The 72,089-nt window shown below is 34.7% G+C and overlaps 5 protein-coding genes across 5 annotated transcripts in view; 1 reads left to right on the top strand and 4 right to left on the bottom strand.

Moving 5' to 3' along the window:
• The first annotated feature begins 5,397 nt into the window (after positions 1 to 5,397).
• On the top strand, positions 5,398 to 7,026 carry LOC131646575 (eugenol synthase 1-like). The gene is made up of 5 exons (XM_058916584.1): positions 5,398 to 5,648; positions 5,740 to 5,871; positions 5,959 to 6,187; positions 6,270 to 6,473; positions 6,587 to 7,026. The coding sequence occupies exons 1-5, from the start codon at positions 5,457 to 5,459 to the stop codon at positions 6,781 to 6,783; spliced, it is 954 nt and encodes a 317-aa protein (XP_058772567.1). The 5' UTR covers positions 5,398 to 5,456; the 3' UTR covers positions 6,784 to 7,026.
• An 8,481-nt stretch (positions 7,027 to 15,507) lies between these two features.
• On the bottom strand, positions 15,508 to 18,204 carry LOC131651756 (probable UDP-arabinopyranose mutase 1). The gene is made up of 4 exons (XM_058921447.1): positions 17,749 to 18,204; positions 16,565 to 16,815; positions 16,307 to 16,475; positions 15,508 to 16,059 (listed from the first exon to the last, which is right to left on the bottom strand). The coding sequence occupies exons 1-4, from the start codon at positions 18,067 to 18,069 to the stop codon at positions 15,706 to 15,708; spliced, it is 1,095 nt and encodes a 364-aa protein (XP_058777430.1). The 5' UTR covers positions 18,070 to 18,204; the 3' UTR covers positions 15,508 to 15,705.
• Positions 18,205 to 43,851: 25,647 nt separating this feature from the next.
• LOC131646574 (UDP-glycosyltransferase 73D1-like) lies at positions 43,852 to 45,593 on the bottom strand. Its single transcript, XM_058916583.1, has one exon. The coding sequence runs from the start codon at positions 45,534 to 45,536 to the stop codon at positions 44,067 to 44,069; it is 1,470 nt and encodes a 489-aa protein (XP_058772566.1). The 5' UTR covers positions 45,537 to 45,593; the 3' UTR covers positions 43,852 to 44,066.
• An 18,921-nt stretch (positions 45,594 to 64,514) lies between these two features.
• LOC131646572 (uncharacterized) lies at positions 64,515 to 67,748 on the bottom strand. The gene is made up of 5 exons (XM_058916582.1): positions 67,617 to 67,748; positions 67,492 to 67,542; positions 65,809 to 66,070; positions 65,273 to 65,728; positions 64,515 to 65,169 (listed from the first exon to the last, which is right to left on the bottom strand). The coding sequence occupies exons 2-5, from the start codon at positions 67,505 to 67,507 to the stop codon at positions 64,971 to 64,973; spliced, it is 933 nt and encodes a 310-aa protein (XP_058772565.1). The 5' UTR covers positions 67,508 to 67,542; positions 67,617 to 67,748; the 3' UTR covers positions 64,515 to 64,970.
• A 3,098-nt stretch (positions 67,749 to 70,846) lies between these two features.
• LOC131649742 (LRR receptor-like serine/threonine-protein kinase RGI1) overlaps positions 70,847 to 72,089 on the bottom strand; it is an 8,745-nt gene continuing 7,502 nt past the window's right edge. The window contains exons 4-5 of the mRNA XM_058919500.1: positions 71,632 to 71,696; positions 70,847 to 71,174 (exon numbers count right to left, since the gene is read on the bottom strand). Coding sequence (XP_058775483.1) covers positions 71,106 to 71,174; positions 71,632 to 71,696 — 134 coding nt within the window. The 3' untranslated portion in view covers positions 70,847 to 71,105. The remainder of the gene's footprint in view (positions 71,175 to 71,631; positions 71,697 to 72,089) is intronic.

Genomic DNA, 72,089 nt, shown 5'->3' with positions numbered 1-72,089 from the left:
TCTGAGATACCCGCAAATAACCATGGAAATAAGAGTCAATTGTACTAACCATGATAAATATGATAATATGAATTTCTGATTAACTAACCAAACACTATTACTCTAATTAAAATTTTTTAGAATGTCAAAATCTAGGGGGAGCGTGCAGACCTCACTCTAAATAAATCATGAAAAGTTTTATAATTTTATTCTTACGGGGAGCTTACAAACCTCACATTGATGAAACTGGAAATTTTATTAGGTTTAAAACTCGAGGGAGCTTACAAACCTAACTCTAATGTTCTAAACTATTTTTGAAGCCTTTGTCTCAAGAAATTTAACTATGGAGAAACATAGTGTGGATGAAGGACTGTACTATTGTATCAATTTTTTCAACATGTCTCATCCATCCTCCCACTATGTTGCAAGCGCCACTTTATTGTTATGCTTTCAAGAAAGTCTTTATGCAAGCTATGATATTATGAAATTCCAACTTCACCGTCCAACCTATATATTTATCATCTATATAAAAGAGTCTTTGAAACATGGAAAAATAACGATGAATGAGAAATCAAGTGAGAAGCGCTGAGAATAAAATTATGAGAAACTAAGAAGAAAACATTTGCTTGTAAAACATTATTCATTTTCATTCTTTGTTATAAAATCTTGTTGCATTGAAAGTGTGTGTATAAGCTTTTTAGAAGCACTTTGTAAACACAAAATGTTACAATTTTAACATTAACATGTGGTTAACTTCCTTGAGTGACTAGGTGATAATCAGATTACTCGAGAAGTCATTGACATATTGTCTTTGAGTTGATTTCCTTGAGGGACGATGGTATAATTAAAATCCTTGAGAAGACATGCACTACGGTTTTTATGGTTGTAATCAAAATTTATTATTAGTGGATTAAGTCTTTGTTGAGAAGGAAAAATCACTTTGGCGGGTGGACAAGAGGTAACTTTGTAAATGGGGTGAACCAGGATAAAATTACGTATTTCTTTATTATTGTTACATTTGTGTTACTTGAGTTTTGGGTGAACGAAAAAGTTTTAATCTTGAAACCAAATTAAACTCTCTTTTCTTGTGTTTTATCGAACCTTCAGTTAGGTAAATGAGTCATCTCTTATAAATCCAACATTTCATCCATTCATAAACGATTTGAGACTTTAATCATTTTCACTTGCACCCAACAAGTATGACCTCTTAGTATTTTGAATAAACGTTGTCTCTTTTTCTTTTTTTGTTTTGTTCCTATTTTTTATTCAAGTTTAGCTCCTAACTGAAAATAATATTTTCTTTTATAAAATATTTTTTGTCTCGTTAAATTAGCTCAATTGATAGTCGTGCAGAGACATCAGATATATAATCGTAAATTTTCTTTATTCGAACTTGCGACATCTCACTTATTCATTTTTGAAAGTGATATTCAGCCACTATACTATTGGACTAAAAATAAAAATGAATAAAAAAAATTTTTGGTTAAAAAAAATCATTTAGACATTTACATCTCCAAATATAATTAAAATACCATACGTGAGTCATTATTTTTCTCTAAAATTCACCATTGGGATGAATTAATAAAATAAAATAAAACAATGTAAAATGAGATAAGGACTTGAACATTTTATTTAATTCAATTGTCATTTATTTAAATTCAATCTAAGGTTAAATTAAAATTAATAAACAAAATAATTTATTAAAAAACTCTAAAAATACATTTATCCAGAAGTTATCAATGGTAATGCAGAAAGTCAACTCACGTGACAAACATTCTGTGGGGAACTAAGACTTCCATATTAGGTTGTTAAATTTAATTAATACTATCGTTACTAGCTATTATTATAATTATCATTTTATTTAATTCAGTATTATATTTTGTTTCTATTATTTTCTAGAAGAATGGTTTGAAAACTCAAAATCACAAAAATTTTAACTCAAGTTGAAAGAAGTTTTAGTTTTCTATAAACTTTTCTTGAGTATGTCTTCTATATAGTCGCACCCTTTGAATGGTACAAAGCCACCGCACCTTTGAATGGTGCATAGCCACCTTTGAATAATTACTATTATTATTGACATTTACGGGTTGATGCAACTTATTTCCTTGATTATTATTATTTTTTCTATTATTTTTCTTGAGATGATAGAATATTTCTTAATCAAAATAGAAACAACGGAACAAGTCATGCATGATAAAGTAACAAATATAAATATTTACAAGATAAAATAAAAAGATAGGTGCAAAATAAATAAATATATATATATATATATATATATATATATATATATATATATATATATATATATATATATATATATATATATATATATATATATATATATTTATTTTGCACCTATCTTTTTATTTTATCTTGTAAACATTTACATTTATTACTTTATCATGCATGACTTATTCCATTGTTTCTATTTTGATAAGAAATATTATATATATATATATATATATATATATATATATATATATATATATATATATATATATATATATATATACTTACTTTTAAAAATAATCAATTTTTTAAAAAAGAAATAAATATTGACTAATAGATATGCACATATTACAATCATTTAGATCTAACTCCATCATACATGATATATGTACTATATATATTACATCACTAATTCCATTCATTATTGAATAATTTTAAAGAAAAACTGACGCAATTTCCATGACACGTTTTGTTGCCTCGCCCTCGAAATTGAGATAAAATTCACTATTCTACTAAAGTAAAATCACTTATTCATAATAAAGTCACTCATTTATTTTACTCATTTTATCGTATGTTTTGAAAGATTTTGAAGTGTGCGGACATGATTTTTGTCATTTTTAGAATTTATGGCTGTAAGATCCACAAATCCATCCTTGCCCACCACGTCGGAGTAAGTCAAATATTTCAGTCCATCTATTACTTTTCATACCTTTTTTTTTAATTTTAAAGTGACTGAAATGTCTGTTTACCATTTTCTAACTGCATTAAATCATTAAAACAATAAAATCACATAAAATATGTAGTTAATTTAGAAAATAACAACATAAACACCTTATTTAAGACAATAATTAAGGGTGTGCAAAAAAAAATTGGTTCCCATGAACCATTTAAAAAAATAAGGTGCACCTATTTTAAAAGTTCATATTATTTGGTTAAAAATTAATCCAGATCCATTTCACTAAAACCACAAAAAAATTGTACCCACTTTTTAAAACCAATAAATAAATGGTTAATCTGCTTTTCAAATTCAACGTGCTGTGCACATTGTCTCTGTTTTATATTGTCTCTGTTTCATTGCACAACAGCTTAGATAGTAATTTTGTTGCAATACCAATGGGAATAGTAACACACCAGATAATTGTCATGAATTCATATTTAATTTACTCAATTAAAAATTAAGACTATTTCTTAAACAATTTTTTAACATATTTGTTTCATAATTGTTAATTATTTTAATTCAATTTAATGTTCTGTTTAAGTATATAATTTTATTACTATATCATATTATACATTTAATCAAAAAAATTTCTTCAACAAAAACATTTTGGTAGTCTATTATATTTATTGTCCTTTCGTACTATTTTGATTGGCTCTATATTCTTTCCAAAATCAAACAATTGTTGATCGAAATTTGAAAATGCCATTACTGAGATTTTAAGATTTGTCGCCGAGAAGTGATTGTTGATTACAGAAAGGGATTTAAAATAGTTGAATATAGTTAAGAAGAAGTTAAAAACGGAGGTTTAATCAAAACAAGTTTGAGGAAAATTTGATTTTAAAACTGATTTATATAAAAAATGTTTTTAATATAAATTGGTTTTGAACTTGACCGATCCAATTGTAAACCGGTTTTAAGAAAATAAACTGGTTTCGTTAAAGTGATTTTAAGAATCAAATTGAATCCAGACTAAACAATTTTAATGATGTGAAATCTATTCTCCTAGATATTTGTATGAAGGAAGATAGTCGGGTGACTGGAAGAGTAGCGGTAGTAATATGTGCTTTGTGGAATAATAGAAATAACTTCATCTGGAATAACAAAAGAGATGACTATATGCAGGTTGGTATTCTAGCTTTCAATTCCTGGCAAGATTGGCTTAAAGCTAAACATGACCATCTTTCTGACAGTGTCGGTAGTCAACACCAACCAGGTTGGAGTCCTCCGCGAGTTGGGTGGTTAAAGTGTAATGTGGATGTCGGGTTCAACCGACATAGGAAGACGACGAATAGGGGTTGGTGTGTGAGAGACTGTCATGGTGATTTTATCTTTGCAGGTATAGCTTGGGATTACGGGCTTGTTCCAACCGTAGAATCAGAAGCCATGGCCTTAAAGGAAGTTATTCAGGCGACCGTCCAAATGCGGCTAAACCATGTGCAGTTTGAAAGTGATTCCCAATTAGTGGTCCAAGCTATCCATGCTAGGAAAGATGGTAATTTTGAGTTTAGTTTAATTATAAAGTCGATTAAAAGTCTTCTAGATGTTTTTCCCAACTTTAAAGTAAAGTTTGTTAATCGCCCAGCGAATTCGGTTGATCACTTGTTAGCTAGAGCGGACAATTCTTGGATTAGACGTTGTTTTCTTGATTTGATTTCTCCTTGTATTGAGCAACAATTATTGAATGAAATGAATTAAGTTCTTGTTGTCAAAAAAAAAAGAATCAAATTGAAACCATATATTTGATTCAATTTGGTTTGGTTTTAGAACCATGCACACCCCTAGCAATAATTATTTATTAAAAAAATTGCTAAAAATAAAATAAAATAAACAAAATAAATAATTTATTAAAATAAATAATTTTATCCAAGAAGTTATCAATGGTAATGCAGAAAGTTGGCTGTAACAAAAAGTGCTAATATGAAAGAAATCATCACTGTGTTCACAGAATGTTTGTCACGTGATTTTATTTATTCCTTAAACAAGGTTTGTTAGCTATATAGTCAGATGTTTGAATGGCACATATATCTTTGAATGAGAATATTATCATTTGACATTTCCACAATTGTTTTCTGGTTAGTCATTTTCTTATTTTCTTTAAAAATATAGATCAGTCACAATTCAGCTATGATAAAATAATTAAATATTCTATTATATTTTGGTCGAGAATTAAATATTTTAATTAATTACATTTTAACAATAACAAAGATTCTATGAAATTATTTAAACATGGTTTAATGGTGATACAAAATATATATTTCTTCATCAAACTAGAAACACAAGAAGAAATCATACATGATTAAAAAAAAGAAAAGAAAATACTTAACCCCTTAAATAAAAATAAAAAGGTAGGTACAAGATCAAAGCAAGTCAAAAAAGAATTAATGTTGACTAATAGATGTGCATGTGATATTACAACTATATATATGACATTCCTCAACATTCATTAATTCAAATATCAATCTTATTTTATCTATCTCTCTCATAATATTACATCTATCACATTATTATTTTTACAAGGCACCAAACAAGAATGGAGGGTGATAAGAATAATAGGATTATTGTATTTGGTGGAACTGGTTATATAGGAAAGTATGTGGTGAAAGCAAGCATCTCTTTAGGTTATCCAACTTTTGTGTACACTCGACCTATAACCTCACAAACTTCTCCCTCTAAGAAACAACTTTGCCAAGAATTCAACTCTATAGGAGTAACATTAGTGGAGGTAAGTTTTTTCCATGCATGATGCCAAAGATATAAGAATGTCAATTTACCAAGTTATTTTTCTTATGAGTTTTGAATAATAATAACTGCAGGGAAATCTTGAACATGAGCATCTTGTAGAAGTGATTAAACAAGTTGACATTGTGATATGTACGTATGGATACCCTCAAGTTCTGGAGCAACTCAAAATTACCGATGCTATCAAAGTTGCTGGTAATATCAAGGTATTGCATGTTTTTATAGTCGTCTCAAATTTTTGAATGTTCGATATAAATAACATTATAAATTGTTATTTTGCATATTTTTTGTAGAGATTTCTTCCATCGGAGTTTGGTGTGGAAGAGGATAGAATAAATCCTCTACCTCCTTTTCAAGCTTTTCTTGATAAGAAAAGAAAAATTAGAAGAGAAATTGAAGCAGCTAACATCCCTTATACTTATATCTCGGCAAGTTTTTGTGGTGCATATTTTGTAAATTTCTTGCTTCGTCCCTATGAGGAAAAGAATGAAATTGTTGTTTATGGTGATGGTGATATCAAGGGTATGATTTCCAAAAACTAACTTATCATATAACATAAAATGAATTAGCAATATTAACAATCTCTCTTACATCCATTCATTAGGTGTACTAAATTATGAAGAAGATATTGGTACCTACACTATTAAAGTAGCAAATGATCCAAGAACACAAAATCGCATTGTTACTTATCGACCTTCGAAAAATATCATATCACAAAACGAATTGATATTGCTATGGGAGCAGAAGACTGATCAGAAATTTTCCAAGACTATTATATCTGAGGAAGAGATTGTTAAATTATCACAAAGTAAGCTTTCCTTTTTATTTATTAAATCTACCAGTTCGACTTTGAACATCAACATTATAATTAAACTGAACATTTATATGATTGATAAATTCTTAAATATTTGTGATGTGCAGCTTTACCTCCTCCACAAGATATACCAATTTCAATAATTCATAGTGCATATGTTAGAGGAGACCATATGTTTGAACTAAGAGAAGATGATCTTGAAGCTTCACAACTATATCCTGAACATAACTACACATCTATTGATCAACTTCTTGACATATTTCTTGTTAACCCTCCACCTCCTGCATCTGCTGCTTTTGGATGAAATTACTTTATTTTGCATTTGATTTGATGGTGGTTACAATAAAAGAGTAGGTAGTTGCTCTTGTTGGTGTCATTGAATAATTTTAGAGTAATTGGACTATGTTATCTTCCGTCTTTGTAGCCCCAATCTAGCCTTTTGTTTTATGTTTTTTTTCTTATGGTGTTTTATTGTTTTCTTTCTATTTTTATCTTGTGGGCCACGTCTTGTAATTTTGTTTTTTTTTTGTAATAGGTGTGAGCAGTAGTGTACTAATTTTTTATTTTATAATAAATTTAATTCATGATTAAAAAAATATATAGTTATATATTGTTTCATTAAAGGATTATTTTGGTTTTTATGATCGAAATTCATTGCATAATTTGCATAATTTATATTTTATTATATAAATTTTAAAAAATTAAACAAATATATATTATAATAAAGAAGACTTTTTTTATTTTATTTTGTGAATCCTCTTAAGTATAAGGTGCGTCCAAAGTTAATTCAAAATAGAGTTTTATTAAAATCAAACATAACTAAAGAAAATTTCTTTACCCACCTCCCTATGGGGTCATCCCCAACGAAATTCCCAACTTACCCCTGTTTCGGAGATTCATCTCCGAAGTTTTTTTTTTAATTTTTTTATGTTTCGGAAATGCATTTCCGAAATGCATCAAAATTCATTTATTTTTTACAATCAGGTAAGAAATGTGGACACATGTGCCTACGTAAGCCTTCTAAGACGGTTACCTTCTAAGAAATGTGGTAACACTTTCCTACTTAAAAGCCTACGTAACAAAAATTGGGAAGCTCCACAGCCACGCCCTATTTAAAAGAATAAAAAACCTTTTGAAATTTCGAAGTTCCCTTTTCCTTCTCCCCACCACTCTCAGACGGTTAACTTCTAAAACACTTTCCTATTTAAAAGCTTCTCACCCATTTTTCTTTCAAAATATCCCAAATCATTTTCGATCCTAAGTCTTCTTCTTTGCTTTAACGTTTTCTATCTCTTGTTACTACTTTCATCACAATGTCTCGCCGCGGTGGAGGAAATCATCCCGAAAATCGCCGGAGTCAACCATCTCCTGCACATTCTCAACAATCATCCATCAATGCTGCAAGATCAGGTCGTGGTGGTGGTGGCTGTGGCTCTCGCGGTGGGCGTACCTCCAATCCTTCTTCCTCCGGACATCCACCTCCTCCGTCATATGCTCCGGCCCCGGTTACCTCTCCTCCGTCTGTTGTTGCAGCTCCGGTTGTTCGTCCATCTGTTTCAGCGCCGTTTGTTCCATCTGTCGCAGCGCCGGTTGCTTCCTTGAGTTCGGCTCTGATCTCCATCGAGAGCCTGACTGCCGAAGTTAAACAGAAGGCTACTCTAGAGTCGGCTCCGTCGTCTCAGAAGGAAAATTGGGAAGGAAAATTCAAGTTCGTGCTAATCATTTTCAGTTGCGAGTGGCTGATAAGGATCTACACCACTATGATGTAAGTATAGTTTGCTCATAAGTTTTTTGTTGTTGTTTATTATGTTGGTAAGTTACAATGTGGTATGGATTTCTAGAGGATCAGGACTTTCTAACCTGTTGCAGCGTCTCCTCCATCGTCTTCATCCGATTAAATAAAGCGAATCGTTCTTGTTTGTTATTTTTCTTCTGTCCAGACCTTTTTTCGGAAGTGCATTTCCGAATTCCTTCAAGGGGGTGAGTTCGGAGATGAACTTCCGAAACACCACATTTTCTGAAAATGTAACTTTATTTCGGAGATGCATCTCCGAAATCAATATTTTATATTAAAAAAAACACGTTTTCGGAAGTTCATTTCCGAAAACACCTTTTTTTCAAAAAAAAAAGTACCTTTTCGGAAATGAACTTCCGAAACAAGGGGTAGTGTTGTAAATTCACCAGGGGTGAGCAAGAAGGTTAGGAGGTGGGTGAAGAAATTCTCTAACTAAAACAAATAAAAAAGCTAATTACATAATGAAATATACAATATTAACTGCTGAATTATTTCACCAAAAACTTAGTTCAAATAAGGTTTTTGGCTATTTGAAATACCTTTAGCCACCTCTCTAAAAAGATTTTGATATTTACAACCAAATGCAAAAGGCTTAATTCTTTATTGTGGAATTTATGCAAAATTCTTTGTTCTCAATCACCCAAATGCACGTCAATCAGATTTTTTTTTATCAAAAGAAGTATATATTTTCAAAAATAGGATATTACAAACCAATCACAACGATCCAGGTATCAAAATAACAAGGCGACCTACCTTATAAAACGAACACCAAATCGACAAAGAAACAGCAAATTAGGTTCTATTACAATATCTATTCAATTTCCTATTGTTGTTAGCTCTCAGCAGAATAGTGTCAATCACTTCATTACTGCGGATCGGACCCCCCGGATTGGTTCGGAAAAGAATCTTGTTCGCCATATCCATATTGCATAAACAACCTCAGATATAGCTAACTTAAGGAGGCATTTTTTGTTACCTCTTCCACTCGTCGCATGGCATAACCAATGTAATTATGACTGCCATCCTCCCGGAATGTGTACTATATTAATCCAATTGAGGATGTCATGCCAAATTCTCTTTGTGATAACGCATTCAAAGAAAAGATGGTTATTCGTCTCATTTAATTCGCAAAAAAACACATTTACCGTCATTGATCACACCAAAACGCTGCAGGCGATCTTTGGTTGGAAGCCTCTCCATACAAGTCATCCAGAGAATAAATTTGGCTCTGGGTCTAGCCAAATTCCCATAGAAGAGTTTTCTCCAAGTCACTTTAGGCTTTTCCCCTCGCAACAGGTTATAAACTTTTTGAGTAATATATTTACCTGTATTACAGAAGTCCTTCCAAATGTCTGTATGAACAAGGTCATCCCTATGCTTGAACATAGCTTTAAGGATCCAAGAGCAATGGATGTCAGGATAAAAGGTAAAATTGTGTGGAGTACTTTATATATTTTCATACGTTAACACAATTTATAGTTTATAATCGTATAGAGAAGCTACTATACAAATAAATATACATAGAATTGAAATTGTTTAACTAACTTATGAAACATGTTTATTGTATAAAAGTGTCAATATAAGTACAAAACTACATATGATATTACAAATTAAAATTAATATACTTGATATTAAAAACTGAACCAACAATTCCAATAAAGGGTAAATCCGAGAACGAGCTGTGGGAAAGTCCCCATCGACCTTCAAAGCAGCATTTAACGCCTTTTGAGATAGGTGAGAACTTTTCTTCTTTATTCATTCAAAATAATCCTGCCTAGAAAAGGTTTCTCTGTTGTCAATCTCACTGGATCTCAGTTCGACATAAGATTCTTAAAGATTGGAATCGTCGGGAACGGAACTCTTCCATCTCTGTTCTGGTGATTCGTGGTTTTGTTCGAGAAGAATTCCCTGATAGATGAGCACATGATGTACATCACTGAGGTAGAAGAAGACCACCACTGGGTCATGCATTTGGCTGGCGCTGAATCAAAACCAATTAAATGACCGGTCCAGAAATTCCAATACACAATTCATGAATTTCATTTTGCAACTATCAACCAAGTAAAGATGACCAGTGATAATGACTTTTCATACTAACTTTTAATCTTTAATGAAAAAAATTAAAAGAGATAGCGCAAAAAAACTGAAAGCTTTTGGCTATCACGACATAGGGGTGGAAATACGTCTGGCCGACTAACAGGGCTTACGGCCTAGCCTACACAGACTCAGGTCAAGTCAGATTTTTTTTCAAATAGAAAAAACTTAGGTTTTTTTTAAAAGCCTATTTAGCTAAAGAGGCTATGCCGCAGGCCATACAAAAAGTCTTTTAAACCTAGTAGGTCGGCCTATTTAAATATATGTGAATAGTTTAATTATTATAATATTGTATTTATAATTTGAATTAAAATACAAAAATCAAGCTTAGTTATTTTGAAGAACAGATGAAAATTAACTGCAAAAACCTTATAAACTATGTCATAAGTTGTTTTCATAAGTTCTCTCAAACAAATAGCATCACAAAATTTATGTTAATAGGTAAACTTTAATAAGTCAACACAAATAAGCACTTAGTCTTGTTGATCTTTTAATTTGTTATTCTATTTAAACATTAGTTAAATTTCTTATTTACAAATGCTCAAATAAAATAGGCTTTTATGTAGGCTCTTAGGCCAAACAAGCATTCGAAAATGCCAGACTTAGGCCTAAAAATAAGCTTTTAATAGGTCACAGACCAGGCTTAGGCTTTGAAATTTTTGACAGGCCAGACTCGGGCTTAGGCTTTAAAATTTTTGACAGGCCAGACTCAGGCTTGGCAAAGTCTAGATCGGCCCAGCCTATTCCCACCCCTATCAGGACATACTTAAAGTAATTGTAAAGATGGAATTCAATAATCGCAAGAAATGCAGTTGAAGCACGAAAGAATATTCATAAGGAAGAGAATGGGGAAGATTACAAGGTTATGTACTCAATACAAGCAACACTAAATGCCATAAAGTTTGACAAGATTTCTTATGTTGAGAATGTAAATGAGACATAGGATATCTTGATCAAATAATATGAAGAAGGTCACAAAGTGAATGGTGTTAAATTTTAATCTTCGAGAAGATATTATGAGTTGCTGCAAATGGAGAAGAACGAAATTGTTGTATCTTATGCATTACAAATTCAAGGTTTTGTTCACATGATAAAAAGTTGTGATGAAATGATGATTGGGAAAATGATGATCGAAAAGGTGATGAGGACACTTATTCCTCATTTTGATCATGTGATAATTGCTATACAAGAGTTTGGCATCTTGGTAACTATGAAGATGGAAGATCTTATAGGGTCTCTAAGGGCACGTGAGTTGAGGATTCTTGAAAGAAAGGTAGGGCAAGAGTTAGTTCAAGCTCTGTAGGTTCAAACATTCAAGAAAAATGATGGTTTTTAAAGGCATTATGGCAAGAAGATTCAAGATAAATTAAATAAGTATACATGTTCAAGCTCCCAGAAGACTAAGTTTGGCTGTAAACCTGAATCCTTTAAAAATGGAGGACAGACATCAAACTTCAAGTAACGAAAGACTCAAAACAAGAATAAGAATCATAATTAGTGTTATAATTGTGAAAAATGGGTTCATTATGCCTCAAATTTTCGGTAAAACAAATAAAATGAGTGTTGGACAAGTCAATCCAAACACAAGAGAAGGGTGAATTATGGTATTCAAAATTCGCGATTGATTTAGAAGTTTTAATGCTTACGTAGTAAACTGTGTCAGTATTTTTTAAGATCATAAAAAAATAGCGGAAAATAAAAGCAGTAAAGTAAATAACATAAATTAAAAGATAAGGGTTAGAGCAATGACACCAGAGAATTATATTGGTTCGACCAAATGTTGGTCTACTCCTGTCCCCAAGAGATTTTCTTGAGATTTGATTATATTGAGCTTTTACTAGTTATGCCTACAATGTGTTTTACATTGGCTTATCCCTATTCAAAAATGAGTTTTTCCACTGGCTAAACTCACGAACGGAGTAGAGATTTAAAGGATGATCTCAATAACGAAACAAAACTTTTCCAAGCCGAGTTATATTACCAAATAAAGATTTTCAAATGGTTTATTCAATAACCAAACTCAATTTTTCAAGAGTGTTGTTGTTGACCTTTTGGGAAGTGTATTGATAGTGTCGAAGTAATAATTAAAAAGATAAACTCCAAGAGGATTGTAATTTAACAATGTAACTGTTAGCTGAAAATTTTCACGAACGAAGGAGGATTATTGAAGAGAAGATATTTCGAAGAGAGACATAAAACATGGCCCTTTATAGGCTATTCGAAGTACCATTTTTGTATAAAGTGGGTTTTACCTTGTCGAAGTATTGATTAAATGAATATCCTCGAAGACTAGGATAAAAGACTTAGGATATTTTTGGAGCATTCAGTGAACAAACTTCTATAGCCACGTTGATTGAACTTTAGCGCCTCGAGTGGAAGAAGATTCAAATTCAAATGATTTATCTTATCCAAAAAGGACGCGTGGAAGCCTTAGGGATCGAGGGGCATGCAAACGGAGAATGTGACATTCCGTTAGGAAAAGGCCGTTAGGGTCGAATTAGTATAAATTAGAATCTTAGAGTTAGATTTTAGTGTGTTCAATCTGTACAAAACTCAATCATATTCAAAGTATCAAAGCGTATCAAAAAACGAGTGCTGAGAATGTACGTATGAATCACCAATTAATGTTAATCGAATTACATTACCTTTTATCAGTTTACATTTATCTTCAGTAAAGTCTTTTATCTTTATTTATAACATTCCTGCACTTTATTTTACCTTTCAATATATTTTCCTTTTTACTTACAAATCAACCACAAACCAAACCGAGAATGAACACGACACAAACATCCAAATCTTGAAAATTAGACCATGTCCTAGGATCAATCTAGTCAATTCTACGAGTAACCAGAATATTTTGTTATTTTGGAGGACTAGCGCTTGTTAACGAATTTCCACCGTAAACAAATTGGCACGCCCAGTGGGACTTGTGTCTAAACTTCGAGTCACAAATTCATTGTTTGTGTTTTATATATCATATTATCTATTTGTTTAACATTATTGTATGAGATTGAGGAGCGGAAAATTAGCCAAAACCAACAAACAAATACCTAAAAGAAGATACAATAGGAAGATGGTTAACCCTCCAAACAACAATGCAGAACAAGTTCCTCCTCCGATAGGAGGAAGCACGGTTGTTGCGACAACAACTGATGCCTTACTAGTTAATCAGGGTACAATGGTCATTCCCACATCAACAGTCTCGACGGCAATCCCTTCGGCGACAGTTTCGATGGCCACTCCCTCAAACGTGTATAGTTTACTAAATGTCTCCTCTGCAGCGATTCAGTGGAAAAATTCGACCCCTAAACCTCAAGGATTCAACATATCTAGGCCATTTACACTGGGATTCTCGATTCCAATGAGAGATCCTCCATATGGCATGTCGACGTCTCTCATGGTAGATATACATTATAGTACATCCACATACGCGAGTCCTTTGGCGACAACCTTTTCACCTTTACAAGGATCGTGTTCAGGTATTAACCATTCGAATCAAAACATTCGACCACCAGGATTTGCCAACCAGTTGCCTTCGCTTACCACAAATTCATCTGCAATTTTAAGGCAGCAAATGGACGAGAGCAATCATGAAATGGTGGGGGTGCTCGCCCAAGAAATGAATGCAATATTCAACCCGTTGATCCAGAATGCAACCCAGACGAACTTGCAAAATGCCCAGTCGACCGAACGGATGGCTGCTCATATGGGACGAATAGCAGATTTCTTTTGAGCTCCCAGAGAAACGGTTCAACCATCCAATCGTGATTGGGTAAGAGAGACTATGGGTAGAGCATTCGAAGGGTATCCTACAATCAACCAGACCCAGCCAGTCCCACAAAACATTGGTGAAAACAATCAGGGAGTGAGGGTTGAACCACTACGAAATCAACAAGCTATACTCAGAGAGGAAGAACCTAGAAGGGTAGTGGTAGTTGATCGAAATCAAAATGCTGACGAAAAAGTCCAGCATTTTTCTACAAAATGAAATGCTATGAGAAAACAACCTAGCCACCGTGATCGAAAGGATTATGGCGCGAAATGGGGTGAATGTTGGTCTCCGAAGACCAAACTACACTTCCCCCATATCAGTGTATATTTTACAAATTGAATTACCCATGGGCTGGAAAGTCCCAAAATTCACAAAATTCTTCGGCGACACCAGTGAATCTACCGTCAAACACATAGCCTGTTATCTTATTGAGGCTGGAGATATAGAAAATAATGAAAACCTTCGAGTGAAATACTTCCCCAGTTCGCTAACCAAAAACGCGTTCACATGGTTCACCACCCTTTCACCAAACTCAATCCAAGAGTGGTCTCGTTTGGAGAGGTTTTATCATGAACAATTCTATATAGGTAAGTCAAAGATAAGTTTGAGTGAGTTAGCCAATGTAAAACGTAAATTTAGCAAACCTATAAATGAATATCTCAACAGATTCTGCCTACTAAAGGCAAAGTGCTTTACACAAGTGCCAGAACAGAAACTAGTTGAGATGGCTGCTAGAGGGTTAGATTTCTCTATAAGAAAGAAATTAGAACCTAATTATTTAAGGGACATGGCCTAAAATATTAAAAAAGTCTATGAAACCATATAGACTGACTTATATATTCATATAAGTTAAAAATAAGTTAAATAAGTAGACCTATATATGCGTTTTTTTTAAATATATATGTGGTATCCAACCAGTTAGATCGACCACATAGAGGGCTTTCACCCCGCGTAGCCCTTGAGAGTTTGAGATTTTTTGGTCCCCGCATAGACCTATATATGCGTATATAGACCGGCCTATATATGCATATATAGGTCGACCAGATAAAATAGACTATTTGGAAGTCTTAATGTGAACCAGAATTTTAAAAAGACTTTCGAGCCAAGCTTTTAAAAAGGCTAGGCCAGACAAAAAAATTATAATAAACCATAGACCAGACACAAACAGTTTAAATAGACTTTCGAGCCAAGCTTTTAAAAAGACTAGGCCAGACAAAAAAATTATAATAAACCATAGACTAGACACAAACAGTTTAAATTTATCGTACCTTCTAAGACTTGACCCCTGCCCTATTTCCACCCCTTCTCATAACCCACAAGTAACAAATATAATAAGGATCATATTTTTTATAATAACTGGAATAATATAATATTAATAACAACATCAATATCAATAAATTGTTCTGGAATCTAGCAAAATCAACAAGAATCATAATATAATGCTAACAAATATGATGACAATGATAAAATTAAATCTGCTTGAAAACTACTCTCTTCCTCATCAACTATAAGTTGTTTTACTTCGTAGCAGCAACTACTCTCTTCCTCATCAACTATAAGTTGTTTTACTTGGTTGCAGCAACCTCAGAAGCCTTGGTTGAAGCTGTCTCTTCAGAAACGGTGTTATTAATCTCATCCCAAGCTTCAACCCAAGTGACCATGGCGTCAGCGAGTTTGACGAAATAGGGATCAATAGTTCCAAGTTTCTCCTTGACTTGCTTGGAGAGTTCAATGTAGCATTTCTGAACAGAGGTGGCATCTTTTGAAAGGGTTGCAGCTTGGAAAAATGGAATGATCTCTTCTTGCCAGAAGATACCTTTGTACTCCTTTTTCAGATTAACAAATGGGTTGCTTGCTTTGCTGTGCCATATGTATGGAAGGCCAGTTTTCACTCCATATCCCAAATGGTCGCAGATAACCTGTAAGTTCATCAATCAGTTGTCAATCACGATTGAAACAAGGATATATTGTAAAAACAGAAAGGACACTTCTATAATCATGAGTTAAGAATGTATTAACTAAAACTGAAAACAAGAGATAAACCAAAGCCAACTAAGTAGTCAGTTAAGTAATTGTAATAGAAATAGCAATTGATAATGATCATGAAGGTCCTTGACTTGTTGATTTAAGAATTGTTAACAGAAAAGAGAGACATGACTAATATACCTTTATGCACCATCCAGCCCACATATCGTCGTAACGTCCAATAGGCTGACCATCGCCCATGAGTCCAAAGTACATTGCAGGTCCAATCAGTTCACGGTTGAATGCCAGATTCATACCGCACATGGGGAACAGAGTTCCTTTGGGAATGGTCATAACAGCATCAACAAACCTGATAAATATACTCAAATGACTAAGCAAATGTCCATAAACAAAAGCATATAACATCAATTAACCACAATGAAAAAGCTAACTACAAACCTAGTGTTCCTCTCATGGGGCTTGACAAGCTGTGTTGGAGCATCATAATCAGGGATGTTGAGCCAGAGGCCATGAGAAACGGCAGTGGGGACACCTTCACGCAGACTGAAAGGGTATCCACGGACGAAATCAGTACCTTCTCTGTATGGATCATAAAGGGTGTTGAAGAAAAATGGAGTGGATGGACTCAGGAGATTCTCAATGTGCTGCTTAAGTGCATTGATTTCATGGCCAGTTGGGTCTTTGGCAACCTGCACATTAAAATAGAAAACATTGAGGAAATCATGTAATATCAAACAATACATTTTGTGAAATTAGTCTTGGAAGATATCAAAGAACCTACTTATAGAAACAATTAGATCCTAGAAAACAACACCAAACATATCATGACAATAAATTGACAAAATGATGTGATACATCACAAGGAATGCTACAGAGAATATGTAATAGTCAATAGTTCGATGTTAGTTGAAAATGGAAAAAACAATAAGAAAATTCACTTTCAATTTGGGTGGAAATCCTTCTGTCAAATAAAAAGCCCCCAAAAGCAAAAGGAAAAGTTTAACAGAAAATCATTCTGTCTACAAGATTTGTTTACATTATTTGCCTCAATCATTCCAAAAAAGGTAGTGAAAAACAGGACCCAAATGAATGTTAACAATCCGAATAGATCCAATTGTGTTTGAAATCATTAGAACTGGATTCAACTCAGATTCAATTCCTGAAAATCAATTCTGATTTCAAAATCCTAACATCTTCCTTGAACTGGATTCAATGTTGATTCAAACAATCAAAACTAAAATCAAATCAAATCAAATCCAACACAACTGAGTACTAATCAAAATGATGAACAATTTCCAAAGTCAAACTCATTCTCATATTTTCAAAATTTCCAAACAAAATCAAGCAAAACAAAATCAATTCATGAAGTTAAGCCATTCCAAATCCAAAAAAACACACTCAATTCAAAATTCAAATCAAGCTTTAAACCATCCATACAAACCCAAACTCAATAACCCAAACAACAGTACAATTCTCTCTTTACAACAACCCAGATCTAGCTCCAAAACCCCTAAAACCCCAAAAAAAACCAAGTCAATTCAATTTCAATTTCAAGTCAAACTCATAAACTTCCCGATCCAACAAAAAAACAAACAAACAAAATTCACAAAATCAACACTTACAAAGCAATCATCATCAATAGTATAGATATACTTCTTCTTCGAAACCATATACCCAAAGCACCGACAAGCCGAATCCTTGAACGAGATACAGCTCGCCTTAGGACCCAAGATCCTATTAATATCATTCCGATTATACAGCTCATAGTCAAAACCTTCAGGAACCTTGATGACCTTCGTCGGGTCCCCATCCTGAACAATGATGAGATGATACTGCTCAAAAAAAGGTCTCCACATCTCCAGGAAATCGAGGTTACGGATCGTAGGGATGACGATGTCGAGTTCGTCTTTCAAGAGTGGGGTTGGCTTGGATGAAGAAGCCATTGTTGGGAAGAGATCGAATGAGGAGCGGAAGGTGTTTGTGTTTATGTCTGTTTCGGCTCTGTGACTGTGAACGTTACTATATATAATATATATACTCAAATTACGCGTGATTTGAGTAATTAATGGAAATGGAAAATTGAAAATCTCGTGGATTTTGGGGTTAACGTGGATTTGGGTTTTGTTTTGCCCCGTTTGAAGTTAAGGAGCGGGTTTTGTTTGGTGTATTACAGTGTAGAGAGAGGTTGATGACCGTAAACGCGTATATCAAACGGGTCGGTGAGTTTGGATTTTTATTGACTTGGTGGGGTCATGGATTCTCTGCAGTCGGCATAAATTTATAGTTACACACAATACAATCAGTGTTTTATCTTATTAAGTTAAAACAAAAATTATTTTTGTTTTTTAACCGTTTAATCGAAATTGGACAATCCATTTTGTCTTGATTGGATGATTAGAGTTACTATGTTAGGAATACGGTTACTAATGTGAGACAAAATTAGGTTTTCGAGGTAAATAGAAAAACAGATAAAAATTTATTTTTATCTTTCACAATTTGTTACAAGAATAAACAGCATAGGTGGGTGGACCATGATGCGGATTTTGCTCTATTAGTTGTATAACTGATATTGCTTGATCTTTTCGATTGATTTCAACGCTACTTTGAATCTGGACTTGCAAAAAAAAATATTTTTATATCTAAGTTAGATAGTATACTAGCAAGCAGTAGATGAGTGAATTGAAAGTATGGCGAGATCTATATTTATAGAGTAACTTACTTTTATATGCTTTTATGTGGTTGTGATTTGTTGTTATATTAAAAGTCACTTTTTGATGTCATACCTGAGCTCTAGTGTCATCTTGAAACGTAAACATGCTCATCGATCTCATTAGTTGAAGAAATACTTTAGTAAGTATTTCTAATTTCCATGTATTGTGTTTTGAGCAAGAATGTGAATTAATTAATGTCATTGGTTTGCAAATAGGATGACCCCCAATATGAACGTGAATAATTTTTTTGTTCTAGTTAATACTACTATGGTTTCGCGAAAGGTCTATAGAGGCTAGCAAAGACCTCTTTCGCCCTAACTTGAGACGTCTACCTCTTTTGTTTCCTTTGTAAGAAAGATGCTTGTGTGTTTGTTCTTGATACCCCTCTCATGTTATTGGTGGTAAAGAGCTGATTTAAGGAGAGGGGGTTAATCCCAGCCGGCCTAACGCCCGCATGATTTCTCATTTTCTGCCTCAATTGTTCCTGCTAGTATCGCGACACCTCCATAATGTTTGAGCTTACCTAAGATGGAAACAAGCTTCGCTAAGAAATAGTCGAATGTGATCAACGGGTTGTTGGTGCGGTAAAGCGACAAGCAACAAAAGATTTGGAAGTATTACTCTGGGAAATTGTCATGTCCACATAGATGGTTGTTAGAACGCCATTCAACGGTTTTGATGTTTTCGAGCTCGGGTTTAAATGAATTTAAGTATGAAAATAGAAAAGTAAATATTAACACAAAAAGAATTCATTCTTCGGAACCAAAAGACTTATCAAGCATGCATATATTCTACTTCTCACAAACTTAAACTCATCGACCGGTTACACTCAACCTACAATACTCATCAATGTCATCCAACATCGCTCACACCCTAAGTCATTTTTAACCCAAAGTAGAGAAAACTACTATATCATCTCGGAGATGATCTCTCGGCCAACCTTAACAATACACTAGACATCCTCAACCGACACAACTAACACGGAAGCATTAAACTTCAACACCCATAAAGATTATTAGCTCTAAATCTATCTCTAGAGTTCATAAACTAACATATAATCATCCTAGATAAGGATTTGAGCAGTATATGTCTATAACAACCCAAAACCCCAGCACAGAGCAAAAATCCAAGATAACAATCGACAGAGATTTGTAAAGCAGATTAAATATAACACCATGGGCAACAAATATACATGAGTTCAAAGTAAAACCCAACTACAAGAGAATACACAAAGAAGAAGAGAAAGGAACCGAAAATCTCTCAATTTGTCAGCTCTGATTGACAATCAATCCACCTCCAATCATATAAATGCAAACTCCATAGTTGTTTTCTAACCTAATCTAACCTAAGAATAAGATTGATGGAGTTTCGGTCAAAAATCCCCCAAAAACCATAACCTAAAATGTTACAAATGAAGAACATATAAACAAAATTTGCGGAGGCTCGCTAAGTGAGCTAATATGGCTAAGCGAACCTACTCTTATTCCTAAAATATATAGTACAGTAAAAGAGATCTCGCTTAGAGAGCTAACCGCGCTAAGCGAACTTAAGAAGAATGCTCTTCCTGTTATTGAATCTCTAAGCGCACTACAACTTGGCTTAGCGAGCTTCTGCAGAATTTCAAAATTGTGTATCCAAAGCCGTGTCTTCGACACTTTATTGCTCGAGGCTCTGATATGCATCAATACCTATAAAACAAAGGAAAAACTATCAAACAATACATAAAATGAACCAAAACTTAAATATACAAATATTTACATAAAAATTGGGATTTTATTATAAAAATGGAAAAAAAATAGAATCGATAAGTGTCTCAAATATATACTCAAAATAACGATATTTTGGCACTTATCATGGGTTGAAGATTAACTTTCTAGATCTAGATAACTAGTCGATGTCATTGGTTGAATTTTCTTATGTGGGTGATTATGCATCTAAAATTCATTGGAATGTTACCAACATGTTTATCGAGTTAAATATGGATGGAATGATTTAGAGGGATGAAGACAAAACATATGAGCTATAGGTTATGTTGGGCATCCCAATGTTAAGTCACCATTGATAGCATTAAATTTCTCGGACGATTCTCCCTCCAACTAAGGTTTTGGGATTTTCCAACTGATGTATGACTCACAGTCTGGACACCTGTAAATGTGTCAAAACTCCCCTACGTATGGGAAGTCCACCTCTCGCCTGAGGGACTCAACTAGAGTTTTCACTAGAATTTTGTATAAAAAGTTCAACTTAAGAATGTTTCACTTATGATTCCCCTAGAATTTTCAGATAGAAAGAATAAACTTAATCACTTTGCCTTTTCTCAACTACTCGTGCTTGAGAGACTGTGTATCTGTATATTTTAGGAAAAGTCATAGAAGGCTCACCTACTTATTATATGTGTCACCCTTCTATTGAATATCTTGCTCTCCCCAAGGATAAGTCGCCCGACGTGTGAATTGAGAAGTGGCATGTCTTCATTCTATAACGATATGGAAGAGGTCATAAGGAAAATGGGTCACACTCCTCTGAATATCAGGAGATAAATTGTTCACTCCCTCATTGGTTGCTACTTTCTATGAAGTCTTGGATTTGAGTCCAGTGTAATTATAAATACATCAATAGAGATTGCCATGCATTTTGTACTTTTAACAAGTACACAAGAATATACTATAGATACTTATATGTCACACTTTTGTTTTTCTATATTAAAATTGGGATACATTAATATAGATGATTTCGTCTATGGACTAGTGCATCGACTTTGAAAAATATCTATGTGAAAGAGATGAAGTTGTTTTTAAAACTTAAATGATAAAATTTAATTTAAAATAAAAAATGCTAAATAATAATTAATATTAAAAAATTAGTATATAAAATAAATAATTAATATTAAAAAATTAATATTTTTTAATAATGATAATAAGTAAAATGCATATTACATTTAAATAGAAAAAGTTAATTAACATTTTTTAACGACTGTATAAATAAAGGCTTATACTTTTGCATATCTTTACAGTTGTAAAATACGTAATTGTCATTTGTGACAATAATTCAAACAGAAAATGAGTTGTCATGATATATTTTTTCTCAAAAAGTAAATTAAATTTTTATTTTTTAAATTAAAAAATAAAATAAATCTTATACTTTTATTTTTATTTTTTTAAAGACTTTAAGTTTTGTAATTTATTTCGGGAAAGAGGAGGCCTAAAGGCCACAACTACACATGAACCATCCTCTCCTTGGAAACACCTTCAAAGTCATCTTTATACCTTCTGTTGATTTCTTGATTTCTACATGACACATATCATACAACTTATAACCAACATTACTTCCAGAAGTTAGTCTAGTTAAACTGTTTGCGCACTCATTCACTTCACGCAAGATATGTTTGACTTTGAAGTTTTGGAAACTTGCTAACTTCATATGGATCATCTTAACCATGTTTTCACTAATATCTTCCATCTTGGTGTCTCTTCTGATAGCTTCAAAAGCTTTTCGACAATCCATTTAAACACAAATCCTAAACTTAAATTTCTGCTGGATGATATCAATGCCAGTTAAGATGTCTCAAAGTTTTATAATTCAAATCAATAACTAAAATGACTCTTCATTTAAAAAATATGCTTAAATAGTATTTTCGTCCTTGAAAGTTAGCGTGATTTTGGTTTTAGTCCTTGAATCTTTTGGTCCAAGTCCCCATATGTCCAATTCTTGTTGGATACAATCCTTGTTGTCAATGGAACGTTAACAAAAAAAGGTGAGTTGGCAGACGGTGATGACCTGGATAATGTTGTATCATTTTTTATTTTATTTTCATTAACACATGTGGAATTGTTCTCTTTACATTTTATTAAATAGGGACTAAATTAAAAAAAATTACATTTGATGTTCTTCACCGCACCGTCTTCTTCCATTCATCCATGACTTCTTATTCGTCTGCCAACTCTCATTACGTTCAAGCACTGGTTTGTGGTTGCAATAAAGGCATGAAAATGTTTATGTCAAACTCCATTGAAAACCCTAAAAGGAGATTTTGGAAGTGTCAAAATGCATGGTTAATGTCTGGTTGCAAGTTATTCCTTTGGGACGATGAGCTTGAACGAAATCCAACTAATGATGTTAGAAGTTCAACTGGGCGCAACTGCTCGGATATGTAGAAGGATTTAGGGTCAATTGTTAAGGACATTGAGAATGGCAAAAAGGAAAAGATGAAGATTAAGTTGGAGAAGGAGAAGAAAAAAGCGACTCTGTTGAAGCTTTTGTTGGTTGGGTCTTGGGGGTTCTTCTTTGCTTATCACCAATGGTGTTGAAACCCATTTGTTTGTGTCTGTCTGTTGTTTTTTTTTTGTTTAGTCTTGTAACGTTAATGTATTTTGTAAATGGTCCATGTATCATATGATGAATGAAAAAGATGTTTTGATTTTTGGTAGTATATGTATGATGTATGACATTATGTTGCTCATCCTGTTTTAAATTATGCATAGACCAAACTTGAAAATGTGCATAAAAGTCAAATTGGTATAAGGTCACTTCAATTGTGCATAAAACAAACTTGACAATGTATCCAAAACACACATTGTGTCATAAACATAAAGACTTAAGCCGCATTACATGGTTGTATCTAAAACATAAAGGTTAAATCTCCAAGGCTAAAGCCATAGCACAAAATACATAATACATAATGGTTGTAATTAAAATACATAATAGAAAACAACAAGTCTTATACTGAATGTCTACAATTTCCATGGTTGTGCCGGATTGTTTCCTTCTCTCTTGAGCTTTTTGCATTTGAGTACTCTTGTTCTATTACTCCTCCTCAACTCCAACTTTCTTGCCACCTTTTGTTTGGGTTGTTTTGCTTGTAAAGATACAATTAAAACACATATAGTTATTCAAATATCAATAAAGCTGAGACTCACCTATACAAGTGCTCGTATCAATCGCCTTCACCTTCCCTGAGTAGTGACTGAAATGCTTTCTAAATATAAACCCTAATTTACAAGGACTAAATACCAAAGAGGAACATGACTTTTGATGACATATTTTGGAGGGAAAAGAATATATCCACGTGTGTTAAAGAAAATAATATAACAAAAGCTAAAACATATGCCAAATTATCAATGTCTGCCACATAAGCGTTTTTTTAACGTCTCACTAACAGCATGGACTAACGCCAAAACGAATTGGACATATGGGAACTTGAACAAAAAAATAAAAATTCAAGGACTAAAACAAAAAACACGCTAACTTATAGAGACGAAAACATTATTTAAACTTAAAAAATATTGCTTATAAGTATTTCCGATTAATATGTTCTCGTTACATTTCTTTTTAGTTGTCATATTAGTAGATTTTAATTATTTATTCAGTATTTTTAAAATCCAATACAAGTAAAACATATTAAATGTATATAAAATGTTTTTTTAAATAATATAAAAAAATTAGATGAACATTACCGCATTATTGAATTTAATTGAATACCCGGTATTTTCATTCAATAAAAATGAACTAATTGAGTACATTACATTACAATGTACAAGTATATATATATATATATATATATATATATATATATATATATATATATATATATATATATATATATATATATATATATATATATATATATTAATTTATTTTGTTTAAAGAAGTGAAAATGAAAGCCCAAAAAATAAAAGAGATAGAAACTTCTTTGTATAAAAGAAGTTCAACACACCATACTAATCACACTTTTTGTCATTATTAGATGTTCGATGTTTGCCCGTACGATGCACGGAATAGTAATATATAATTACATATAAGAGTTTGCTAACGATATTTTTAATATAATAAAATATTGTCTAAAACTGATATTTAATTTTATACAAATAGAAACTAATACGACCAAAAGAAATAAAAAAAGTATAATTTTATACATGCATTAGAAATCAAAATACATCTATAAAAAATTAAAAATTATATGGAATAAGACATAAAACAACATGATTCATAATTGAAAAATTAAAGATAAAATCCAAATAGTAATGGAATAAGACATAAAAATTATATGAAACACATGTTTTATATATATAGAGCTGTGAGATTTAGTTAATGGTGGTAATGGGGCTAAGGAGAAAATAGAAAGATAGGTGAATAATGAGTTTTGATCAATGGATTTAATTGTGAAGTAGAGGTAGACAACGTGATTAAATGGGCGAATTTATTAATTAATATATTTATTAACTATTTGAATGGAGTTAATTGTGAGTAAAATGAAATAGTTGACATGTTTATTCGTGTATAGCAGTTACAAATCAAGTGAAATATTAATTGAGTGTTATAGTGGGATATGCAAAAAATATCTTAATTAATAAAAATGATAAAGAATAAAATGACATTAGTGGGTTTAATATTTTTTAGACTAAATTTATTAAAAAGTAAAAAAAAAAATGTGACATTGGTAGTAGATTAATAACATTGTCACTATATTTAAAAATTAAATTTTTTAATAAATAACTACTAAAATTTACTAAATAAATAAAAATAAATAATTTTGGTTAGTAATAAAAATTAATTTTAGAAATATAAAATTTACTAAAATAATAATTAAATAATATAAAATTAGTGGGAAAAAATTAAGAGTTAGTTGAAGAAAATTCATTTTTAATAAACAACTAATAAAATAAAATAAAAATATACAATTACTAAAAGAACCTTAATTTTGACTAATAAAATAAAATAAAAATTAAGTATAAATATACAATTATCAAAAGAACCTTACTTTTGCCTCCAAAAAAATCTTAAAGAGACTTAAGAATTTTAATTAATAAGATACCCTTGAAGTATGTATTCTGATTTTTATTTATTTTGATAATTCCTAATTTCTTTAGTCAATTATATATAGATTAGGAAATTAATCTTCTGTGGTCAGACGCTCTCTCTATCTCTCTCTACCTTGGACATTTTATTAGGGGGTGGCAATGGATAGGACTTGGTCAGGATACTATTGTACTCGTCCTTATATCCGGAATTCGAAAAAATCTCCATCATCAAGCTCATATCAGCATGGAGATCAACGTTTGTACCCGTATCTTATGGATACATAAGTATCCATTCTCATCTATGTTTATCGCATTTCTAATAAAATATAGATTAATTATACTTTATCATGTTATTTTAAATCTTTTCAACAGCATTAAAAATATTTTAAGGATGTTATTGTTGAGTTAATAACCAAATAAATATTTATATTAAAATGAGTGCAAGTTTAATAGTGATGTGTTTAATAAAATTGATAAATTAACATATGTACATAATAATAAAAATAAAAACATAAATATATATTGTGTGAATATGGGGCGAGGTAAGTACTAAGGTACTCGTACCCGAGCTCATACCCGCTTATGTTAGTGAGTAATTACCCGAGCTCATGCCCGTACCCATTTTTTAGGTTTTCTCCCTATCCGATATGGGTATTTTTGAAGATACCCATTGAAGATGGGTAAAATTAGGGATGTAAATGGATATCCATGAGGACAGATAGTATGATATCAGTGTTCTCCCCGTTGGATAAATATGATATTCATATCCGCCCCATATCGATCAGATATCCGCTAAACGGGTAATCCGCGGGTCTTAAGATATCCGCAGATATTTACAAATATCCATGGATAACACTATTTTTCTAAAATTATGTTTTAAAAAAATATTTTCAACTTGTTTTTAAGACACAAGATGTTATTATCATATAACATTCATACAAATCTCTCTTATTTTAACAACAAAATTTCATCACATTAATTTCCTTCATTTTCACCAAAGCATAATATCCATACATTTTATTTTTAACAAACAAAACAATGATATTATGTTGAGAGTTATGGTTGAAGAGTGGACGACGGAGAAGCAGAAAGGATGACACTGGTTGGACGGGAAAAGAGCGGTACTGATTGGTTGGACAGTGAAATTGTTGAAGTGAGGTATGGAGTATAGAAGAAGCTTAAATATGAAATGACTAATAAAATTTGTATAGAATATAAAGGAGACTAGTTTTCTAATTTTTTAAAAGATGAAAAGATAGAGTATAATAAATTAATAATATTTAAATAATTTTTATAATTTATTAACGGATACGGATATCTGTGGGTATGAATAACATTAAATTTGTATCCATATCCATTAATAAGCGGGTATTTTAATATCCATTTATTTTATCCGCATATACCTTTTAAACTATCCGTCTCGTACTCGTGACGTATTTTATCCGCGGATATCCGCGGGTATGGACATTTTTACCATCCCTACATTTTATTGATTTTTTAAACAAAGTGAATTAAGGGCCTGTGATACAATGAATGGTTTATGTATGAATGACTGTAGTGGTTGAACCAAGCAGTGACTGCCGTGGATCTGGTCCGATTAGGAAATTAGAATGACTGCACCAAGAGTGGATCGGATCCTGGTCCTAAAGATTACTACATCGAGTATGTTTAACACGTCATAGCATATGTCTAATAACTATATAATGAATAATCATATAAGAAGAAATAATTAAACAAATAAATTGTAAGATTTAAATATCTATATATAAAGCTATAAAATTGAAATTCTATAACGTGAAGAAAGTGACTGTTATTAAGTATAAATAACGTGAAGAAAATTAAGATATTATAATTTATTTTCATGATTGAGTTAATAAATGGCCCACATGTGTAACGGACATGTTGTCACGACAAATTGATGGTGGGGGAGCAGGCAGAGTTAAAATATTTGCATTGCATGTGTTTGTTCATGCTTGAGTGGTGAATTGCTGGCTATCGTGCATGCACTGTAAAGCGTTGCCAGACAATGCCAGGGTAGATTACGGAATAAACAAACAGCGTTTTTTCCTTTTGTGTTTTGTTTTGCATCTTGGAATAACCATTAGCACTTAAGAATATGCTTCTTAATTAGTGATGAAACATGGATGGTATATATGTCCCCTTTTTGCACATAGTTCTTGTGTTCACTCACAAGGATATATCTTGTGATATGGATAAAAATACGTGAGGTGTGTGACATGATATATTATTGAATTTCAGGATAATATTGATCAATTATTTTTTATTTAAACTCACTAACTTGTGTAGTTAGGAGCAGATAACAAACTGAAATTTGGGTTGGCTCAACCCATGCCAAGTTCAAAAAGTTAAATTGGGCCACTTTCAAACATGAAGTTGACTAGATCCAAAATTTGGCCTCATCCAAATTCAGACTAACGGATCTGATCCAATGAAATAATCAAATGCTAAAAAAAATTAATTTAAATCAATGGAGCGAAGTAAGAATTGTAAATGGATTTTTTATTTATTTATAAATATTTCAAACACTCTCAAATGTTTTAGAGTTGAAACGCATGAATGTCCAATATAATTCAGTGTATAATCAAGTTTGCATAAGATCGATAAAAACTCGAATGTAGAGAAGATGAAATCTATAATTTGTGTGAAGAGGATAGGCTTTTTTAATGTGTATGTTCAATTTATAGGTCAAATTGGTGATGTTTCATAAGGTTGCGACTCTTAATGAAACACACACTTTCAGCAACACTTTTATTAAATGTTGCAATGTTTCGCTTACAGCAGCACTTTTCAAACGTTGCATTGTTTCGCCTACAACAACAGCTTTCAAAGATTGTACTGTTTCACATTCTACAACACTTCACGAAGTGTTGCCTATTTATAAATTCAAAATACAAACTGTCTAGTGCAACACTTCACGAAGTGTTGCTATTTATAAATTCAAAATACAAACTTCCTAGTGCAACACTTCATGAAGTGTTGCCTATTTTCCAATTCAAAATACAAAATGTCTAGTGTTGCCTATTTTTGAATTCAAAATTAGCCTTCACATGCATATTTTCTTGTCATTTTGAAACACACCCATAGTGATTTATTAGTTACTAATTACAATGATCCTCTACTTGTTCTAATAATGACAAGACTAATTTCAAAAAAAAGAAATAAAGAATGTTAATACAATTAAATATTTTTTGATTTTAAACTTAACCTTAGTAAGGACAACATAAAGTCAAATCGGAATGTTAAGTAATAATGCTTTTAAATTGTTATTCCTTGTGATTAGGCCGACGTTTCTTTTCACACATTATTTAATGGTTCTTCGTCTACATTTCTTGCCTAACACTTAATTATGGCCATACGTTTTCCTGTTTCATGAATTTTTTGTGAGAGAAACTCCAGTTCTCACTTTGAGACGACACTATCTCGAAATTCACATAGGTGAAGTTCACATTGTATCATTTTCCATGGGACACATATTCTCGATATTGAACTTCATTAAGAATTTGCAAAAAATTAACCCTAAATATGCAATAGTTAACATTATTATATAATATCGCACAAACATCCAAATTAACAGCTTGTTGTTACCCATTGAATTTTAGGTTAAGAATTTCTTGACTTTAGATTGGACTGCTGCCATAGTTGGAATTCTTATTCAAGGAGTTTCAATCCCATATCTCTCGAGGTAATCTTTACTAAATCTCTGGATAGTGGTTTAGTAAATGGATTAGCCAAATTATAACTCGATCGAATATACGTGAGTGAAATGATTACGTCTTTAATTAATTTTCTCAAGAAAGAATATCTAAGTTCTATGTGCCTAGACTTTTCATTGTTCACTTTGATAAATGCTCTGGCTAAATTGGTTTGACTATCGCAATGTATCAACACTTTTGAAACATTGTCTTTTGCCAATGGAACTTCCAACAGAAGGTCCCTTAACCATTCAACTTTTTTACCAACTAAATCAAGAGCTAAGAACTTTGATTCAGTGATTGAAATAGTAATACATGTTTGTTTCTTGCTCTTCCAAGAAATTGCACCTCCAACTATTATAAATGTTCATCCAGATGTTAATTTATAATCTCCAACATTTGATATCGAACTCGTATCGGTATATCCCTCTAGTATGGTAGGAAAACTACCATAAAGAAGACCAAGATTTTTGGTTTTTAGAAGATAACCAAAAATCCTATTGATGGACTACTAATGCTTACTATTTGAGTTGCTAGTAAATCTACTAATTTTACTAATTACAACTGTTATACCAAGTCTGGTAAATTGCATTAAATACATTAGACAATCAATTGCACTTGCATATTCCAATTGAGCCATAACTCTTCTATCATTCCTTTGAAATTTGACACTAGGATCAAATGTAATACTCACTTCTTTGAGACATAGGTGTTTGAACTACTAAGTTCATAACCCCTATTATTTCGCTTTACTTTGATCCCTAAATTGTGCAAGCTAGTCCAAGATCTTTTATCTTGAGTGTGGAAATTAGAAACCTCTTTGTTTCTAAAATTACATTTATCTTGTTGCTAATGATCAACATGTAATCGACGTGGAGACAAAGAAATATCACAATGTTCTCACACAACTGTTGAATGCAGTATAGGGCAAGCAACAAAAAAGATTTGGAAATATTGATCCAGGAATTATCGTCCACAGAGATGGAGAGATGCCATTCAACAGTTTCTACGGTTTCGAGCTTGGGTTTGAATGAGCAAAAAGTAAACAAAGATATAGACAGGAAAGAATAACAAACACATTCTTAGAAGAAAAAAAACTTATCAGGAATGTAAATATATTCACTCTTCACAAACATACACTTACCAACCCATTATATTCAACCTACGATACTCGTCTATGTCATCACGTATCTCTCACATAAGCGTCCATCTCTGGAGCACAAACGAGATCATCTCACAACTAAGGTTATCTCTAACGCGAAGTCGCGAGAACATCCGTATTCTCGCGTCGGCGATCTCTCGCGCGCCGCTCAAACACGAAAGCATTACGTACAGATACAAACGGTGAATGCTAGCTCTAAATCTATCTCTAGAGTTCAGAACCAACAGATTATCATCCTAGATAAGTATTCAAGAAGTTTATCTCTAAAGCACCCCAAATCCCCAGCATAGAGCAAAAATCCAGGATAACATCAACACAGATTTGTAAAGCAAGTTAAACATAACATTATAATCGGTAAATATACATAAGATTCAAGTAAATATACAAACAAAACCCAACCAAAGAGAAATACACAAAGAAGAAGAGAAATGAACCGAAAATCTCCCGGTTTGTCAGCTCCGTTCGACGCTCAATCCACCCCCAATCATCCAAATGCAACCTCCGAAGTTGTTTTCTAAGCTAATCTATCCTAAGAATGAAGGTTTGATGATTTGGGAACAATTACCCCAAAACATAATCTAAAAATGTGATTTTTACTCCTATTTAACGAGCTGCTATCTGTCATGGTCGCTCAGCGGAGGTACTCCCGCTTAGCGGCTGACAGCAAAAGTGAAATCTTGTTTTCGTCATAAGTTGAGAACCGTAACTCCGAATTGCGCCCGGTTTGAACCGTTGGAAAGCTAATTCAATGCTCTATCCAATAATGAATGAATGGAAACCAAAATGATAATTTTGGTCATCCTTATTTTGGGCCTATGGAAGTCCGCTTGACGGTGGCTAAACGGGCTTGCACCAAAACTGCGAAATCGAAGCCGTGCCTTTGACACTTTATTCCTGAAGGCTCCAATAAGCATGAATACCTATAAAAACAAAGGAAAAACTATCAAATGGTATAAAAGTATATGAAAATACAACTATTCACAAAGTATACGTATTTATACACAAAACGGGGAATTATTCAAACGGTATTAACAAAAGTATCGATAAGTGTCACTATTTACATACACAAAATAAGTACATTTTGACACTTATCAACAACATGTGTACATACACTTGTCACAAGAATTAGGAAGAAAGGTAAATGGTTTTTTAATGTTGTATTTAGAACCACAAATCGTATCCCATAGCACCTCTGGGGGAATTGGTTGTTGTAGCCGGATGTACTAAGCATTTCTGACATCTCCCCTAGATCTTGAAGACACACGAGGAGCTATAGGGAATTGATTATGAAGGTGTTTTCATGTTGGCTGCAATAGTGGTAAAACATACTTGGTTGATATTGTGTTATGCAAGTTGCATATGTGTGAAGCTAATATAGGTTCTGTAGTGAATGTCATGACCGATGTCATGACATCTGTGTGTGACAACAGGAGCTGTTATTTTTTATTAAATGTGTTTCCTGATTTATATCAATTATCAGTTTAGGAAACCTTTTATTGTGTGCTGAATAATTCGTCCAGAAGATCCTGCTGACAATACATTTTGTAACAACCAGATGGCGTGTAAATTAGGTTAACTTGGTTAACCCTAATTTGTTTCTAAAAAGCCCAAGGCCCAAGACTGCATATAAAAAGACTGCAATCCTATTTTGGAACGCAGACAGAAGATTGTGTATTGTGAAGAACTGTAGTTCTGTAGTTGTCTCGTGTGATCCAAGCAATTGTCCTTGATGATTGCGTTGGAATAAGTTGTGTGTGTTTATTTTCACTCTAAGCTTTTAAGCACGAGTGTGTGTCTCTTGATTGAAGCTTTTAAGCAGATCAATGTGTGTTTTTGAAGAGTGTCTTCTCTCTATAATTGTTTATGTTTATGTGTAATCACTGCTGTGATTGAGAGGGGGTGAGTGGAGATACTCAGGTCTAGGAATAGGTTGGAATTGCATCGGTAGGTTTTAAGTGAGGACTTGTAAACTGGGGAGTTTAACTCCGAATTAATTCTGCTTATATTGGATTCCCTCCCTGGCTTGGTAGCCCCCAGAGTAGGTTGTTTGAACCGAACTGGGTAAACAATTCTACGTGTTCTTTATTGTTTTTATGCTGTTCTGTTATAATTTTATGTGTTGTGTAATTTTGGATGTCATAACATCCAGTAAGACATCGAGCGTGTGTTACTAGAATTTTCAGATTACATTAGTCGCGCGCTTAAAGCGTGTTCGACGTCACCCCTGAATTCTGAAGACTCACAAGGCACTGTGGAGAATTGATTGATGTAGCCAAGCAGTCGAAGCGTGCCCGACAACACCCCTGAGTTATGAATATCCATAAGACATTATGGGGAAATGATTATTTTAGTCGGGTGCTTGAAGCGTGTCCGACAACACCCCTTATTTTTGAAGATGCACAAGGCTATGGGGAATTGGTTGTTGTAAACGAACATACAAAGCATCTCCGACATCACCCCTAAGTCCTCACAGAGGAAAAATACCAAAGGATTTTGATTACTATAGTCGGACGTGCAAAGTATCTCCGCCAACACCCTTGGGTCTTTAAGATGGGCATCAACTACATTGATTGTTCTCTAATTAACTGCTACATTCATTTGCATTTTGGTGCCCTATAGAAGGATTTTGGATGGCGTTTTAGATGCTGGCAACTCTTTAATTCCCCAGGCTTCATATTATGGAGTAACTCCAGGTAGGGTCCGTCTTTGTTCTCTTATTACACATTGGTCGTCCTCCTAGCCTCCTTTTTGGACTAAGGATGAGGTATTAGGAAGATCTGATGTCGATGGAGAGAAATATGTCCCTCCATTACTCTATCGCCAGAAGCCTTGGTAGATCGGCTAGTCCTCTGAGTTACCCCACATCAGGGTATGCCCGTCATCTCATAACTCCCCCACCATTAGTGATACTATAGCCATGCTGATTGTCCGGATCGGGCTCCTGTTGTTACGATGATGAGATGTGCAATGTAAGGCCTTTACTATGATGAGACATCCAACTCTGGTCGTCCGAGACGGTATTGGGCCCACCACATCTCTTGGAAGTGATTCCTTTTGATCTTGCACGGGTCCACGGTGGACTTTGGCTCGGATTCGATGAGGTCCATTGGGAGGTTCGTCCGATCTAGGCTCACCTTGTCCAACTTTCCAAATCTGAATATGGATCTAAAGGATTCCATCGACCAACTTTCCCAAACATTAAAGGTCGGTGCCTCCAACTAATCAGAATGTTTCAGTATTAGATTTCGACCCAGAGGCGTGTGTTGGCATTACTGCACAATGACTCGGAGTTGATGCAACATATTGTTCGGCGTCATATCAGAGTTCAGTAGATCCAAACAGTGCAAATATGAAATTTTAGCTTTTCAAGACTTTGATTTCTTCTCCTAAAACACTTTTGGAGTTCAGATCTGAGAATCGAACGTGAAATCGTAGGAATCAGAAGTCAATTCCCATAGACGGCGCCACTGTTTCATTGTGGAACTAGAAATAGTGATGTTTGTGGAAACTAAGGAGGAGCTAAGCTTCCGAGTCGCTACGATGTGACGACACCGTGGATCGAAGGCTGCAATCACGGTGCTTCTTGAACCAGTGGTAGTATCGGTAGGGATGGCAATTTGGACCATATTCTATAGGTACCGACGAAAAATACCGACAATGGATAGGATAAAAATCCACAAAGTAGATACGGGCACGAGCATGGGTAATTACCCATTAAAATAAGCGGGAATGGGTGCGAGCACGAGTACCTCACTATCCAACCCGCACTATACCCGCACTACATATTTATATAATGTAATTTATATTATTATATAAAAATGCATATCGCTATTAAACTATTACACTTTTTAATAAAAGTGTTTATTTATGGCAAAATACTCTTTTTAGTCCTGTAAGTTATTCCCAGGGTTCATTTTGGTCCATTAACTTCAAAAAGTTTCATATTGGTCCCTTAACTCTTCAAAAGGTGTCATTTTAGTCCTTTTTGTCATATTAGCGACGGAAAAACTCAAAAATCCATCGCTAAATCCGTCGCTAATATGCCAAAAAGGACTAAACTAACACCTTTTGAAGAGTTAAGGGACCAATATGGAACTTTTTAAAGTTAAAAGACCAAAATGAACCCCGGGGTTAACTTACGGGACCAAAAATAGTATTTTGCCTTTATTTATTTATTTCTTAACTCAACAATAACATCCATAATTTTTTTTTAATATTGTTAAAAAAACTTAAAATTATATGATATTTTGTATTTAATTGATTTAATTTTACTACAAACGCGGGAAAATGGGTACATATATTAAGGTACATATGGGGTACAGGTATGAACATTGCTGCCTCCGCAGGTATGAGCTCGAGTACAATTTTTTCAAACTACGAGTATGTGGACGAGTACTATAGTACCATGCCCAAACTCTGTCCATTGCCATCCTTAGGTATCGGTCTTGATGCAATGTCGTTAATCGGTGTTTGTCATCTCTGATATGGTGGACTTAAGGAAGAACCTGCATGGTTAGCACTCCAATGCTCAAGTCATTTTAGGGTTCAAAATAGTGATAGTGAAAGTGAAGATTAGAGATAGTGTACCTGGAAACCCTTTACGAATGTATTTAGACCTTGGGTCTGACATAACATGTTGGATAATAGACCTCATTTTGTCAAGCCTTTGGCAGATACGGAATAATGAATCTTGAGTCTTTGACCGACATAATGAGTCACGAGTCTTTGACCGATACAAAACAGTTATTAAAACCAACCGAGTATAAAAGTAGCATTTCCCCCTTTGATTAACAGACTCAACCGAGAACCAGTCAAAAACATATACTCAACCCAAAAAAAGGTAACATGCTATTATTTTTCACCACAATCAATTAGATCGATAAAAATTCCGCAATTTCTAATAGATATAAAGTACGTTTCTGTAATAGTGGAGTATCAGGGCCAACCCAATCAACGTATAGGCCCCGTTCTAATTTCAAAAATAGGCCCAAATTTTAAATATAAATACAATTAAAATAATTAAAACAAACACATAAGATATATAATTATGTATTAATCGGTAATATATTTAATTATCATTTTTTTAAGTTTTGATTTATCTCAGTTTTTGTATGTATTGAATTTTGATCATAGCATTTTTTTAATTAAATTTTTATTATAATATTTTATTTATTTTAATTAATATTTTTGAAAAAAAAATTAAATCTTTCTAAAATTTGGGGCCTCCCAAATTTTGAGACTCTTTGCTGTAGCACTTACGGCACATGCACAGGACCGACCCGCCCTGTGGAGTATACATAACTATTATTGTAACACCACATGCACAGGACCGGCCCCACCCTGTGGAGTATGCATAACTATTATCCTAACACCACACATAAGTCAGAAAAATAATATATAAGGATAGAGATGAGAGAGAGTGCGAGAGTTGGAAGAGAGAGAGATGCAAGGGTATGAACCTACGTGAGCTACAAGAAGAAAAAAGGACAGGGACAAATAGACAAGAAGCAAGACGGGTACGAGGATAATACTAGGAGCACTACAACATGTTATTTCACAAACATTCCGGAGGGAATCAGTTTGAGAGAAGTGAAAGCAAAATTCTCAAGAATAGGCGAGATGGTGGATTTATTCATACCTAGAAAGAAAAACAAGGAGGGGAAAGTTTTTGGCTTTGCAAGATTTTCAGGGGTTACAGACACAAAGAGGATAGAAGAGAAGCTTAGAAACACATGGTTTGGATCATACAAAGTGTGGGCTAATATATCAAGATTTGATCGAAGAGTAAAATATACAAGGAAGAAGATGCAGCCTTCTGTCAAAGAATGGAAGCATGTTGAGAAGAACAGAAAACAAGTGAATGTAAGCAGTAGAGATGAAGGAATAAGGAAGAACAATGAGCAATCTTTTCGAAAATTTCGTTCACTTAGTACTAGCTATGCCCAGGTGGTTCAAAATGCTAATCAAAAAGGGGATAATGGTGACAATCATCTTATGATGAATAAGATGCTGGATGAAGGATGGAAGAGGATAGAATATAATGCAGAAGAGGAAGACCTTAAGTGGGCAAAGAAGGGGTTTGTGGGAAGAGTCCATAACTTAGACGAGGTCTCGATGCTTCAACAAAAAATGATGGACGTAGACATCCTTTCACTAGAGGTGATACCAATGGGGGGAACAGAGTATTCTTTAATGTTCAAGAGGAAGAGGACTTTCGATCTCTGGTCAAAGATGCAGAGGAATTTTTCCAACACTGGTTCATAAGATTAGATGAGTGGTATCCAGAAGCATTAACGGACGTCAGGTGTACTTGGATCAAAATTTATGGAGTCCCAATTCACGCTTGGAATAAAAAAATCTTCGAAAAGCTTATTATTAGTAAGGGGAGTCTGGTATCCTTGGATAATGCAACAGAGAAGAAGAGTAGGTTTGATTATGCCAGATGCCTTGTAAGATTAACCTCGATGGAATCATTAGATAATGTAGTTCAGGATAAGGTGAATGGTCATATTTTTAGCATTAAAATGGAAGAGGAAGCATATGTGTGCCCAATAGACATCCAAACTGCGAAACATTCAAACAACCAGTTTTCTGAAGACGAAGATTTTGATTCAGAGATGAAGGAAAATCCATTAGCCATGAGAGAGATGAAGGAGGAAGACGAAGCTGAATTGGAAGAGTTGGAAATTAATTACGACAAAATCATGAACATTAATGAGCTGCATATGGAAGGAAGCGATTTTCATACTCCCGAAGTCTGGAGCACCGAACATAATCAAGGAGGTATAGTAGTGTGCAGTTTAGTGGGACCCAGCCTAGGCAATGCAGATCGTCAAAAATATGAAGCAGTGGTGCTAACGAATTCAGAAAATAGGTTTAACATAATTGGGCCCCAATTGGAATTGCTAGCCCAAATGGAACTTGCCAAAAACAAAAAGTGCATTGCGGGTGGTGAATCAGTTAGCACAGCCCAAAAGGAAACAATAAATCGGCCCAGTTCCTATTATGATCAGAGAATGACACATGGGAATGAAGAGGAGGGAGATGGCATTGAAGATAAGATAATAGATATTGGTTCGGGTTCAGAAGGAAATTATCAAAGCATACCGGCTGAAGCACAAAAAGTCCTGGTGAAACAACTAATAATTGCAGTAACTGTGAAGGGGATGCGGTCCGATTGCTCGAAATTGACAAGGAGCTTGCGAAGAATTCAGTAGCAGGAACGAAGCTGGTTGATTCAACAGTTGAAACAGTCCCAATAATCACAGAGAGCATTGTAATAGAGACATCGAAAGAAGCTACATCCAAAGAAAGGAGAAAAATGAGGAGGTTGATTCTAATGGAAAAGAGAAAGTCTAGAGTAAAGAGAAAGGAATTAGGGAAGGATAGACAGAATAAAAGGCATGCAAACAAAAGTAAGGTAACATCTTCTTCGGTTCCCTCTAAATCTGCTAGGTGTGATGAACTTAAATCTTGGGGTTTAGTCCATGGAAACGCTTCAGAAATTTCAAAGGGAGTGTGGGACTTAGGAAGTAAAATTGGAATTTCTAATTTAGGGAAAGAGGGGGAGATGCTGGGTAAGTTGTGTGAGAATGAGGAGAGAGATAAAAAGGCTGCAGAAAAGGTCAGGGGAGAGTGTTCCGGTAACACTTAAAGGAGCAATAAGAGCCCGAAGGAGAGCAATAGGTGTCCAAATAAATTTATGAAGATTATTAGCTACAATTTAAGAGGGCTAGGTGGAGCTGTTAAAAAGAAGGAAGTGCATCAGTTGATAAGAACAAACAATCCAGACTTTGTTTGCATCCAAGAAACTAAGATGGCGATGGTGGATAAGAAAATTTGCGAAGATATGTGGGGATCGACAGATTGTGACTATACTTTCAAGGCCGCTGAAAGGAGATCAGGGGGGTTGCTCTCGATGTGGAACACTAAAATATTCTCTAAGCAATCAAAATTCGAAGGCGACCACTACAGTGGAGTGGAAGGAGTATGGGGTCCAGAAGGCTTACAGGTGTTCATTGTGAATGTATACGCTCCATGCGATGCCCGAAGCAAGAGAATATTGTGGACAATTCTTAGTGGTCTAATAAAATCAAAGAAGGAGGAAAGATGGTGCATAATGGGAGATTTTAACGCATGGTCAAAGTAGACTTAACTAGTAGACTTACCTTTAAGAAGTAGGCGTTACACATGGTCAAAGCTGGATGGGTCGGCAATGAGCAGAATTGACAGGTTTTTAATGTATGAGAAATGGTTACTTCAATGGCCAGATTGTGTCCAATGGTGTATGAAGAAAGGCTTATCCGACCATTCCGTCTGTTCAATTATTGGAAAGAGCTACCAGTTTATCATAAGTTTGTGGAAGAAGCATGGAGGTCAATGGAAGTCCAAGGCTGGGGCGGATATGTACTCAAAGAGAAGATAAAGATGATTAAAAGACTGATCAAAGAATGGAGCGAGAATCATGCAACAAACTTGGACGGAGAAATTGAAGAGGCAAAGAAGAAATTAAATGAATTGGAGCTGAAAAGTGAAGTTTCAGACCTAACCACAGATGAGGTAATATTCAAAAGAGAAACGTCGGCACAACTATATTCATGGACTAGGATGAAGACAAGCATCATGTGGCAAAAATCGCGGATGAAATGGCTTAAAGAAGGAGACGCCAACACGAAATTCTTTCATCGGTGTATGGTAAAGAGAAGGGAGATTAACGAAATTACATGTATAGAGTCACAAGATTCAAAGCTAACGAGTGTTCAGGAGGTTAAGCAAGGAATTTTTGATCACTTTTCGGAAGTATTCAAGAACAGAATGGCAAATAGACCTGTTTTTAGTGATGCAGAATTCAAAAGGATTGGCAGGGAGGATAACGAAGCTCTTATAGCAAAATTTTCAGTTGACGAGATCAGAAGAGCTGTCTGGGACTGCGATAGCTCGAAGATTCCCGGACCGGATGGCTTAAATTTTGGGTTTATCAAAGAATTTTGGGATGTGATCAAGGAAGACTTTATTAGATTTGTCTTAGAATTTCATTTAAATGGTCGGTTAGTTCGGGGAGCAAACAACACCTTCTTAACTCTAATTCCAAAAGTTGAGAATCCAGTGAAGCTGACTGAATTCAGACATATTTCGCTTGTCGGCTGTATGTACAAAGTATTAGCTAAAATCCTTGCAAACAGGTTAAAGAAAGTGGTAAATAAAGTCATATCAGAATCGCAATTTGCTTTCTTGGAAGGGAGACAAATGTTCGATTGTATTCTTATTGCGAATGAGATAGTGGATGATGCTAAGAGGAGGGGGAAAGAAGCTGTATTCTTCAAAGCAGATTTTGAAAAGGCATACGATTCGGTGGATTGGAATTTTCTTGATTTTACGATGGAAAAAATGGGATTCAATGGAAAATGGAGAGGTTGGATTTCTGAATGTTTACGAACTGTCTCAGTGTCAATTTTGGTAAATGGGAACCCTACTAAAGAATTTATGATGGAGAGAGGTTTGAGACAAGGGGATCCTCTATCCCCTTTTCTCTTCTTGCTGGTGGCTGAAGGCTTTAATACGATGATGGTGAAAAGCATCCAAATGAAGTTGTTTGATGAGTACGAGGTTGGTAAAGGGGATGTGAAAGTGTCACACATCCAATATGCCGACGATACTATAATTGTGGGGAAGAGAAGTTGGAAGAACATATGGGCGATCAAGGAAATCCTACAACTTTTCGAGCTGGTATCAGGACTTAAAGTAAATTTTCACAAGAGTTCGTTGATTGGAGTTAACATTAATATTTCTTGGTTGGAAGAGGCTGCTGAGTTCTTAAACTGCAAGGTTGGGGCTTCCCCATTCAAATACTTAGGACTTCCAGTAGGAGATAACCACAGGAGGGTGGAAGCGTGGAAATCAATGGTCGATATGGTGAGACGTAGGCTGGCCTCTTGGAACATTAATTACCTGTCAATAGGTGGTCGTATTATCCTGCTGAAATCCGTCTTGTATTCTCTACCTGTCTGTCTTCAAGGCTTCGTCGGGTATCATTACTAATATCGAAAGTCTTTTTAAAAAATTTCTTTGGGGTGGGGGGACAGAAAAGAGGAAAGTTAATTGGGTTAGGTGGGATAAAATCTGTCGGGATAAAGAAGAGGGAGGGTTGGGAATAAAAAATCTAAAGGTGTTCAATCTAGCCTTATTAGGAAAGTGGAAGTGGAGATTTCTCGTTGAAAAAGGGTCGTTGTGGGTAAAATTATTAGAGAGTAAGTACGGGGGATCAGATCACGAGGCGATTAGGAACGAAATATTTAAGTCGTTGTGGTGGAGGGATATTCAATCTATTGATAGAGGGGAGGGAGGTGTTAAAGCTCATTGGTTTGAGCATAATGTTACCAGAGAAATTGGAGATGGAAAGAATACTCGGTTTTGGGAGGACCCGTGGGCCGAAGGGAGAAGTTTGAAGAATGTGTATCCAGGTTTATATACTGTAGCGGTAGACAAGGAAATATCAGTCAGCGATTCAATTAGGAAGGAGGGAGAGGAAGTGGTTTGGATTGATAGATGGATAACTAATTTGGATGAAGACAATATAAGATTAAAGGAGGAAATTGAAGTTATGATTCAAAGATTAACTCTGAAAGAAAATGTGAAAGATAAGTGGATTTGGGCTAAAAGCGTCTATTCGGTTAAGGAAGCTTACGCGGCGATATTGGACGGTTCTCTCATTAGTAACAACGAGGAGAGGAAGTTGGCGGCTGTGTGGAACAAAATCGTGCCATTAAAAGTGTCAATGTTGGTGTGGAGGATGTGTCAAAACAAAATACCGACGAGGGACAACTTAATTAAAAGAGGAATTCTGGACGAATCTCAAAAGTATTGCCCATTCGGATGCGGAAAAGAGGAAAGTGTGGCACACATCTTTTTTGAATGCCCGTTAGCCTCGACAACATGGAATGATACTCTGAAATGGTTGAAAATTTCTGCTGTTTTCCATAATTCTGCTGTACAAATTTTTTTCCATTTTGCAGGGCTGTGTAAGGGTGGAAGGAGTTCCCGGGAGAAATTTCAAGCCATTTGGTACGCGTGCATTTGGAGTATTTGGAGGAGACGTAATGGTAAAGTTTTCAGAAACAGCAGATGCCGTGTTGAAGAGATCGTAGATTATATTCATTTGCTATCTTGGAGGTGGTTAAAGAGTAAGACTAAAGAGTTTCATTACTCCCTTTATCAGTGGATATCTAATCCGAAAGAATGCCTCGGATGGATAAACTGAGTGGGCTAGAGGTGTTAACCTAGACTGAGAATTGCTGAACAGTTTTTACGACAATTTGGGCATCTAGAATAGTTGTGGACAGAACTCACGAGTCATTTTGCTGAGGTGGGAGACAGAGCTTCATCACAATGCTATTAGGTTTCTTTGAGGCTGCTAAGTCGTGATCTGTATAAGTGGTTTTATGCAAAATTTCCGTTGTAGGAGTGGTGGTCCTGCCTGGTGGAGGCTCCGAACAGGCTGCGTTTTTTATCATGTCATGGACTGTTTTATGGCTGCGTTTTTTAATGAATCTCGCCTGCCCCAGATAAATTCTTGTAGGTAGTCGTTCCGTAGCGGGAGTAGATTATTATCAGCTTATGCTGGCAGTGGAGTGATGAGCATTTGAATTTATCTTGTATTGGCTAGTGGAGCAATAAGTAGGCTTAATAGTATTGCTGTCTTTAAATTATATGGATAGTTTTAGGGGTGTATTGGTGGGTAAGTTGTTTTGCAACTATAAGTTAAGGAGCAAGTTGTAATTGTATGTGGTACTGGTGTGACAAAGACATCTCTTATGCCTTCTGGTTATTTATAATATTTAGTTTCTTTTGGCTTTGCAAAAAGGGGACAATTTCTCTACCCATCACAAAAAGTTGGGTAGTGTACCTCCAACCAATCACATGATACCATATAACTTTAATACATTTAATTATTTATTAAATACTATAATTATTTGTAGTTTTGAAAGCATTTTACAAAGGAGGTAACTTTACCCAACTTTTTGAGTTGGGTAGATAAGAATTCACCAAAAAGAAATATATAAGGTTAAAAGACATAAAATAACATAACACAAGATTATCTAAATCTAAAGGAAAACTTTAGTATTCTAATACATTTAATAATCCTTTCACATAAGAGTAGGAACAAATTGGGGTGTTGCAATTTGTTATCTTATATTTTTATACATAATTTTTATTTTAAAATTTCTACTCAATAATAAGAGTTTGAAATGCAATCGGAAGTATAAAATTCAAATTTCCTCCAATATTTTATTATCTTATATTTTTATAATTTCAATTAATATTTTATTTTTTAACTTGATATATAATCTAATTGATTAGAAAGTGTGAAATTAAAATTATTTGATAAGTATCACATAGTTTTTAATTTAATTATTTGATAAGTATCACATAGTTTTTAATTTAAAAACAAGAAATGGGTGTTCGCGGTGCGATTTGAGCGGTTTTTACATAAAAAATTATCTGAACCGTAAGAGAAAAAAATATGTGGTTCAGTTTAATTCAGTTGACTTTTAAAAATAAAATCGAACAAAATCAAACTAAACCAATGTGGTTTGGATTGATTTGTTTTTTTTTAAAATACTGAGTCATACATACACATATAGATGACGATATAACTTTGTATTTAATCATTTATGCATTATCAAATAACAACAAAACTCATTAAATTTGGACAATAACTTTTCATTTAATATACAGAAATAAGATTAGATAAAAGTGGAATAAAAAACATAAAATAGTAGCATAAAATAATAGAAAAATATTATAATGAAATAGAAAAAAAAAGGAGTGAAAGATTAGAGAAGATGAAAAAGAAAGAGCAAAAGAGATGAGAGATTAGAGAATAAGAGGAGCGTTAAAAACATAATTGGAAGAGAGAACGAAATAAAAATAATAAAATGAAAAAGAAACAATTTAAGATAACGAGAGACTAAAGAAGAAGATGTGATATGATATGTAATTAGAAAAGAAGATGAGAAAATGTGTGATACCGCTAGGTGAGATTTGAGAAGACTTAAATAAAACCTTTAGAGTGAGAAAGGAAAAATCATTTGTAATCGTAAGAATAAGGAAATAGGTTTGAGTTTGAGTTAGACGTTGGTTGTAACCTAATGCAGTTTGGTTCGGTTTGTAAATTACAAACCGCAAACCGAACCGAACCGCACGATTTTGTTAAAAAATAACTTAAATAAATCAAAATGAAATACGAATTTTTATAGTTTGTTCAGTTCAATTTTACAGTTTTTTATTGGGCCGTTTGATTTTGAAAACCTCTAATAGAAATACTATAATTTAATAGCTAGAATTTTGAAATTCAATATTAAAGAATTGGCATGTTAATGATACACACATAGTTTTTCTTTTACAAATCATACACACATAGAAAATACCTCTTAACCATGAGGTATTTTCTTCACCAACAAAGATAATCCCTTCCTATATCAAAATCAATTTTCTTCACCAACAAATATCTAATTTCATCTCATAAAATAAAGTAGATCACTCAAAAAAAAACTCTAGTTAATTTTTATTAGAATGATAATCTATAATATCTTGAATTAAACATGAAATGTTAAAATGAGAAGAACCTTCATCCTTATCTAAAGCCTTAGTAGCCATAATTCCAAGTTCTTTTACTCTACACCTCCTCTTTTCTCCTTCCACACCTCCTTCCACACACATCTCTATAACTTCAACAACTCTACCTTTCTTCACCAACACCCCAGCTTTCTTTTCATCACCAAACCTCACAGGAACCTCAACACCAATCCCAACTCCAATCTTAAGAACTTCAACAATAAGCTTTTCATTCACAAATTGTTCAGCAAATAAAGGCCATGTTATCATTGGCACCCCAAAACACACACTCTCTATAGTTGAATTCCATCCACAATGTGTTAAGAATCCTCCAATGGAAGGATGAGAAAGTATCAAAATTTGTGGTGCCCATCCTTTAATCAAAAGTCCTTTTCCTTTAACCCTTTCCTCAAAATTTTCACTTTTTAACCAATTTTCTAGCTCTAGATTAGTTTTAACCACCCAAATAAATGGCCTATTTGATGATTCTAAACCTAAACCAATCTCTATCAATTGTGATGTAACAAGTCTACATAAACTACCAAGACATACATAAATAACTGACCTTGCTTCCCTTAGGTTAAGCCATTCCAAGCATTGTTTCTCTTCAATACAAGATTTGTTTCCTCTCTCAAACCTATCTAGATTCTCTTTATTGCATAAAGAAACTGGACCTATGCACCAAACTCTTTTGTTCATGGCTTTTTCATACTCTTGAGCACAACCTTGTTCTAACTCCTCAAAACTATTTACAACAACTCCATGTGAAGACATTTCAGCTTCATGCATTTTGTCTCTATAGTCATCGAGATCGGGGAGAGAAACAAATGTTCCGGGAAGTTGAGCTCTTGTTATCTCAATCCTCTGAGGCATTACTCCAGGGATCACGAAAGGGTCGGTGTCAGAATCAACCGAGCGATGAGCATTGTGAAGTTTGATATTGTACGAGGTGAGCAATGAGAAACAAGACATGCCGTGGAAAACAAGTCTCGGAACGTTGAACTTTCTTGCCGTTAAGGATGTCCAAGAGATGCATTTGTCAGAAATAATGCAACTTGGTGGGAGAGTATGGTTTGTGATGTAATCTTCTAGAGGCTCTTGAAGCATGTGAAGTGCATTGTAGAAGTTTCTGAGTAGGTTTCTTGATGGTAAAGCGTCGAGATTTTCGCAGGATAATGGAAGTTGAGCTTCTTGAGATGGAAATGGAAGTTCTAGGAGGTGGATTGGAAGGCCTGATTTTGTTGCTCTATGGATTGTTTTGTGAAACCTTGAAGTGTTTTGAGGTGTTGTGAGTAAAGTGACTGTCACATTTTGTTGTGCTAGGATCCTTGCCATGTCTATCATTGGGATCATGTGGCCTTGAGCAAAGAGAGGAACCAAGATAAAGTGAAGGTTGTTGGATTCATAAGACATTGTAATATGTTTGGTTTGGTAATTCTTGTTACTAAGTTTTATAGTCCTTTATATAGTTTGTTTGTTTGTTTGGTATAGTTTGTGGTTATAGATATGTTTATGTATATGTTTTAGATATTTTATAGAAAAATATGACATTCACATTGTTAGAGTATTGGAAAAGGTATTGATGATTATGACCCATCTCTTTGATCAATCATATATTGTATTTTTGTGAATATTTATTTATATGTTTTCTTTAGAGTCATAATTTTAATAAATTTGAAAGACTAATTTGTTTTTTTTTTTCCATTATATTAGTCTTGATGGAATTTCAGGGTAAAAATATCACATGGCTTGTGAGAGAATAGTGAGGTTGGGTTGGTATAGTCTCACATATACAAAACTATGACTTTGACTTTGAAGAGTTCAAACGTGGCCATGCATTGCACGTAGCCTTTGAATGAAAACCACTTGGAATAATTTTGTTTTTTTAGTTACTTTTTCAAATTTCTAAAAACATTTGGGTTTTCTCTAGATTCCATTTTTAAAAATTGTAGGTAATTTTCCATGAATTTAATTTATATTTATATATAAACTTATGTAAATTATTTTATATTGCCAATCAACTACAATTGTTATATTATTCAATATATTTTTAGTATAATCATATCTAATTCATAATTGTTTTTTTAGTTACTTTTTCAAATTTCTAAAAACATTTGGGTTTTCTCTAGATTCCATTTTTAAAAATTGTAGGTAATTTTCCATGAATTTAATTTATATTTATATATAAACTTATGTAAATTATTTTATATTGCCAATCAACTACAATTGTTATATTATTCAATATATTTTTAGTATAATCATATCTAATTCATAATTGTTTTTTAGTTACTTTTTCAAATTTCTAAAAACATTTGGGTTTTCTCTAGATTCCATTTTTAAAAATTGTAGGTAATTTTCCATGAATTTAATTTATATTTATATATAAACTTATGTAAATTATTTTATATTGCCAATCAACTACAATTGTTATATTATTCAATATATTTTTAGTATAATCATATCTAATTCATAATTAAAAATAATTATAATATATTAATAGTGTATATTTTATTAGACGGCGTTTAATAATTAAATTCATTATATATATATATATATATATATATATATATATATATATATATATATATATATATATATATATATATATATATATATATATATATATATAGGGGACGACTCAAGTGAGAACACTTGGTTATTATGAGAAATGAGAACAATGAATCACAACCATTAGATTTAGATTTGTTGATTTTAATGGACAGGATTTGTTTCTCTTTCTATGATTCTTATTATTTATTTTAAATCAACATAGAAAGAGAAACAAATCCTGTCCATTAAAATCAACAAATTTAAATCTAATGGTTGTGATTCATTGTTCTCATTTCTCATAATAATCAAGTGTTCTCACTTGAGTCGTCCCCATATATATATATATATATATATATATATATATATATATATATATATATATATATATATATATATATATATATATATATATATATATATAATAATGACTATGTCAACCTAATCTAGGCATCACCATGGTGAAATTAGGTGTTCATATGGTCAATGGTTTCCTTGCGTAACAAAGGAGCAAAACTAATATTATAATTTGTATTCCTACTACTATATATATTGTGGGCAAAGTTGGAGCAGTATTATATTGTATTAATTACTAAGATATTAGTTTGATTATGTTTGTATTTTCTTCTTGGACTATTTTACTCCTTTAACTCATTTATACATAAGTTCAAGAAAAACATATAAGTTCAAATCAATTTGGCATTCAAATATTTTTTTAAGGTAACATAATAATATTGATAAGAAAAAAAGTTAAATAAAGTACAACTTAACAAATAATTAGTACAAGAAATACCAACACCAGAAAAACAAAGAAAAATAAAGAAGGAAAACTACTATAACAAAGAGAATCTGAAACAAACACCACCTTTAAAGAGCTATTAAGAGTGGCAAATGGACAAGCCCCAATCTATTTGGTCTTGTTTTACAAAAATCCAAGAGAAATTTTCTATATATCCTTATGGCTTTTCATAGACATTGGTGAAAATTTCAAAATACTTCTATATCCGATGTCGGATATGTATACCCGAAGACATTTTTTTTAAGAAAAAATGTAACTTTACATATGCATATTCGAAGTCGCATTTTTTTAAAAAATGGGTGACTTCGGAGATAGATATCCGAAAAATCTCAAATTTTTTATGTTTTTGGAATATCCATATCCGAAATAATCCAATATTTATTAAAAAATTAAAATCAAGGTGAATGTAATACAATTAATAGTATAATTAATCATATTAATTAAAATATATAATTAAATATATACTATTATAATCAAGATTTAATAATATTAGTCTAATAAATATTTAAATCAACACATTATTTTTATATAAAATTAATTAAAGAAAAAAAACTAATACAAATAAAAAGTTATAATGTTAATAAAAGGATATTTTTAATGATAACTTCATTTATTATAATGCATAAAGTGCGAGTCATTTAAAAAATAATTATTTTTATAATTTGTGACAAATAAATTATTACAAAATTAAAATTTTATTTAATCTCTATATTCCAACAATTTCTATTTAAGTTATTATTTATTAATAATAACTCAATTATAACTATATTATAAATAAATATTTTTTTAAAATAAAATAAGAAATAAATTAGTTTTGATTTTTCGTTGACCCCTCCCGAGTTGCATCCAACATTTAGCTCCTACTCACTCAGGCTTACACCTGTCCGAGCGACGAGCAAGGATCACACTTGCCTAAGTATCGTGATTCCGCCGCGTCTTGGACAAGTGCGACTACCAAGCACGACCGCCTGTGTTACCCCGGACAGGCATAACACCCGAACACGACCAGCTGCCCGAAGACCCTCCTCCTCGTAGGGTTCCCTAAGCTCCAACCCTTCGAACCTCCCGGAGTATATGCGCTTCCGAAAAGACCGCGTCTCTTCTGAAACTTCAGAGCGGTTGATCCAAGACCGAGACCACATGCTAGTCTTCACTACACACGTAGATCCTGACATTCTCCATTTTGAGTCTGCATGTCCAACCCAATATGGGGACCTTGGGCCAACGCTGAAATATCCTCTTTCATTAGAGGGTCAGGTATTCATTATTCATACTTTCCATCTCTAGTACTTGCGTTCCTTTTCTCTCTTTCTCACTTTGGCATCGGAGTTCCTTGCAGGTACACCCCCCATTCTATGAAATTCATCAACTTGCAGGACAAGACGACCATTCTGATCAGGTACGATCACAATTTATTTAAGATCTGTTGATATATAAATTATAATTACATTTTACGTATCAATTTTCAGATAAAATTACTTCCTCTTTTAGGGGTGTACATGAGCCGATTTGAGTTGAGTTTGGTCAAATTTAATATTCAGTCCATATAAGACACTTCAGTTTGGGTGAGGTAAAATAACCACCCGCTACACTAATAGGCCGGTTTGGACAAACCCATTAATTTTCGTGTTGGGTTGGGTTCGACAGTGAATTGCCCAAATATTTTTTTAGTTTCATTAATATTAAATGACTAAATGATGAGTCATCATATTTTTTCCTAAAACTTACTCAATATTTTTATCTTCTTAAAAGAAATTAGATAATATATTTTTATTAGTTTCATTAATATTAAATGACTAAATGATGAGTCATCATATTTTTTTCCTAAAAATTACTCAACATTTTTATCTTCTTAAAAGAAATTAGATAATCTATTTTCATTATTTTTTAGCATCATAAAATAATAAAAGATAACATCAATTAATAAAAATTATCATATCATAATATCAACAAACTAAAATTGCATAACATAAAATCGTATTAACATCAAAATAACAAAAAAGTAAAACATCCAAAATTAGTAAAGTCGTTGTTCACTAAAATAGTAAACGTTCAAGAGACTAAAATTGTAACAACTAACTTAATATTCATCAAAATCATTAAAATTATAATAATAAATATTTAATTAGTGGGTCAGTAGATATTTTGGGTTTGGGTCTAGTTTTACCCGAAACTCGATTTTTAATGGATTTTTTAGTTTTTAAATCCATATCCACATAATTACCCGACCCAACCTATTTTTTTTGAATTTTTTGTGTGGGTTTGATCGGATTTTGTGGGATGATCCAACCCAAGTCCACTCCAGGCCTATATCCTATAATGAATGACCTATTTAGAATAAAATAATGTCTCAAAATGAATGACCCATTTTAATTTTCAATACGCTTTTTCAATTCTATCTTCTAATTAATAAAAATTTAATCGTTTTTAATATATAAAAAAATACTATAATAAAAATATTATTCTCTTTTATTTTTATACACTACTTTGTTAATACGTAAACTAATCAACTGAATTACTCACTTTGAGAGGGGAATTTTTTTTCTCTAGATATGTTCAAACATTATTGCTGGAGGTTTAATATGACACTTTTTCTAAATAGAAGTTGAATTTTGATTTTCTGTGTTGTGGAAACTGATTCCTTCCTGATGTTCTACTTTGGACTATGTTAAAATTAGTATATTAACGTGGAGTCTTTTATAAGTTTTTATTTATTTATGCAGAGTAATTTTTTTATATTTTCCATTTGTTGTTTACATGTTTCTCATGTATACTTTTCAATTAGAAGTCTCTCCCAGGTTACCTAACCATTTAAAAAAGGGTTAATGAACTTTTTAGTCCCTCTAAATATCTCAAATTTCATTTTTAGTTCCTCTAAAATTTTCTTTCAAAGAATGGTACTCCTAAAATTTTTAATTTTAACTTTTGGTCCCTCCTGCAATTTAGCGACAGTTTTTACAATTTAGCAACGGTTTTAGCGGTTTTTTAATTTTAGCGACGGATTGAAAGACCATTTTAGCTACAATTCTGTCATGAGGGACCAAAAGTTAAAATTTAAAATTTTAGGAGGATCATTCTTTGAAGAAAAATTTTAGAGGGACTAAAAACGAAGTTTGAGATATTTAGAAGGACAAAAAGCTCATTAATCCTTTAAAAAACCAAGACTTTTCATTTTATTTTTATTTTTAGTTTCTTAGTTTGACTTAATGCCTATATTTGTCATAATTTAACATTTAAAAAAATAATATTCATTTTAGTCATTAAAATTGTAAAAACAAACCGATTTAGTTTTTTTAAAAATTTATGACATACTTCCTCCGTTTTTTTATTATAAGTCCTTTTTAAAAAAATAGTCGCGTTACAATTTCAATGGATAATTAATGATATTTTTCTTATTATATCTTTAAATATTTATTATTCTATTTCCTTTCAATTATGTAAATTTATCTTTCACATATCATTAATGAAGGATAATTTGTAAAAAGCTTCCTATTTTCTCATTTTCATACAACAATTATTATTTTTTTAACATACGTGTGAAAAGTCCAAAACAACTTATAATAAAAAACAGAGGTAAGAACATATTAGTTATTTATATCACATAATAGCAATCAATTTGGTCCCTCCATTTAAACATTTCTTTGATAAGATCGATCAAAATCATAAAAGACATAAATGTTGAATTTAATATATTTTTTTTATTAGGCAAAGATTTCAATATTTGTCATAAGATTTCAATATTGTACTTGCTATCTGCTTTGTACTAGCCCAATTATCTTAATTGGCCCAATCCACTCATAAGTGTGAAGAGATCCAATAAACATTGGCCTCCTCCATGGAGCAAGCAGAGGGCAAATCTCCCCTTCGACCGAGGACGGCTAATCAGTGGATCCCCCACAACAAAGGGTTATCCGAGCACGCTAAGTCTCTGTCCCCGCCAATGGCTAGTTCCTCTTGCTCGGATAACCAAGACTTGTTCAACGGTTTCCTATATTCTGGGCCCTAAAATCACGCCCAGGTCCACAAATATCGATCGACTTAGTCCAACACCAAAAAGAACATTATAAATAACCCTCTACTCCTAGAGGGCAACGTAATCTGAATTTTGCCCAAAAACTCCATGCTTTCTATTGTACCTTTGTTCTCTCTTACTTTGGCACCGGAGTACCTTGCAGGTACAACCCCTTTTTTTCCTCAACCATCACCGAAAATCAAATTTGTCATTGCTAGCCACCTGTTCTGACTCATCCCGAACAGTGGCGCCGTCTGTGGGAATTCTTGCTTCCCAGTTTCTCTTTCTTGCACCTTATGGATCGACTTCTTGCACCACCAAGAACCCAAAAACCAAAGCTATCACCTTTTATATTTCATGGCCGGCAACAACAAGAATCCTTCTTCCCCGGCTACCGCACTCAGACAAATGGGCAAGAACGATGTTGAACTCATCGTGTCTCCCTCCAACAACGACATATCCCAGCCCCATGATGGCCTCACGACATCTCACGGCATCACAGAAATTCCAACGACAAGAGTCATCAAGATCCTCTTCTTGAGAGCACTCTCCTGATCACAGAGCCATCCCATGCCGATCTCGCCATGGTTGCCATATTCGCAACCCTGAACCAGACTAATGCCTTGATCCGCCAGCACAACGATCAGATTTGGGCATTGAAACATAAGCACCGTGCCAAGACTCCAAGAAGCGTGATCACTCACCCCGGTGCGAACATCGTTCCACTATTGCCAAGAAAAGCTAAGAAGATTACCGTTCTCGTCAGCGCACTCCGTCACCTCGGTCAAAGGAACGCTCAAGAACACCTTCCCCTAAACCTACAAACCACCATTGGCACCAAAGGCGGAGCTACATTCCTTCTTTGTCTCCCATTTGAAGCGACGAAGAAGAAGAACGTCGGGGCCCTCTGTCCCGAGCAGTGCTAGTAATACCTCTTCCCGTCGGATTAGAAAAGCCTCATCCTCTTGGCACGTAGGATGGCACCTCGAACCCGGAAGAGCACATCGAGAATATTGATGCTCTCATCGACTACCGTGGGGTCCCCGGTGTAATAAAATGACGACTGTTCCCGACCACCCCGCGCAAAGGCGTGATGACATGGTACAAAAGCCTTTTAGACGAGTCTATTACGTCCTAGAAGGGCCTCGATAGACTATTCTCACGACATTTCACGGCTTCATGCAGGCATCCCAAATCCAAAGCCTCATTGGAAGCCATCATCCAGGGTAAAAATGAGTCGCTCAGAGCCTACATCGAAATATTCAATAAGGAGGCCGTTCAGGTATCAACCACGGTCAACATGAAGAAGTACTTGCTGGAGCGTGGTCTCCGGCCTCGTTCCGACTTTACCAAAGTCGTGGGCATAGAGACGTCTGCCACACTGGATGCTTTCTTCCTCAAAGCGCAAGCTTATATTAAGTATGAGAAAAAGAGGCCGCCCACGCAACCCGGGATTCCCGACACGAGGAGAATACCAAGAGCGCCAGACAAGAGGAAGGTTCTCGTCGGGGAGCCGACAAAAATAAGAAAGACAAGACTTGGGACACCAAAGACTACAAGGGGCCTCCCGGAAAATTCGGAGACTATACCCTTTGAACGCATCTCACGAACGCATCTTGACCAAATGCGTTAACTCTGAATTCAAGATAGTTGGGATCCGCTTCCCAAAGCAACTGCCTTCCCAGCCTAACATGGATAAATTAAAATATTGTCGGTTCCACAAAAGTCATGGGCACAATAAAGAAGATTGCATCCACCTGAAAGACGAAATCGAGATTCTCATCAGAGAGGAGCACCTCAAGAAGTACGCTAAAAAGCAGGAGGCCCCTCAAGAAACGAAGACGGTGGCCGAGGAAAAACCCTCCTCCGATGATACCACAACCCTTCAGATCTCCATGTGCATCACCCGGCCTGAACACTTTTACATTCTTGATTGGGCCAGCGTTCCTACGTTCTTCTCCTCCCACATCCCATGGGAGCTATTCATATCCACGATGGTCATCTCCGGCGGAGGTTTCAATAAACTTACGGTGGGGTCGGTAAAGTGCAAATTCGAAGAGCTCATCTTGGCTAGCTCGTCCAAGACCGCTATGCTCGACCTCACAAAGGGAAGTTCGGCACCTATTGCATTTTACAAAGAAGAGCTCCCCGGTGGCTCCCCCAACTCTACTATTCCTCTGCTCGTCTGTGCCAGGATTGCCAACTTTGATGTTTGGCACATCTTGGTCAATCAAGGCAGTTCCGTTGATATCATGTATTCACAACTGTTTTCCACTCTAAAAATGGATGAGATCCATCTTACCCCGTATGTAGGATCAAATTTGCTAGGCTTCAACAACATTGTCACAAAACCTTGGGGATTCGTGGAGTTGATTGTGTCATTGAGAGAAGCTAAGATGGCCAGGGCCATAAAAGTTCAACTCATGGTCGTCGGCTGCCCTTCCATCTATTAGTGCATCTTCGGAAGACCTACCTTAATTGAGCTGATATCGGTACCCTCAATCGTCCACCTCAAGATGAAATATTATACGGCCAAAGGACAAGTCGCCACTTTGCACGGAGATATTGAGGCAGCTCGTAGGTGTTTTAAGGCATCCTCTAAGGGCCTCAAATCCATCAAAGTGTCTTCACGGCAGGATGCAAAGCTGTTGTTGCCCGCCAGCTCTGAGGCGCAGAAGTCGTTACCACATGTCGACACTGTCCATATGGACAGCCGTTTCTGTAGAGAAGCCGAAGACCGACCCGAGAGAAAGAGCTCTTCATTAGCCATTACTAAGGACCCACTGCACCTTATTACTGATGGCAAATTTGAGCTCGTCACGCTCAGGGGGGACCCAAGCAAAGGGGTCAAAATCGAAGCTGATCTTCCCGACTTGGCCAAAAAGTAGCTGAAGGCATGCTTTTCAGAAAATGCCGACCTATTCGCCTGGAGTGTCGCAGTGATGCCTGGCCTTAACCCCGAGGTCGTCTGCCACCATCTGACCACTGATCCATCATGCAAGTTTGTTGCCTAGAGAAGGATGAAGCAGTCCCCTGAGAAAACGGTCGCGGTCGAATTAGCTGTAAAAGACCTCTTAGAGGAAAATTTCATTTCGGAGGCCAAGTACACTACTTGGCTATCCAATGTTGTATTAAATAAAAAGATTAATGGAAAGTGATGAATGTGTACCGACTATCGATCTTAATAGAGCTTGCCCTAAAGATGCATACCCTCTCCCGAGCATAGATAATTCTTTAGGCTTTAAATTAATTTCGTTTATGGACGCATATTCGGGATACAATCAAATCCCCATGGCTAAAGACAATAAAAAATACACAGCTTTCATGACAGACTCGGGCAACTATTACTTCAATGTAATGCCCTTCGGTTTAAAAACGTTGGCGCAACGTTCCAACGAATGATGAATAAAGTGTTTCAAGGAGAAATTAGAGACATGCTCGAAGTTTACATGGACAACATGATCGTCAAATCCCAAGAGGAAACCGATCATGCGCTCCATCTTAAAAAGGTCTTCGAAAAGGCCCGAAGATGCAAAATGTGATTCAATCCCGAGAAATGCACTTTCGCGACTGGGCAGGCAAATTCCTCGGGTTCTATCTAACCGAGCGAGGAATTGAAGCTAACCCCGATAAGTGTAGGGCTTTTTCCGAGTTCCTTATGCCCAATTCAAAGAAGTCTATCCAACCGTTGAATGGAATGCTGACATCACTGTCCTGTTTTGTGGCCAAGTCGGCCCAGCATGCCCTCCCTCTTTTAAAACTTCTGTGAAAAAAAGGTCACGTTCGAATGGACAGAGGAATGCGACAAGACCCTTATCCATCTCAAACAATCAATATCCAGGCCACCGGTTATTTCTCAACCTAACAACGGGAAAACCCTTTATTTGTACCTGGTTGTAGCGTCTGAGGTTGTTAGCGCTGCCTCAATAGATAAACCCTGGAAGGACAAAAACCTATATACCTCACGAGCAAGGCACTTCAGGGCCCATAGTTAAAATAGCAACAAATCAAGAAAGTAGCACTAGCCTTGATTAATGCCGCCATAAGATTAAAGCATTATTTTCTAGCACACACCATCGTGGTACGAACCGAACACCCTATAAAATAGTTGCTCGGACGTCCCAGTATGGCTGGACAAACGCTCCGCCGGTCGTTGGAATTGTCTGAGTTTGACATATGATATGAAGGAAGAAAGGCTTTAAAAGCATAAGCATCGGCCGACTTCGTGGCCGGAATTACATTTTATGAATCCTCAACAAGCAACGCCCGGAAATGGCTCATCTATGTTGACGGAGCCTCCAGCTCGACGGGTAGTGGCGCGAGCATAATCTTAGAGAGCGGAGAAGGAACCTTAATGGAAGTTTCTCTCACTCTATCCTTCCCCACCTTAAATAACCAGGCAGAATACGAAACCCTTCTCGCAGGATTAAGACTAGCCGAGGACGTAGGAGCCGAGGAGATCGAAATCTTCACAGATTCTCAGCTTGTCGCATCACAAGTATCGTAGAATACCTGACCCTGGTTCGAAAAAGAATAATAAAGTTTAACTCGGCCAAAGTGAAACACGTCCCCCGTGAGCATAATACTCGGGCTGACGTTATCCAGGAAGTCTTATCCCTATCAAGTATTGAGAAATCGGATATGGCCCGGGATATATGTGTCGATGGATACGCCACCTGTTAGATGACCCCGATATACAATTATCTAGCAAACAAAGAACTGTCAGACGATCCTAAAGAGGCCGTCGTTGTTACAAGAAGAGCTTGCTCTTATGTTTTGGTCGAAGGCCAGTTGTATCGAACAAGGTTCTCCATTCCGATCCTCAAATGCATCAATGAAACAAAAGTTCCTCACGTTCTACGAGAAATACATGAGGGGATAAATGCCCAGCATCTAGGGAGAAGATCCCTCGCTCGAAAAGCCTTACGAGCAGGGTACTATTGGCCAACTATGCAACAAGATTCCAAAGAACTCGTCAAGAAATGCGACAAATGCCAACGATTTAGGGATATGCACCTTGCCCTTCCGAACAAACTCAAATCCCTATCTTCTCCTTGGCCTTTTTCCTGGTGGGGAATGGACCTCCTCGGTCCTTTCGTCACCGGCTCTGATCAAAATAAATACTTGATACTGGTCGTCGACTATTTTACCAAGTGGATCGAAGCGGAGATACTAGAAAAAATAACCATGTAAAACGTACTCCATTTCTACAAAAGAAACATACTTTCCCGATTTGGCGTACCTTTAGCTATTGTCACCGACAACGAGACCCAATTTACCGACAAAAACTTCCAAAAGTTTCTCACAAGGCTGGGGAAAGTACAACACTTTGCTTCCTTCGAGTATCCCCGGACCAACGAGCAAGCAGAAGTGGCAAATAGAGTAATCCTAAGAGGTCTCAAGAGAAGACTCGACGAGATTAAAAAGATATGGGTCGAAGAACTACACAACGCCTTTTGGGCTTACCGAACCACCCCTCACTCAACCACGGGAGAAACTCCGTTCCGCTTAGCATACGGAACAGAGGCAATGATCCCTATTGAAATACACGAGCCAACAAGGCGGATGGAGGCACCTCTCGATGAAGAGATGAACGACGAGGACCTCAGGGAAGAGCTTGATTTGGTCGAAGAAGTTCGGGCAGGTGCTGCCCTCCGCAAAACAGCACTCAAACAGAGAATAGTCTTATGATACGACCTCAAAGTCATCAAGTGAGAATTCCAAGTAGGAAGTTTAAGACATAAGAGAAATAACAAAGACTCTCGGGAGGGCAAACTGGCGGCGAACACCGAATGCCATTATCGCGTCCGAGCAAAAACAGAGAATGGGGACTATTACTTAGAAAATTTGTAGGGAGAAGAACTTGCTCGACCATGGAACGCTAAAAAGCTAAAACAATACTATAGCTAAGACAGAACGCACCATCTCATCCACGACGAGGGAACGTTCACGGTCATAGGTGCAACCTAGGTACAAGCAGAGCACCTAATGGTTAAACAAAATGGCAAGAGTCCGCTCTTATGATGAGCAGACACTTAGTCCTTCGGGGGACACTCAAGTCGATATCCCCCTTCGTAAGCGTACCACGATGGTAGAACACCCTGCTCGCGAAGGGGCTGTTCACGCCGTGAAATTTGGGCACCATATCAACGGAGCCTGAGATTCACCCCGTGCCATGCACTTGACCTCGACAAATCGATCAAGTTCCCGGAACTTGACGACCACAAAGATACCGAGCAAAACCCCATGTCCTAAACTATGAGCAACACATACATAACCATCATAAAACATGCACATAAATACGAGTAAAAACTTGATAAAGTAAAAAGGCCAAAGGCCCGAAGATTGTGCCCGTCACTAGACCATTCCGGCCAGGACGATAATATTAGGTACATTATAAAAGGGGGCATACCCCCACCAAAAAACGAAAATCCAATCGGACGCAAGCCAGAAACTTTAAAGATAAAGTTAAACAAAATCATGATCATGTTGTCTCCTGTAACGCCCGTTTATTTAAAATAATTATTTTATGGTGTGTTTGTGAATTATTTGATTTAATTTATGAGATTAAGTAGGATTATTTTATTTTGTTATGAATTGATTAATTAATTAAGTAGTATTAATAAAATGAAGGGAATATGAACATTGGGTCTGTTATGAGGTTAGAAGTAGCATTAGTGGAGGGTGAGTTAAGCCTATTAGCAAAAGTGAAAAATTAGGGAAAAAGAATAAAACAGGGGAATTAGGAGAAAGAGAGAAAATTCTAAAATTTTGAAGAACGTAGAAAGAGGGGAGTGCAGAGAGGTAGGGCAAAACCCATTGGAAGCTTAGAGCAACCTTCAATCCAAGGTAAGGATGGGGTTCTTACTATCTAAGGGTCTGTTTGGTTGGGGGGTTTTGGAGGGGAGGGGAGGGGAGGGGAGGGAATATTTTAAATCAATTGTGTTTGGTTCAATTTTTTATGAGGGGAGGGGAGGGGAGGGGAGGTAATCTGAATCCCTCCGAGAGCAGTTTTTCGTTCCCTCCGAATTGGAGGGATTTGGAGGGGAGGGGAGGGAGAGGAGTTATATTAAAATCTATTTTTGTTATATTGACAAAATTATCCTCGTTTTTTTATTATAATCATAAATTGTCCTTAATAAATATTATATGCTAATTTGTCATTTTATTAAAAAATTTCATATTTTTTAACGGCAACTCCATTATTTAATTACTATGACTCAACTATTTTTTTTCATGTGTCTTATTCTGTTTTTTTTTAATGTTTTATTTTATTAATTTTCAATTTTTTTGTTTTGTTTGTAATAACGTAATTGTTTTATAAGTTGTTGTGTTGTATTACATATCGATTTATAATTGTAGTATATGAGTTATATATTATATATAATTTAATTTTATAAATATTTTATAAGATTAGATGGATCATCAAGAAGAGAAAATGATTCATTTGAAGATTGATAACATAATGATTTTATGGCATTTATCGATATTTTATTTACACTTTAATATATTTTTGAGTATTTGAAATATTAAATATTTTATTTGTGATTATCTATGTTGTTCATGAGTTGACAATTTTTTTTTGTGAGATATCATTTTGTTTTTATTTTATTTAGTAAGAGTGTTATAATATTTTAAGGGTAAAAAGGTAAAGTAGTTTTAAAACCCCTCCCCTCCCCTTGTGAACCAAACATATATTTGATTAAAATGTCTCCCTCCCCTCCCCTCCCCTCCCCTCCCCTCCCCTCCCCCTCTTTTGAACCAAACATAAATTTAATTAAAATACATCCCTTCACCTCCCCTCCCCTCCCATCCCCTTTATTAAAATCCCTTCCCTCCCCTCCCTTCTGTTGAACCAAACGGACCCTAAGGGTTGGCGTGATAATGGGTATGGTAGAGGTTAGGTTACATAATCCTATATCCATGAATGTGTGAAGAATTTGATGTTTTAATGTGTTTATGGATGTTGTGAATGAATTTTAATGTGTGTGGAAATAATCGAATTGATGTTTGTATGTGAATAATGGTATGATGTTGGTATTTGCATTGAAAAACTATGAGTATTGGTGATTTTTGCATGGGAAAAGTATGTGTTTTTGGGGTATTGAAGGGTTGAGGTTCGTAGCAACAAAATAACAAATTTTTTGGTCTGCTACAGCATGAACCGGTTCCCCAAATAAGAGAACCGAGTTCCCAGAGTTTCTGGAATTCAAAAATGTGATTTTTAACTAGGGGAACCGGTTCCCTTAATAAAGGAATCGGGTTCCACTGAGTCGAACCGATTTTTCTTTAAAACTTCAAAAAATCATAACTTTTGACTCGGGTGTCCGTTTGACGCGCCATTTGGACCGTTGAAAAGCTAAAATAGATTTCTATCTTATAAAAATGAATTGGGAAGCAGTAGAAATTTTTTAATATAACTTATACTTGTTGTACGTATTCAATTTGTATGAGCTGATAATGATGTTGTATGCTTGAAGCAATTAGTTGTATGTATTTGATCCGTATGAGCTGATAATGATGCCTTGTGATGAATCAACAATAAAGATGCTTTTATTAAGAAGTTAAATTAACTGTGTCATGTTGTTACTTGACTCGTGTACTATGATGTTTGTTGTTATTATGATGAATTGATAATGTTATGGCGATGTGTGTAATATGAAGCCTATGATGAGGTATGAATAACACGATGAACTGATGTTATTATGACGATGAAGTGATGGCTTATATTGGCATTTGTTGAAGGCTTAATGGTTGCATAATGGTTATCGCATTTATCGAGTCACATACATTTGCATACTTTGCGATGGCCTGGATTGGCAAGCTACGATGAAGACTTATGCCTTGTTTATGCCTCTATTAATTGGAAATTTAACGATGAGGGATGAAGCCCTGATGGTACCACATGCATTTGTACAATGTCGGTTGCATTATATTATCATGATTATGGTATGATTGATGAATTAGTTGTTGTTGAATGATGAACGATGACAATGTTGTATGAAGGGGTGAAATTATGTATGATTTATATCTCCTATATTATTTATCATTCCTTTATATTGTAAGATATCTCACCCTTTCTGTTTGAATGTTACCCCTATGTCGGTAACATGCAAGTAATCAGGAATGAAGGCTAGTTACCTTCAAGTAGATCGAGTCGGGATTGTCGCTCTGATACGTAACACTCGGGGGGATAACGCTATTATTTTCTATTTGTTTCTTTGTTGGGATTTCAATTGTTTATTGAAGAATGTTTACAAATTGAAGCTGATTTTGTTGGATTAAGATGCCATGACATTTCTAAGATTGAATATGTTGAATTCCGTTGCGTAATTGAAAGCTGTTTCTTTTGAAGACTATATCATTTTGATTGGTTTATCCATTTATACGTGTTATGTATCTATTATGATTATGAGCAATTGTTTTTGTTATAAAGTGTAACATCCTGATTTCGATGAATTGTTTTAAGTGATGAATTTTATACTCTGATTTTTATTAATATTATGCGGGGTAAATCGGGGTGTTACACATTTCGGTCACCTTGAGCCTTTGACTCATCCCCTCCGCTACCGTCCCCAAGATCAGGAGCCACAATATGCCCATTGACCACCTGGTGAAGAGGCCTGATATCCTCGGTCACCAACTCAACGCCCGGATTCATAATCTTCAATTGAGAAACGATTGAGTTGTATGTGTCCTGGGCAGTCGCCAGACAATCATCCTCGAGCACCCTGATATGACCAATCAAAGTAGCCCGGGCCTGGAGGGTCTTCTCCTTGTCAGTCTCATCCTCGGCAGGAGCAAGGGAGAGGGGAAGGGCAGGCTCCTTAACAGCAGCAGCTTGTAGGATATCATGGGGGGTCTTCACTAGGAGAGCATGTTGATACCCCAGGTTTATTCGAGCGGCATTTGCATCAGCAAGAGCCTTTGCCCTGGCGTCCAACTGACCTTCTTTCCTTTTTCAGCTCCTCGTCTTTACCGAACAACACCTTTTTATGCTCTTTCACTATAGTCACCAGCTTCCCTTTATAATCATCAACAATTTTCCTGAGCATTTCGGAAGAGTTATGAGGGACCTCAGAGTACATGACTGTCATTTCCAGAATCCGCGTCATGGCAACAGCATCTTGAGCCAAACTCTTTCTCTTCATAACCGTCTCCATCCCATCCAAATGGAGAGACTCTGCCCGGAGTAAGGAAAGGGACGACCCTCCTTCGAAGAAGTTCCTTTGGAGGAAGCCGATGGGAACCTGGAACTGATCAGGGGAGTCATATTTGGTTAGATCAACGTTGTCCACGGAAGCCGGCCGAAATCGCTTCCTGGAGATCAGGGCGTCTGGGTCGACCAATGAATCCGGGAAGAACACTGGACTAGAAGAGCCACTGAAGGATTGCTGATCCACGGCCGAGATAGGGGGCTGAGCACTAGCCGGGGGAGTAGAAGAGGCTCTAGATCCTAAACGCGGAGCAGGCTGAACCTCGAACAGACGGCTCTAGCCAGCTTTCCTCGACTTAACTTTAGTAGCAGTAGTTTTCAACATCCGATCTTGCCTGCTCGCCATATTCCCTACATAGGACACAAAAACAAAGAGTCAGCAAAATAAGTTAAATGAGGACAAGATGATAATAAAGTCCTAAAGATAACAAGTACCAAGGAGAATCATAGCCTCCTCGGCAAATTCGCACTCGCCAGCTCCTTGCAGCTAATATACCGAGCCTATACATCGGGTTCTCCCTCCTTGTTGAAAAGCAGTTTTCCAGTCTTATCCACCTTCTAGATAGGGGAGAAACTAGACACAAAACCGACCATCTTCTGAAAACTGGCCCGGTCATCTGCGGTCATATCCCCTACTCGAGTGATAAATTAATCAGTACCATACTTGAAGTGATCCCTTGACCAGTGACACCAGAACTTGCCCTTCAACCGCATCCTCAGAACTTGCCTAAACTCGGGAAGGGGAAAGCCATCATTAAACCATAAACCCTAGTTACTAGACTAGCCATCATCACACATTAAATATGGAATAAAGTGAGCCCACACATGCCCTCTCTATATTTAGCTAACTGTTCACCTCCCCGTCCACCGATCACTACGCTTCACCGTTCCGTTCTGCTCGACAAAAACATCGTCTCCTCGTTGGATCCCTTAGATGCTCACGCCAGACGACCTTAAGTCATCACTTCCACGCCCGGAAGCAACGACTTAGGGGGCTCCTGTTCTGGACTAGCCCAATTATCTTAATTGGCCCAATCCACTCATAAGTGTGAAGAGGCCCAATAAGCATTGGTCCCCTCCATGGAGCAAACAGAGGGCAAATCTCCCCTTCGATTGAGCACGGCTAATCAGTGGGTCCCCCATAACATAGGGTTATCCGAGCACGTTAGGTCTCCGTCCCCGCCAACAGCTAGTTCCTCTTGCTCGGATAACCTAGACCTGTTCAACGGTTTCCTATATTCTGAGCCCTAGAATTACGCCGAGGCCCACAAATATCGACCGACCTAGTCCAACACCAAAGAGAACAATATAAATAGCCCTTTTACGCCTAGAGGGCAAGGTAATTCAAATTTTGCCCAAAAACTTCATACTTTCTTTGTACCTTTGTTCTCTCTCTTACTTTGGCATCGGAGTATCTTGCAAGTACAACCCCCTTTTTTTATCAACCATCACCGAAGATCAAGCCGTCGTTGCTGGTCACCTGTTCTGACTCATCCCGAACACTATCAGTATAATATGTGACAATCGGGTTGTCTAAAAAATTTAACATTATTCTTGGTAATAGAGTCAACATATGCAGGTGGTGAAAAACTTTGTATTAATGTAATTTCTATGTTGACTAGTGAAAAATCTGTGTGTACGCACAAGTTCTTGTCGGGTACGCGCACTTTTTAAACAAATATAAATTGTCGCTTATAAAAATATTTGTATGAATAGTAGAGTTTCTCCAATTTATAAAAATATTTGTATCAACAATATATATTTTTGCTCGCTTATAAATATTTGTATCAACGATACACTTTTTTCTAGGTATACAAATTTTTATCAACATTAAACTTTTACCATTAAAAAATATATTTGTTTTAACAATACTCTTTTTTCAGTATATAAAAATATTTGTATCAACAATATATTTTTTTCCGTTTATAAAAATATGTGTAAACAATATACATTTTTTCGTTTTATAAAAATATTTATATTAACAATAGACTTTTTTTCCGTTTATAAAAATATTTATGTAACCAATACGATTTTTTTGTGTTAATAAATATTTGTTTGATGATATATATTTTCCGTTTTTGAATATTTGATGAATAAAAAATATTTATAATTTGTGTAAAATTTATTACAATAATTATTTGTTTAAAATTTATTATTGACCAGTAAAAACTATTTTTTAATACATGTTTGAAATTTTAGATAAATTAATTAAAGATTCATTATTTAAATTATTGATTTAAATAATATTTCTATGTTTTATCAATAACACCATTTAAATAATCACTTAGAATAGGCAACTTGAATTTTTGTAAAAAGTAAATATTAAAATTGAGAATTTCTTTTTTGAAATAACCATGTATTAAAAAAAATTACGCAAATAACTATGTTTCATAAATGGTTAAAGTGGATTGGCCATGTGAGATGGCGCCTGCATTGAACCTTTTAAAGGAGGCGCCATATAAGATGGCGATGGCGCCTAGGTGCTTCTGTTTTGCATTGAGCCATCTCAGATGACACCTAAATAAAATATCAATTTACCTAACACATTTATTTTACAAAAACATTAAAAAAATCATAAAATTTTATATTTAATTTAAATAAAATTTATCATTCAATACTTGAAAATTCTATTACGATTTAGATCAAGTCAAAAAAAAATATACAAATTGTGTAAAATATAATTTAAAAGATAAGATATATCTCTCTTCGAATAAATAAATTTGATCTCTCAAATTTAATTTAGACTTAGACTTTTACGATTAATAAAAACTATAATTATATTTAAAAAAATATATGCATTGTAAGATATATGCTAGATAATTTATGAATAGAATAAAATAAAAATAGACTGACATGTCAATGGGTTGGGTTCGCGGGTTTAAAACTTCAAACATGTTACCCGAACCAAATACTAATGGGTTTGAATTGATTGGTTCAGATTGGAACCGTACATGATTGAGTTCGGTAAAAATAAGGGTTGGGTAAGTGGGTTCGCGGGTTGGTGCTTACTCATGAATACCCCTAATTGTTTGTCAGTCTAAAGAATTTTAATCTATCAATCAATCACAGCCATTAAATCACTAAACATGTTTGACTTTTAGTATAACTACCTTCAAAATCATATTCATAAATGGTTGTGATGTTCCTACAGTGTAGGACATTCAACACTAGATAGAGAACACTAATATAATTTGTCAAAGTGAGAAGTAATTATATACAGAACAATCCCATAAGAAACCAACTTTTTAACTTCAACACATGAATTTGCTGGATTCAAGCATATACCTGTGGTGGAACAAGGTTTGTAGACAGAATAAACCAACTAAACCCAAAAGGGTCTCTAATCTTATGAATGATCAGTTGCTCCACTCGTTCTGTATTTTGATGAAATGCTTGAACACTCACAGCCTGTTGGTGCAAAAGATCGGCGTTATCCGAGATCATGCAGTAAAACCCAATTGAATCATCTTGCCTACATATAATAAAAATCAAAAATCAAAACAAAGTAACTAAAGTAAAATAAACTTAAAAGCTACAGCAAAAGTTATAAAGAAAATAAAACAAGAGATACTCACTCGACCCGGGGACGATCTACATCCTTTATCTCTATTACTCTGTTGTTGCCAATTGGTCCCAATTGCATATAAATTTGTGTACCATTTTCATAAAGAGGCACAGCTCCAAAGGCCAACTTATACCAGTCCTTAGCCTCTTGAGCTCTTGGATAATCAATTAGAAGCACCAGGTGTGCTGAGTCGACTTGACCAACTTCATCATTGTTTTGGTTGTTGGCACTGTTTTGGTTCAAACCGAATACCGTCTTTGGTACATGGTTCATTGACCCAATAAACCAACTGTATCCGAAGGGGTCTATAATTTCCCAATAAGAGTGTTGTGTCTCTTGAACCATAATAGCCCGGGAACCCCTAACTTGTTCAGCTATTGCCTTAGCAGGCGCACCCATAACTCGAACAACCAATGCATCCAAATTATGAGAGCAGAGACAGTGAATAGAATTGCTTTTCCTTTGCCTAAATATGATACATAAATAAAAATTAAAACAAATAATCAAATTGCAAATCAAAAAGTAAATAAAACAAGAGTTACGCACTTCAGTTCCTCACGGCTCACGTCATCAATCGAGTTATTGATCGAGTCCCTGATCTCTAGGATTGTGCAGCAACCTACTGGCCCAAAACGCAAGTAGTACGTTCCTAGTAAACGAATACCATTGCTGACACCGACTGCATTCACTTGTTGGTGGAGCATCTCAGCTCCAAATGCTGCTTGATACCATTTTGCAACATTACGAGCTTTCGGATAGTCGATCAAAATCATATAGTGCAAATAATTGACTTCTCCAATTCCTGTTTCTGAGATGTGAGACAAATAACAAAAGAGAACAGTCATTCAAGATAACTTTAAAAGCTTCTTAAACCAATCAGTATTGATCACGAAAATACAGGTCATAAATGGTTCAAAATAGAAACCAATTTCAAACAAACACACACTATAAGAAACTCATCAGGTAAAACATAGCCTCATGGTTGTCAAGATCTAGATCTAGATCTTAAAATCTTTAAGATTTTACGATCTCACTCACTCCCAACGATCCAAATCTTAAGTAGAATCGCGTGATGTAGTCAAATTGTAAAAAAACCCCGTAAAATTATAGATTTTGTGCGATCTTTGCCAGCTTCAGTCATGATTGACCGTTTTCTGACCATCACTATTAAAGGTGAGAAGGATGAAAAAATGTAAGGCACAACAATTAGGGTTTGATGGAGATGAATTTGCGCCTTTTGAAATGATGTTTTAGATCTAGGGTGTAGAGAATAAACTTCTCACTTTTAGGGTTTGTTTTAACTACTTGACTTATGATAATCCTAGGAATTGACCATATATGTCCCTAGTGTCTAAACATTAACAAATGTTCAATAAAACCTCAATCATAAATGTCTAAAGAATATGAAAAGAGTCATTTTCTCACGAATACACTTGCCTACTAACATATATCATGTAAAAATACTTATAATATATACTATTATTTTTACATTTTTAGTAGGATCTTATGACTTTTGTTGCAACTTATTTTGCATGTAAAAATACTTATAATATATACTATTATTTTTACACTATAGTCATCACAAACAAATGAAGCCTAGATGCTAGTGTTAGTTTGCAATAGAGAAGAGTTCCAAATTGTATCTCATTGTCACTCAAAACTTGTATGGAAAAGTTTTGAAGTCAGGCAGACAGGGAGGTGCGAAACATTACTTCAGAAAAAACAAAGGGCAGGAACATAACATTCAAATTATACAATCGCGAAGTTGATGGTATTTTAAAGTTATCTTCTTCAATTCAAAACAAATTGTAGCATATAATCCATTCCTCTGCATATAAGCGGGTGCAGAGCTAAGTTCATAGCACATGCCAGTGTAATCCTTACCTAACTAAAAAAACTTAGCCTTACCAACACACAGATCACCAAGACCAGCAAAATGCTTAAGGCTCCGTAGTAAACCAAAAACAACAACAACCAACAATCAAGACTTATACCACTATGTGAAGTCGGATATCAGTAAAACCATAACAAGCACACAAATAAAGCTTAGCCTTACCAACATAGATTACCAAGATCATTTCTTGAATAAAAATCTACTTAAATGAGTTATACTTGGCATGCATTTTAAAGCCATTACCATTTGACATCTCAATCAACCAAGAAATACAATAAAATAGTATAAGAGTGTGCAATTAGGGTTTCCATATTTGGGGGAAAAACGGGACTCACCAGAAGTAGAAGCCATGGCAGAAGAAATGTGAATCTTGTAGCGTAGTTTTTCTGCAACAGTGAAATGATAAACATTGTTAACTCGTAATGGAAAAAAAATGGTCGCAGTTGAAGGATCTTCTTACCTTGACGAGAGGGAGATGGCGGAGCTTTGGTGGAAAGAAGAAGACGCCGAGAAACTGGGGTTTTGCGTTTTGACTTTTGACTTGACAAGGGTTTAGTGAAAATAAAACCTCTTTTTTCATATATACTTCTTCCCTATCTGAATATAAGCATATAAATTAATTTGTGAAATTTATTATGATGTACTTAAAATACTATATATATATATATATATATATATATATATATATATATATATATATATATATATATATATATATATATATATATAGAAACTTAGATGATCCACTTTATATTATATAATTAGAGCTGACAAGATCTTGAACATGGCACATTTCTAGCAGGATCAATCCTATATTTAGCAAGAATATTTGTCGTCTATCATGGAGTCACGGTAAAAAAAAATTTAGACACACTCACAATATTAGACCAATATGGTGTGATTCTAATACTCATTTGATGACGGCGAAGCTCTCTAAATAATTCACATCATCATGAATTGCCTCGATCGTATCACTGAGATCTTAAAGGACTACATCGATCTTATCATTGATATCTTAAAGGATTGCATCGATTGTTTCAACAAGGCCATGATACCTGTTGTAACCTAAATAAATGAATGTTCGCACGAACATTCTGAAACAACCTAAAGTCAAAGCATTTCAATGAGGTTGTGGCAAATATGTCCATCAACATGCATAAATTCATAAATCATGTATAATATTGTATTAAAGGGGAAATATAAAAATGAAAAATGTCAAATAGAGTGGACATGATCAGAAGGAGAAATACTCACAAAAAACGACGAGATGATTCTCAACACTACGACTCAAGCAACCTCCCAAAGACGAAATCATACATATTCCTAACCATCCTATAAAATGCAAGGAAAAACTATGCTCTAAAGGAAATCATGCACGTCAGGTTGATGTGTATGTCTAAGGGAAATGAGTGTATGGGCCCCATATTTAGATTAATGGTGAAATTACCATCAGGTTAACAAACATGACACCGAAATTTGCTATCAACTAAAATGATATGTTAAGAGGTTGATCAAGGAAGGTCACTTGAAGAAATTTATATGAGATCTCTGACAAAGACTGAGCTCGAGTAGAGACCCCTAAATAGTTTGAAGCCTCCTAAATCCCCCAAGAGAGAAGCTTGGTATTAAAGCGCCAAAAATGACCCTGGAACATTAAGGCACACCTACAATTCCATAGTCTGTGGATTCTCAAGAAAAAGGTGAGTTTGGTTCGGCCTCAAAAAGTTACATAAAAAGGTTAACCACATTCAAGGCTTACTAGGGAATTTAAAGACTTTAAAGACCCTAAATATCACATCCACAATATAAAATCGGGAGGTATCTTATGCTCTATGTGGGAGACCTTCCTCAGTGTCATTCCTAAGTTTGGTTCATTATAGATTGGCTTCTTTGATTCCTATGTAAAGTTATTCCGGCTCACATTCCATCAAGCATGAGGCATGAAAGGTTGATAAAACTAAGCTAAGACATATCAGATTGTTGTCCCTTAAGCACGAGGCCAAAAAAGGTGATGTGATTTATGCAAAGAAATATGGTCCTTTGTTGGCGAGACTAAGAGTGATTTCCTCGAGCACAACTTAAAAGAGTAAGTCCCTCAAGCGAGTGACACTTGGATCCCCTAAGACAGATAGTATATTTAATGATATGTGAGGATGAAGTTGTCCCAAGAAGGTACAAATGAAATGGTTTTTTGATGCACTGGCATGTATAACGTGGATCATTGATGCTTTACTACCATAGCAGTTGGTGCAATCCTATTGTTTGGTGATGATGGCCTACTCGGACTAAGTACTTTACTCTATAAATATATGAATCATAGTCTTCTCTCTCCCATATTTTTCTCTATTTGTCTCCTACACTTTAAGGAATTCCCCCATCAAGTTCATCCTCATCTTTTTCATTTATCTACTGTTGTTTCATGTATTTAGTCATTTTCTACCATTCATCTTTATTTTTACTTGTTTTAGAAATGGTTGTTGTTAGGGTGTTAGGTGAAAACGACATTGTAATAAAACCTAGTGCCCATATTAGGGGTTTGGTACGTGATGGGTGGTTATCCGCAAGTATACGGAAGTTATCAGAGTAATATAAAAGATTGTTGATTACCATATTGATGTACTCAATTACCATCTTCCAACATTTAAAAGTTTTAAAAACTTTACATTGGTAATCATTGCCATGGGGCGGTAATTGATTACCACCTTGTTTTCTTTGAAAAGTCACTTTCCACAACATTGCAACAATGGTTTCTATGCATAATCTTTTAAAACATGTTAGGTAAACTTTAAATAATATTTATTTACTGAGCTTTCAAGTGATATAGAAGATGAATTATGATATGTAAAAGATAAAGACTTTGATCGACCATTATTATGATAAATATTGCCATTCTTCCATTGGTTTTTCATTGATTAACCTTTATGATGGCTTCATTTTTTCTTTTTGAGATATAATTGTCTTCATCAAAACCCAACCAAACTTACGATTGGGAGGGAATTGGAACCACTTGATGCCAGAACTGACCCCCGAACCGGACTAAACTGGTGGTGATAAAAAAAAAACCAACCAAACTAAAAAATATCTTCAAAAATAAGTTTAAAAGTTCTATTGGAAAAAGACAATATACAATTTACAAGTTCAACCATGATAGATTTTTGTGACAACTTGGAAACCCATAACAAATTTATATTCATAGAACAATCCTAAAACAATGGTCAAAATAAGGAAACAAACAAAAAGAAAAAACCTCAATAATATAAAGAAGTTGGATGAAACCAAAAGGTTGATGGCTATAAGAACATGGATTAAATGCTTAAAAATACAAATAATAGTGAGTTGCACAATTACACTGCTAAATATGTACAAATATATGACGTAAGATAAGTGTTAAATAGCAGCTATAACTTCACAATACTGTTCAAGCATAACATAATTTGAACTTCCTGTTGTTACTTCGTAACACTATTCAGCAAAATATTGTCAAATAGGGTTTGTCTTGCACTATAGCACTATTGCATAGTGTAATTTGAAAAAAAACACTATTTTGTTATGCGTAATTGACAACATTGGTTTGGCGACAAATATAATCATAATAACTCTCCTAAGATAAATAATGTGTTGGAATTCTTCGAACTTAAATACATAAATGGCTATGACAGGAAAAGGAATGTGCCATCCCTAACCAGCAAATTAGTAGAAGGGATGATTGGCTTCCTCATTAATCATTTCATTTCGTTCATAATTGACAAAAACTCCTACATCGGTTTTGAAGTCTATTTAGCATTCCACTTCCAACACAAATGATTGAAAAGAAACATTAGAATAGTCTAACTCATCATGTTACACATTCAAAATCTCCGCGCTTATATCCAATCACAGTATCAGATATTTGTGCCAGTCAAATTATTCATGGATATGAAGAAGTATTCTAAACTACTAAATTTTTTGATTATTTAGCCGTTTGAGAAGCCTCGGCAGAGTTCGCTTCTATGGGACACTGGGATACATATGGCTTGAGCTGCATACAAGAGGAATAACATGAATCAGTAAATTTCCATTTTATTGCTTTCACCTAAACAATAGGGTATTATGGCTAAGAAGAATGAATCTATTTTTCAGATCACTAAAGCAGACATTTTAAGCTAGATGATGTCTACAGTACTAGTTTATGAGAAAAAAGAGAGAACACTAAGCAATGAAACAGAATAACAACACGATAAGAATCAAACATCTTGGTTCTTGCTATTCCGCTGTCAAAACAACGTAATTGAAGAGAAATTTAGTAACCGAACTATGCTAAAACATGATTATAAAGCAAACACAAGAGAAAGGAACTAAAGGAACATTGTCAAAATTATCATCAAAGAAGAAGCACCTAAGTTACAAATGGTTTTCCATCTAAATGTTGACTTGGAAAACAGGAAGAAAGAAAATAAGACAATAAATTATAAGATTAAATGAGTGAAGATGCAAACCTTAAAATCAGTCAAATCAGGAACTACATAGTTTGGTAACTTTTCCGGCAACACCACATACCCACCTGAAAATGTACAGGATTACATTCAAATTCATAGTATAAAAAATACATTAATATAAAATGTGCTTCATGATTTAACAAAATAAGCAATGCTGAGTTTTATAAATCAGCCTTAAATAAAGAATCTGGTGTTTTATAAAGTCACATTTAGTTACTATATGGACATCCAGAAAATGAGAAGCAACACAAATTATCACAAAAGTCCACAACTTTTTAAAGTTGGACTAGAAATGCAAGTAATCTCTTCCAACAAAACAAAAATAAAATAAAATAATAAGGACTATGAGCCATCATAAAGATAAAGTGAAATACAAGTAAGCATCTTTTACACTTAGCAGCTTCAACTAGTCACAGAAAATTAAAACCAAACAAATTTACAAATCATTGAAGGATTAA

Source organism: Vicia villosa, linkage group LG2 (assembly GCF_029867415.1).
Source record: "Vicia villosa cultivar HV-30 ecotype Madison, WI linkage group LG2, Vvil1.0, whole genome shotgun sequence".
Classification (NCBI taxonomy): Eukaryota; Viridiplantae; Streptophyta; class Magnoliopsida; order Fabales; family Fabaceae; genus Vicia; species Vicia villosa.
This window is presented reverse-complemented; position numbering and strand designations above follow the sequence as displayed.

What these genes read in the sequence shown, in the direction of transcription:
- LOC131646575 (XM_058916584.1), top strand. Translation starts at nt 5,457, where the DNA reads ATGGAGGGTGATAAGAATAATAGGATTATTGTATTTGGTGGAACTGGT. An exon ending in TAGGAGTAACATTAGTGGAG is followed by an intron (nt 5,649 to 5,739) that starts GTAAGTTTTTTC and finishes TAATAACTGCAG; the next exon opens with GGAAATCTTGAACATGAGCA. An exon ending in GATTGTTAAATTATCACAAA is followed by an intron (nt 6,474 to 6,586) that starts GTAAGCTTTCCT and finishes TGTGATGTGCAG; the next exon opens with CTTTACCTCCTCCACAAGAT.
- LOC131651756 (XM_058921447.1), bottom strand. Translation starts at nt 18,069, where the DNA reads ATGGCTTCTTCATCCAAGCCAACCCCACTCTTGAAAGACGAACTCGAC. An exon ending in CTATTGATGATGATTGCTTT is followed by an intron (nt 16,816 to 17,748) that starts GTAAGTGTTGAT and finishes TTTAATGTGCAG; the next exon opens with GTTGCCAAAGACCCAACTGG. An exon ending in GGGCTGGATGGTGCATAAAG is followed by an intron (nt 16,060 to 16,306) that starts GTATATTAGTCA and finishes ATGAACTTACAG; the next exon opens with GTTATCTGCGACCATTTGGG.
- LOC131646574 (XM_058916583.1), bottom strand. Translation starts at nt 45,536, where the DNA reads ATGTCTTATGAATCCAACAACCTTCACTTTATCTTGGTTCCTCTCTTT.
- LOC131646572 (XM_058916582.1), bottom strand. An exon ending in GTGAGCCGTGAGGAACTGAA is followed by an intron (nt 65,729 to 65,808) that starts GTGCGTAACTCT and finishes TATCATATTTAG; the next exon opens with GCAAAGGAAAAGCAATTCTA. An exon ending in GTAGATCGTCCCCGGGTCGA is followed by an intron (nt 65,170 to 65,272) that starts GTGAGTATCTCT and finishes TATTATATGTAG; the next exon opens with GCAAGATGATTCAATTGGGT.